This window comes from Pinus tabuliformis, chromosome J (genome assembly GCF_031772625.1).
Source record: "Pinus tabuliformis cultivar Carrire ecotype Pingquan chromosome J, CPIR1, whole genome shotgun sequence".
Taxonomy (NCBI): Eukaryota; Viridiplantae; Streptophyta; class Pinopsida; order Pinales; family Pinaceae; genus Pinus; species Pinus tabuliformis.
Genome location: NC_142295.1, coordinates 1,396,845,061 through 1,396,917,149, shown reverse-complemented (window position 1 = coordinate 1,396,917,149; position 72,089 = coordinate 1,396,845,061). Strand labels below are relative to the sequence as shown.

General features: G+C 38.3%; 4 pseudogenes; all 4 read right to left on the bottom strand.

Moving 5' to 3' along the window:
- Positions 1-53,382: 53,382 nt before the first annotated feature.
- On the bottom strand, positions 53,383-54,308 carry LOC149232584 (cytoplasmic tRNA 2-thiolation protein 1 pseudogene; annotated as a pseudogene).
- Positions 54,309-54,860: 552 nt separating this feature from the next.
- LOC149232583 (hypersensitive-induced response protein 4 pseudogene) lies at positions 54,861-55,757 on the bottom strand (annotated as a pseudogene).
- Positions 55,758-57,531: 1,774 nt separating this feature from the next.
- LOC149232582 (cytoplasmic tRNA 2-thiolation protein 1 pseudogene) lies at positions 57,532-58,572 on the bottom strand (annotated as a pseudogene).
- A 386-nt stretch (positions 58,573-58,958) lies between these two features.
- LOC149232581 (hypersensitive-induced response protein 4 pseudogene) lies at positions 58,959-59,529 on the bottom strand (annotated as a pseudogene).
- Positions 59,530-72,089: the final 12,560 nt, after the last annotated feature.

Below are 72,089 nucleotides of genomic sequence, written 5' to 3'. Positions count from 1 at the left end.
TGCTAGATTTATTTTTTAACGAGCTTGAACTTCACGTAAACCGACTCGTGCCAGTCGTATAATAGGGGTGTCTCTCATTAGTATGTTCATTTTTTAGGGAGCTTGCCCTATGCGAAAGTTTGCTTCGAGCCTTTTGTATGCAAGCTAGGAACAACCAACTACTATCCTAAGGGTTAAAGAACTACTGAGGTTAGGTAGGATAGTTTCGTAGAAACATCTCCTTTACTTTGTTGGTGCCATTTGGCCCTTGCAAAGGTGAATGGTTGACCAGACCAATCACCTAACTTAAGCAGTTGAAGTTAGTAAAATTACGGGGTTAGAGTTACGCTGGTCACCTTTCACTTGCATACAAAAGGTTTGCATGCCCCCAGGTATAAAGAAGAATAAAGTTTCCAGGTTACCATATGGAAGTTCTTGCATTAAAGAAAGATTGTTCCATCCGCGTAGCAAAGGAAACACTCCCTTGGCTCTGTCCATCGAAATAAACAAAGGTGAATGGTGTGAGATTCCAATCACATAAACTTCAACGAGGGAATCCTTTTCCAGACTAATCCCATTTTCCTAAATGGACAGGTGTGTCAGACTAGTCATATATCCTACGAGGAAACCTACCTTATATCTGGGGTTTTCCTGCTGAAGCAGACCATGGCACATGCCCCCTAGTTTTAGTCACATTCACTAAATCACTTGCGTTCATTAGGTGGACGGACTGGAGGTTGATGAGACATTCCTTTTTGCAAAAAGACCATTTAGGGATGGCATCTGACTAGTAGCCATGTTTGAACCGGGGAATGAAAGCTGGTCTATGAGCTGGACCATTCTGCCTTCATACGGGAAACACATCACCCAAAAGAGTGAGGAAACAATAGCTCCCATGCTGTAAATGTAGTCATGCCGAAGGAGTAGATTGTAATCTAGCAGCGCTTGTACTACCCTCATGTTTAGATGAACGGTTTTCCTTCTCAAAGTTATAGGCAAATTTTGAAGGATCCCTAATGGTTGACTGGTTCCTTTATTGAAGCCCAACGGATTTCGAATCTCAGGCAGAAGCGATGGCGAACCAAGTGCTTTGCAAGAAGTTGAGGAAAGGATACTCACAAAAGCCCCTTCATCTATGATAGTACCGACCATGATCATTCTGTAAGCTTGTACTATGATTCAGAATGGTACATTAGATGGTAGGCGGGGTCTTGCTGGTAGATTCCAATCAAAGGAAACGACTAGATTATTTGGAGGAGGGACCGAATAAACAGCCGGATGAATCTCTTGAACTGAGGGGCTCCCCTCCTGTGGTAGAGGAATGGGTAGATTACCCCCATGTTCATCGTATTCTGCGTTAACAAAAAGAATTTAAACGGTGTCGTTCTCATTCTCTTTGGAGACTGTATCATCTGAAGGTGGACTCTCTGAAGACAAAACTGGTTCAACTGTCGTCTTGACTTATTGAGTTTGGTCCGGTGTGGACTTAGAGGGTTTATCTTTGATGATAGGTGTTTCGACCAATAACAGAGGTGTTTCAGTCGGATTTTCAACTAGCAATGGACTTGGTAAGAGTTTCTTGTATCCAGGAGGAAGTCGCTGCGATGAAGCAGGATGGTTATCCAAGACTCTTTTAGCTTCGTCCAGGAAAGGGCAATGGTGGAGAGCATGATCGCCTTCACACAATCTGCAAGGAAACTTAGATCTTCCTTCTTTCCCATTGACTTCATTTTCACTAGTTGACGGTGTACTCTCAACATGATTGACAGAGGTAGAAGACACCGGATTATGCAAGCCAAGAGACCAGTCTCTCAAGATCCATGGGATGTAGGGACAATCTCGATGATAGTGGTCTCCTTTGCAAATGACACAACGAGATTTGGGTTTGGATGGTGCAGCATGTGGATTTTCGCTAGTCGATGCATGGTTGCCCCATTTCACCGTTGGCTTCTTCTTCTTCTTCTCCTTCACTTTCTTATTCTTCTCAGTTACTTGGTTTTTAGTGTTACTAGTTTCACCAAGCGAAGAAGAAGAAGGAGAGGGAGAAACAAACGAAGTGGAAGGTGGGGGAGCAACTTCAGTATCACCTGGTTGCTGATTTGATTGCTGAGGATTTACGGTGTTTTAAACGACAGAGGTTGAGAGAAGCCATACTGGTAGGCCAATTGTGAGTCCTGGAAGGGACAATGTAGCCATGTGTGGAGCACCAACATCTCCCCAGGAGGAGAAGGGACTAGGATTTCCCCCAAGGGGAAATCCTTGATTGGTAGACTCCATTTTCTCAACCTAAGACCAATGAGGGAACAATGATGTTATTCCGAATTAAAATAAATTTTATGACTCTTTGACACAACTTACTTTTTCATTTTTTAAGAGTCGAGAAAAAGCTAAAGATGACTCTAGTCGCCTTCGATTTTTAATGAGCCTGAAGTGACAAGTGCTTAGATGGACCTTTTCTTTTAAGGAGTCTGAAAAGGAATGAAAGTGACTACTCTGGAAATCTAAATAGAGGGATTACCAAACCAATCGCAAAACTACAATATACACCTCAGTGGTAAATTATAGATAAATTACCGAGGACTTTATGTACGACAGTCAATCTTCCCGAATGGTGTGTTCTGTGCATTGCAATCGATAGGGCGGCAGACACGGCCTCCTAAGGATAAAGGATATCAGCCTATTGTGGTCTCCTGATATATACTCGATGGTACGTAGGAGCACAAGTCCGTACTGCCATTTGTCATATCAAACAGGAGGAATCACCCAACCTACAATGAAAACGATAGTCACCAGGCTTTACAATGACAGAATACGTCTCTAGCTTGGACTTCTAGATGTTGTGTGTTAGGTTCCAAAGTGTTTTTATGTTCATTGAGGTTTATTTTATAGTTGATCTTTCTTATGAAGTTTTTCTTTCAAGGTTCACCGCATGATGTAGATGTACAACTCCTAAATATGCAAGCTAAGATGATAAATAGTCATTTACTTTCTTTTAGCAATGAAAATCCTAGCTACTAAGGAAAGAAAAATATGATTCTTTCAACATAGAGCAGAGAGCACACACTAAATGCACTTTTCTAAATTCAATTTCTACATGCAGTCTAAATGCAAATGCACATGCATGTATTTGTGTTTCAGCTCCCTTAATGTGAGAATGAAAAAAAGAAAACTAAGTATAGATCTGAACTATTTTCTTTCAAAGCAATAGTACTAACAATTTTATCTTTTCAAAATGAAAGGAAGACTAAGACGACGCTTTGCGATTTCGAATTTAAAGCTGCTTTCGACACTTGAAATACTAATAATTTCAAAATCAAGTATAATGGAAAAAGTGTAATTGACTATCTAAAAGAGGAAGACTTTACGACACTCTTTTTCTTGACTGAAAACGACAGTTGTGATACTTTTGAATCAAAAGATGACAGTTTGATTAAGCTACTATTTGCAAAGGAGGACTGTAAATGAAGAAAAATATGTCAAAAACATTCACAATTCCTTATCAATGGAGGCTGAATAATGTGAAGGAAGAAGGTTTCAACAGTGATATACTGATCATAGACAACAAAACTACTGAATAGAGCTGAAAATAATGAATAAAAAACCAAAATTTGGAGGCAAAAACAGTCTCATTCAATCATCACACCTGTCCTTAAGGAGAATAGGGATGCATCTCAACTGCTACACATGGGAGGTGTGATGCATCCAGATTGCCAATGAGAGACAATGCGATGGTCCAAGGACGAGACTGAGCTTGGTTTTCACCCACAATTTGCAGCTAAGTTTAGGGACTTAGGTTGAGCTAATGATAGAAAGTAAACACAAAGTATAGGGGCTGATCTAATAAGGTTATTGAGCTAGCACTAGGGCACTTAGGATGTTTGCAAGTCATATGTTCAGTTCACAAACCAACCCGGAGATTGATTGAAGCAACGTTGATCTAGTTTGCAGTTGCATAGCAAAAGCAGTTTGAAGGCTAGCTGGCTTACTTTAGGCTCCATCTGTAGTTTATAAAGAAAACAATAGTAACAAGCAAACAAACTATTTTCTCCCCAGTGGAGTCACCATTTTGTTTCTAGGAAAACTAGTGTCTATTCAACGCTGCTAGTTCCACTAAGACAGGTAGCTATCTTAGAAACAAACTATTATGCTCCTATACCAATAGGTGTCATATATCATGATTGACTTGATGAGCTATGTAATATGTTCATACCTTTACGTGTTGCAAAGGTTTTCCATATTTTCAAAAAATCAAAAAATTTAAAAAATGTAAAGACGATATACCCTAAAAGAAAAATCAAAGGGTAAAAAGAATAAAGATGGTCAAAAAAGTGAAAGAAAATGAACCCCACCAAAAGAAAGACGAAGGAAAATGTGCAAGTCTAAATTCCACTACTTTTTACTCTTATGTAATAAACAATTGTGTGCAGCTTGTTAACTTATGCCACAATTGATGAACATTCAAACATATTAAGCTTGGCTAGTTCATATTTGAATTTTATGTTTTAGAGATAGAGAATAAAGTCTGACCAAACAGTTTAATCTTGGCAGACAAGTAGTTAGGTAGAGTGAATAAAAGGAGCTCAACAGTTTAATCTGAGCCCTTGGATGTAATAAGGCTAGATTTAGATAGATTTCTCCATGTAAAAGAAAAGAAAAAGTGTGATAAGGGTTTGCCAGTCCAAGTGCACCCTAACAAAGAAGAAAAAATGTCAGGCTAAAGTAGGTAGGGTAGGTAGATGCTGTTTCAGAATTACATGTGATGGATAATGACTCTAAAAAGTGTTAATATTTACTTTCATCACAAGTACAAGGCATATATTACAGTGAAAGAATTTCAAGCAAGGAAAGGTAAAATACTTAACTTCCCCCTTCGTTTTTCCCTTAATTCTCACTAATTTCCCCTAAGTACCAAGGCATTTGGTAAATTGGAGGGGCTCAGAGCATTTCTCTGACTTCTGGAGGGACTGGACCCTCGGCCCAATAGTTTATAAAGCCTAAAGTACTTAAAATTATTCATAGGAACACTCATTCACCTTCATAATTCTTTTCTTAAGTAAAATCCTATTTTACTTAGGAAAATTACACAATACCCAAGCCTGAGTTAAATACACAATTCTAATGTTTTTACTTGGCACTTTTTCATTACATTACCATATTAACTATTAACTTATATTATATAGCTCCCACACAAAAATTCACCCTCTCCCGTATTATTTAAAACCATTAAAAATACCAAATTTCTATATATCCTGCCCCTTTGGTTAAATTATAACCATAAATACGATTTAACCGTGATTAACTAGTTAACCCATAACTAGTTAATAGCCCTAATCCCCCGCTACATTAATAAGGGATTAATTAACCCTCATGGTTAATTAAGAACCTCCCCAACCTATCATACCACCCCCGATACAATTAATTAAACCTAAATTGTGTTGGGCCCACCGTTGTTAAATCCCATCGCTTCGCACCTCCTGTCAGCCGTCCAATCACACCTCCCACATCCAATAGCTATCATTGATATCACACACCCCTTTGTAACCGCGCGTTATTGCGCAATCACAAAGTGGTTTTCACAAAGCGCCTCCACCATGTGTCGAGTAATCTATGGAATCAATGGCTCGAGGCCAAATACCGCCCCCCCTCCAATAGCGGTGTGATAGAAACCGCTTATTGGCTTCTACTAAACGAAAAATGTCTCATCATTCAGTTGCTGCCAATTTTCATTTTCATTCACCCGCCAATACCAACCATTTACCTGTTTAAACACAAAACCCCAATTTTACTCGTTTTCACCTGATTGTGTAGTAAAACCCTATGTAACCCATGTGTGCCACCTGAAGCCTCTGTTAACCGATTCGAGCATGGTTTCCTCTCGAAAAGCATTCTGGACTCACTCCACAGACCTTTCAAGCTCAAATGAAACCTTTTCGACCTCCCTTGCAAGCCAATGCTTCTTTAACAATTTGTTTTGTTTTACAAGTGATCAGAAGACCACATCCTTGGATAAATAGTCTTAATACTATTCATAAGTCTTGTTTACTCCAAGATTGTTATCATGTATATTCAAAGGGAGATGGAAAATAAAACATATAGTAAAAACACAAGCAAAGGAAACATGAAATTAAACGATTTACTATTGAAACAGACAGTAAAAACCTAAACTACACAGTGAAGGCAAAAACACACAGTAAAGAATAGTCAAAGTATATCAAGGTTAAAGAGTATCAGATTGAAGACCAAGTCAAGTAAATTAGCTAGCATGAAGATAAACAACAAGGAAGACAATTACAAAGCATAGCATACAAATTCATGTCAAAGTGAAGACAGATGAAAAACAGAGCGGTAAAAGTAAAAAGTAAACAGTAAACAGTAAAAGTAAACATGAAGAAATTAAGGATTAAACAAATATGAAAATAGTTTCACCAGCTACAATGAATTTTATCCAAAGTAAAAGTGAAAAACAGTTGAAAGTAATTTAAGGTTAAAAGATGAAATCAGAGCAGAAATGGTACATTCTTTAGAAATTTCCTCTTTAAGTCATAGTTTTGCATAAACGATTGTGGTCAATACAAGAAGTATTTTGCGAAAATGGAGGTGGTTTTTGTTTCCAAAAGGCTCATATACAAAAACCTCTCTCACATTTTACACAGGTATTACCAATAGGGAGATAAGTGCATGTCTTCACTGCCTATGTTTTAGTTTGTGCAAAGTCCTGTTTTTGACATTGTTTTGCAGAGCATATTTTGAACAAATCGAGATGAATTTTTGGAAAATAAGAGAGGTTTATCTCAAAAGCATTCTTATCTACAAAAACCTCTTTCAATTTTTACATATCTATTACGGATTGTGATATAAAAGCGTATCATTGGACCCTAAGTTTTCAGAATTTCTGGGGCAGAATGCACAAAGGAAGGATGCAGTTAGTGACTAGGATGCCTCATCATCAACTAAGAGTTGCTACCAAATTCTACCTTCTCTTCTTTGTCACCATAAAACCATAAACATAGTGCCAAATAGATTCATTAGTTTGGAATGTCCTTTATTAAAGTTCTATTAATGTAAATAGTTGGAAATATTTGTGAAACTAATCTTGATATTTTTTCAAGATATTTCAGTTTACAATTAGTATAAATACTTCTCCTTTTGAAGTATTTTGTTTGGATTCTTAGAAATTGTTGTAATATTGATTATTTTGGAATAAAGTGTTGTTGGACCAACTTTTGTATGGCTTGCTGGATAAAGAATTGATGCGAAGGACTTTCCACAGATTTCTTGCATCAAGCACTGGATCAATAAGTCCTCTATACCTTATGTTTTAAAGTTTTCTTTGTTTATTATATCATCTATATTTCATATCTGAATGATAAACAAAGTAGAGTAATTTGGAATATGCTTGATTTCACTCTGTTTTCAATCATTATTATTGTTATCGGGAAATTTAGTGTCTATGCAGAGCTGCTAGTCCCACTAAGACAGGTAGCTATCTTAGAAACAAACAGATTAAAGTTACTTTCGGTTTCCTTTATGAGAAGTAGATAGGAGAGGATCAAAGAATACCAACCTCGATCTTGCATTTGTTTCTTTGCTTGTTCCTTCTCCTCACCGACAGGTCTTTGTCGTTTCTCCCTTGACCATTCTGTTTCAAAGAGTACCCGTAAAGTCAAAGCAGCATAATACCTTCAAAGTGCAGAGATCTACAATCATAAACAATATAGGACCAGATATATATTGACCACACAAATGCATATATTGTCAGACATACAAGAACATGGAGGAAAACTTGAATGGATTTATTGATATAAATATTAGAAGAGAGAATTACAACCCATTGATCTGACCCAGCGTCATCCTTCCAGCATGAAAGCCCTTCTTCACCTCATGAAAAGCTTAGATCACCCAACACTATGATATTCCACCAAGAAACCAACAACACTTCCTTACAAGATACAAAATTCAAGCCTCTGGATCTCCAGGATGAGGGATCCATATATAGATGATTGCAGGGAGGTGAGTCAGCTTCTGGGATTTTGATTAGTGTCTTCTCTTTGATAGTTCTTGATTCCACTTGGAGATTGATGATCTCTTACTCATCCTTGGGCGAATTTAGAGAGGCAAGTGTCACAAGAGAAGTTTCTGGAAGATTCCATGATCATCCACCTTGCAAAGTGTCTCTGCCATTTTTCCATTCTCGCCCATCGCACCCTATAGAAGGGCTTTCTAGTATGCATCACACCTTTTACACTGGGCAGGTGAGATGCATCGCACCCTTAGCACTGAGCAACCTATATGGTCTAGTTTTGACTAGTTCTGAGAAGTTTTCTGTGGAGAACTTCTGGGAGATGATGTAATCGATTGACCTTGTTTCTTTAGGGCATGAAACAACACTTTTAGGGACTTAGAAGCCCTTGGTTTATGGACATATATGATTGGGGTTGCAGGGCCCAAAAATGTCTATAACGTTGCCCCCTAAAGCATGAGGTCGTTAATCTTTTGATGTCGAGTGAAATGCTTTATCATGAGGATCCGAGGTTTTTCGAACTGGAAGGTGACCTGTAATAAGATACAATACAATACATTATCTTCATAACATTTTCATAATCTAGCTGAGGCGGGCATTCCCATGCTCAGCTTTATAAATTCATTTTCATGTACATATTACAGACAACCGTCTATGTGGCAGACTGATGATTCTGATAGAGCCATCATCCTTTGATTTGGATGATCATATGTGTAGCAATGATGTACATTTGATGTCTTTATTTTCCTGAATATATCGTAGCCCGGATGGATGAAACTAGATCCAAGGTCTTCAAACTCGTCCAATCTTCACCCGAAGTACAAGTCGATCCATGTGAAAAATGTTCTGGAGTTGAACATGGAAGGACATCGCCTGATTACCAGCCAATGATGTAAGCTGTTAACAGGTGCAAGAGGAATCACCGATAATGATGATGACCCTCAAGGTACGACAGTACAATTCGCATGGTGTGAAAAATGGACTTGGCATCGAACACCACGCAAAATCTCTTGGTCAAAGGCCATTGATGTAAACCTATCGTCGAAAGTGAGAAACTTTCCATTGAGGCATGCAAGCTTCAAAGTACTAAAAGGGTTGTTCCTAGGTCGACTTCTTGGATAATGAGCTGATGTCGACAAGAAGTGACCCGTTGTAGGAGGGCCTTAATGAATCCCACATCTATGACACGGAATGGAGCAAATGACTTTTGTAGGTGAAAACAATCTGATGATACAGCGTTTAGGGTGGTGGTCATGAAAGAATGAAGCGTAAAGGTATTGCAGTGGATGAGACACAAGATGGGTTGGTGAATTCTTTGATCGACTTCTCTTGAACATATCAGCGACACTTGAAATGGATTGGTAGCGTTAACCCCAAATATGGATGGTACAGTGGACCAATGGTAATATGAGTGGTGAACAGAATAACCCAACTCGACTCAGACATGGAGTGAAAGTGTCATGTTCAAGAGCGACTTTGCTATGAATAAAGTTTCTTCAAGTTTTCTTCCCAATTTTTCCCTAGTCATTGCTGACTAGTACCTCTTTATTTTTATCAAGCTTGAGGAGGATAACATATGCTTTCTCTATAATTTTCCCTTCGGGCAAACCCGTCGCTATGCTTTAACGAGCCTAGTGACAGTGAAACTTATTCTTGTCTATATGGACAAGTTTGTCGCTATTGGTTTTAACGAGTTTAACGACAAATATAACTCGATCCTTTTCAATTTTAGAGAGTCTAAAAAGGAACGTAAAGGAAACTCCAATAATCCTTTTTCGTCATTTAATCCCTTAAGTCTGAAAAAGTATAAAATAATATGAAAGGGATGAAGTTTCGATAATTTTAACGAACCGAACAAAACAAATGCTCTATCTTTTTGTGTAATAATCCATTAGGTCCAAAAAGATTAAAATCTAGAGGAGGGATAGCACTCTCGGTAGCTTTAACGAGCTGGAGAGGCCAATTTCTCGGCAATCTTTTCATATTTTACAAGTCAGATGAAAAGAACTTAAACGAGACTCGTTTTTTGAGGAACGAGTGATAATTTCAGGTAGCAGCTGATTCTAGGTAAGGTTTGGAATTTTCCAATCACGGCAGTGTCACAAGGATGGATAACAGAATCACTGTTCACAGCTATTCCTCAAAAGGGGTAAACAATCAAATGGAGGTGAATGATTGGCTAAAATAGAGTGGAGGTGATGATGAGAACATGACCAAGGCTCAAGAGCTGATGATAATGCATTCACAATGGTTATTTACCGGAAATTGATTCATTTTTTTTGTAATGAGCTTAAACTCTAGGGGGAAACATTTTCTCATTGCTTAGGTTTAATTTCTAACGAGCTTGAACTTCACATAAAAATTGCTCATGCCAGTCATATAATAAGGACATCTCATCAATAGATTCCATTTTTATGGAGCTTTCACCTTTCGAAGCTTTGCTCCGTATCCTTTCTTTATGTAAGCCAGAAGACCAATCCTACGAGTTTAAAGGGTTTGAGAACCTACAAACTAAGAAAATAAATGGTTTTGCTTCACTTGCATGCAAAAAGGTTTGCATGCCCCCAGGTATAGTGAAGTAGAGTTTCGAGGTTACCCCTCAATTTGCAAACAAACCATTTACTTTGTCAGGAAAGGCCTACCTTTTACATGTTACCCCTCAATTTTCAAACAAAACATTTGTTCTATCAGGAAAGGCATACCTTCTAACGAAGGTATCTTATCTGGTCGAATCCCATTTTCCTATACGGACAGGTGTCAGACTAGTCATATATCCTTCGCAGAAACCTACCCTATACCCAGAGTTTTCCTGCCGAAGCAGACCAGGGTGCATGCCCCCTGGGTTTCAGTCCTGACCCCCGAATTACTTGCGTTCTTTAGGTGGACAGAATGGAGATTGATGAGACATTCCTTGCATGAAAAGACCATTTAGGGATGGTATTTGACTATTTGCCATGTGTGAGCCAGGGAACGAAAGCTGGTCTATGAGCTGGACCACTCTTCCTTCATGCGGAAAACACATTACTTGAAAGAGTGAGGAGACAATGGCTCCCATGCAATAAATATAGTCACACCCAAGGAGTAGATTGTAATCTAAAGGCCCTTGGACTACCATTACATTCATATACACAGTTTTCCTTCTCAAAGTTATAGGCACATTTGGAAGGATCCCTAACGGTCGACTGGTTCCTTTGTCGAAGCCTGTCAGATTTCTCATCTCAGGCATAAGCGATGGCGAACCAAGCGCTTTCCAAGCAGTCGAGGAAAGGATACTCACAGAAGTTCCTTCATCTATGATAGTACTGACCATGACCATTTTGTAAGCTTGTATAATGATTCAGAATGGTACATTAAATGGTAGATGGGGTCTACCTAGTAGATTCCAATCGAAGGAAACCACTAGGTTGCTTAGAGGTGGGACCGAATAGACAGCCAGATATGACTCTGGTGAACTTCCTTCCTGCGGTAAAGGAATGGGTAGATTGCCCCCATGTTCATCAGAGTCTGTGTTTATGAAAAGAATTTGAACGGTGTCATTCTCATTCTCTTCAGTGATTGTATCATCTGAGGATCGACCTTCCGAAGACAAGACCGAGTCGACTGCCGCCTCAACCTTTTGACTTTGATCTGGTATGGATTCAGTGGGTTTATCGTCAATGATAGATGCTTTGATCGACCACAAAGTTGTGTCGTTCGAATTTTCAACTAGCGATGGACTCGGCAAGAGTTTCTTGTATCCAGGACGAAGCCACAGCGGTGAAGCGGGATGGTTATCCAAGACTCTTTTTGCTTCGTCTAGGAAGGGACAACCATGGGCAACATGGTTGCCTTCACACAGTTTACAAGGAAATTTTAATTTCCTTTTCTGTCCAAATGCTTCACTTTCACTAGTTGATGGTGTACTTTCAACATGATTTTCAGAGGTTGATGACACCGGATTGTGCAAACGAGGAGACTAGTCCCTTAAGATCCAAGGGATATAAGGACAATCTCGATGATAGTGGTCTCCTTTGCAAATGACACATGGAGATTTAGGCTTGGACGGTGCAGTGTGTGGATTTTCACTAGATGACACACGGTTACCACTTTTTGCCTTTCGCTCCTTCTTCTTCTTTTCCTTCTTCTCCTTCCCCTTCTTCTCCTTCTTAGTTACTTGATTTTTGGCTTTACCAGCTTCATCAAGCAAAAAGGAAGGAGGAGAGGGAGAATCAAACGAAGTAGAAGGTTGGGGGGTAACTTTAGTATCATCTAGTTGCTGACTTGATTGTTCAGGAATCACGGTGTTCTAAACGACGGAGGTCGAGAAGAGCCATATTGGCAAGCCAATCGTCAATCCTGGAAGTGACAATGTGGCCATATGAGGTGCACCAACATCTCCCCAAGAGGAGAAAGCACCAGGATTTCCCCCAAGGGAAAATCCTTAGTTGGTGGACTCCATTTTCCTCAACCTAAGACCAACGTGGGAATAGTGACGTTATTCCGATTAAAATAAATTTTAGATGCTTTGACACAACTTGTTTTTTCAATTTTTAAGAGTTGAGAAAAAATAAAAGATGACTCTAGTCGCCTTTGATTTTTAATGAGCCTGAAGTGACAAGTGCTCAGATGGACCTTTTCCTTTAAGGAGTCTAAAAAGGAATGAAAGAGATTACTCTGGAAATCTAGACAGAGGGATTACCAAACCAATCACAAAACTGCAAAATACTTTTTACGGTACGACAGTCAATCTTCCCGAATGCTATGTTCAGTGCATTGCGATCGATAGGGCAGCAGACATGGCTTCCTATGGATAAAGGATATAGCCTATTGTGGTCTCCCAATATATACTCGATGGTATGTGGGAGCACAAGTCCGTACTGGCACTTGTCGTCTCAAAGAGGAGGAATCACCCAACCAACAATGAAAGTGATAGTTACCAGGCTTTACGATGCCGGAATATGTCTCTAGCCTAGACTTCTAAATGTTGTGTGTTAGGTTCCAAAGCGTTTTTATGTTCATTGAATTTATTTTACAGTTGATCTTTCTTAAGAAATTTTCCTTTCAGGTTCACTGCGTGATGTAGATATACAATTCCTAAAATGCAATCTAAGATGATAAACAATCGTTTAATCTTCTTTTTGCAATGAAAATCCTAGCTACTAAAGAAAGAGATATGATATTCTTTCAATGTAGAGCAGAGAGCACACACTAGATGCACTGTCCTAAATCAAACCAACAAACAGTCTAAATGCAAATGCACATGCATGTATTTGTTTTCAGCCTTCTTAATGTGTGAATGACAAGAAGAATGCTAAGTACAAATCTGAATTATCTTTTCAAAGCGACAATACTAACAAATTTCTCTTCAAAAATGAAAGGAAGATAATGACGACACTTTGCGACTTTGAATTGAAAACTGCGTTCGACACTTGAAAAACTACTAATTCAAATCAAATACAAGAGTAACTATATAATGGACCATCAAGAACAATAGAATTCTTTTCTTTGACTGAAAACAAAATTTGCAACACTTCCAAATCAAATATGACAGTTTGATTATGCTACTTTTTGTCAAAGAGAACTGTAAATGGTGCACAATACATAAAAAAATTCACAATTCTTTGTACTATGGAGGCGGAATCATGCAAAGGAAGGGAGTTTCGACAGTGGTATACTGATCACAGACAGTGAAACTCCTGAATAAAGCTGAAGAGAGTGAACAAAGAAACCAAAATCTGGAAGCAGAAGAGGTCTTATCTGGTCAGCGCACCTGCAACACAGGGAAAGTGCGATGCAGTGCACCTACTGCACACGGGAGGTGAGATGCATCGAGATTCCCAAGAGGAGAAAGTGCGATGGTCTAAGGATGAGACTTCAACTTGGTTCTTGGTCAGAGTTTGCAGCTTAGTTCAGGGATTTAGGCCGAGCTAATGATAGTTAGTAAATAGAAATCATAGGGGTTGATCTAATGAGGTTACTAGAGCCACCACTAGGGCAATTAGGATGTTTGCAAATCGATTGTTCAGTTTATAAACAAAACTCGGAGATAGACTGAAGCAACATTGATCTACTTTGCATTTGCATAGAAAATGCAGTTTGAAGGCTAACTGGCTTAACTTCAAGCTCCATCTGTAAGTTTATAAAGAAAACAAGTATAAACAAGCAAACAAGCTATTCGCTCCCCAGTGGAGTTGCCATTTTGTTATCGGGAGATCTAGTGTTTGTGCAGAGCTGCAAGTCCCACTAAGATGAGTAGCTATCTTAGAAACAAACAGATTAAAGTTACTTTCGTTTTCCTTTATGAGAAGTAGATAGGAGAGGATCAAAGAATACTAACCTCGATCTTGCGCTTGGTTCTTTGCTTATTCCTTCTCACCGACAGGTCTTTGCCGCTTCTTCCTTGACCACTCCGCTTCAAAGAGTACCTTTAAAGTCAAAGCAACATAATACCTTCAAAGTGCAGAGATCTACAATCATAAACAATATAGGACCAGATATATATTGACCACACAAATGCATATATTATCAGACATACAAGAATGTGGAGGAAAACTTGAATAGCTTTATTGATATAAAGATTAGAAGAGAGGATTACAACCCATTGATTTGACCCAACATCATCTTCCCAGCATGAAAGCCCTTCTTCACCTCATGAAAAGCTTAGATCACCCAACACTATGATATTCCACCAGGAAACCAACATCACTTCCTTACAAGATACAAAATTCGAGCCTCTGGATCTCCGGGATGAGGGATCCGTATATAGATGATTGCAGGGAGGTGAGTCAGCTTCTGGGATTTTGATTAGTGTCTTCTCTCTGATAGTTCTTGATTCAACTTAGAGATTGATGATCTCTTACACATCCCTAGGCAAATTCAGAGAGGCAAGTGTCATAGGAGAAGTTTCTGGAAGATTCCATGATCATCCACCTCGCAAACTGTCTCTGCCATTTGTCCATTCTCACCCATCGCACCCTACAGAAGGGATTTCCAGTATGCATCACACCTTTTACACTGGGCAGGTGAGATGCATCACACCCTTAGCACTGAGAAACCTGTATGGTCTAGTTTTGACCAGTTCTGAGCAGTTTTCAGTGGAGAACTTCTAGGAGATGATGTAATCGGTTGACCTTGCTTCCTTAGGGCATGAAACAACACTTTTAGGGACTTAGAATCCCTTGGTTTATGGACATATATGATTGGGGTTACAGGGCCCAAAAATGTCTATAACAATTATTTTCTATTTTTTCTTTTGAATTACGATAAACAATGAAATCTTAATTGCTCCTATTTTCTAGTTCATTCATTTGATTATTTATTAAAGAATACTTAATTTCTCTTTATTAGTAATATTTCAAGTTCCCTCTTTTAAATAGGCTAAAGGATTCTTAACTGCGCTTCACCCATTTTCAGCCCATTCCATCTATTCCAAGTTGTTATTTGTTCCCTATGTGATTACCTTGCCCTGTGAAACCATCCTTTGTTAAGAAACCAAATTCAGTTAAGCCATCTTCTTTGACTCCATTAGCCCAATGGCCTAAACTATTCAGTCCTAACTCTCTGCTATTGGATCTCACCACCCAAATTCAAACAAAACTCCTAAACTTCACAACTAGCCTAATATCTTTCAAAACCAAGCTAAATCATAAAGAGAGAGCCCTCTGGGTATAGATTGGCTAGATTTTGTACCTAAAACTTGGTCAGTGGTTACCTCAGACCCCTTTCCTCTTCCCAACAACTTCAAGGAAAATCTGAGTGATAACATAGTGGCGACTCCGTTGGGGAACGAATAGTTTGTTTGTTACTATTGTTTACTTTATAAACTACAGACGGAGTCTGAAGTTAGCCAGGTAGCCTTTGAACTGCTCCTGCTTTGTGATCCAGGTGAATATTGGAGTCCACCTGCCAAGTCCACCTGGAGCCCCACCATTGTTTCTCTCAGCATTTTTAGTTTCCTTAATTGTAGCACAACTTACTATTTTTAGTAGTTTTTCGGGTCCTAAACTTCCGGAGCCGTTTTGAGGCCCTAAACAACTTTTTTTGGGAAATCTTGGGGCAACATGGGTCCATGGACCGATGTTGCCCTTCCCAAAGTTGTAGTGATCAGATAGATCTTTCGAACGAGCTATTGTACGCATCAAATAGAGATCGTATGCCAAAGTTATGACCCCGTGAAGTTGATGTACCAATTTACCCAAACAGGGCCGACAATTTGGCATTTCATCTTCTAGGGTTAGGTTTTTGAATGTTAAGGGTTTTCCATTGTTTCTCAACAATAAATAGGCCTTCGCACCTCATTGTAACATAGTTCAGAGGCATGTGGCCACCACACATCTCTTCTTAGAGATAAGCTACCATCGCCATAGCTAGTTTATCAGTATTTTACATTAATGAAATGAAGTATTATTTCCACTGCATATATGTGTTTATGGTTATCTCTGTAATTTGTTGCATTCATATTTAAGTCTGGATCACTTTTCAATTACATATTAGATGAATGCTACTTCAGTCTATCTCCGGTCTAGTTTATGGACTGAACAACTGGTTTCCAAACATTCGACCAATTCCTCATGTCAAATAAATCTTTAAGAAAGTTTGAATCTCATATTTAAAGCCTCTTAAAGAAATCATAGAAGTTGTTTTGAAAATTCATAAAAAAGCAAAATAATCGTAAAATACTCAAAATTTGGCTTCCCGGAGAACTAACTTTTTCTTCAGAATTGTTTTACAGGTTCAGATCTGATCTATGATGGTGGATAGGGATCAGACAGAGAAAGTTTAAAATCATCCACCTGGCGACTCCAAAATAAATTTCACTACTAAGATTCCACTGGAGGAATGAACCTGAAAGAACAATACGAAAAGATCAGACTTTTAACTTGGATTGTTATCCAAGACGTTATGTTATTTCTAAACTGATAGAGTTTTTGAATGTATATTGTATTTTAGAGAAGATTTTAGATTAATTTTTTAATTATTCTGTTTTTAAAATTGTAAATATAAAAGATCCTTGCACATTTGAGCATCATTCTTCTGACTCTTTTGATGGTCATTTTCTAATCAAGAAGCCTCAAACAGTCAAGACTCCATTGTTCAAATATCCAGAGCTGCAAATTTCAGAGAAATTCCACAACCAAATAATCCATATTCCAAAGCATTAATAGTGAGACAGGATGACCAGGTTTGTGGAAAATCTTTCACTTGATGAAATTTTAAATGAATTCAGGGATGAGTTATCAAAATTTCAGCTTGATGAAGATTTTTTAAGAGTTGTATTTATACTTGTCAAAATAAGAAAATACTCCCATGAAACTAAAATGTGTTTTCTTAATTTAGTTGTTGAAAAATATGAAAATGAAATTAAACTTTTGCATTCTCAAATTCAGTCATCTAATTTCCGAGATCCTAAAGAATTCTTACAAAATATTCCTTCTCCAAACCATGAGCAAATTGTACTACCTTTTGATTTACAAATTGAGGATGATTATGCTTTCAAGAGAAAGACTGAAGAATTAGTTGCAGGGTTTAGTATTGAGGATAGAACTGATAAATTAGACAATGAAGGCCCAGAAGAAGCTATCACACTTTATGCTTTTGTTGATCCTATAGCAGGTTATATGGAGGTTCTTCTCAACTCAAATTCTTTAACATGTTTTCTCTTTGAGGACCAAATACATCAACAGTGGCCTTTATATATCACAATTTCGATTATGTGGGTACATGATCAAATTATGCTTCTGATTTCACTGACAATCAGTCAAGCAGTTCATTTGTTTCTATAGTTGCTTGATTGGCTTGATTGGCATTTTTGTATTATTTAATTCAACCCGATTTTCAATAATATAGAGTAGGTAGGATTTAAGTTTGATTTAATTTAGTTTTCAGTAGATTATGAAATAAATCCTAAAATATTTGAATCCAATCAAAAGGCCCTAATATCTTGATGATTTACTAATTTGGTTTGAAGGTTGCAACACCTTTTAGTTTCAGGTCTGATCTCAAGTTGTGCAGGAAAAGGTTAAAAAGTTTTTTGATAAAAAGACCAAGACTGAAGATTCCTACCTAAGTTACAAGGTGCTCAAGTGGAATTCAAGTAGGAAGAATAAAGGTTTGGTGTTGATTGAATAGTAACTTGTTGGAGTTGAAGCCTGAAGAGAAGGCCCTAAGCTTCAGAAATGTCACTATCATACATACAATAAAGCAACAAGTAGAAGAAGATTTTAGAGTTCAGCAAAAATCATTCGGAGGCCATCTAACTTGCTGTTCTTGACTTTCCACCAGGAAAAGCCATCCCTAAGTGGAGCCAGTGTTATGCTCCTATACCAATAGGTGTCATATATCATGATTGACATGATGAGCTATGTAATATGTTCATACCTTTACTTGTTGTAAAGGTTTTCCATATTTTCAAAAAATCAAAAAATTTAAAAAATGTAAATAGGGTATACCCTAAAAGAAAAATCAAAGGGCAAAAAGAATAAATATGCTCAAAAAAGTGAAAGAAAATGAACCCCACCAAAAGAAAGACTAAGGAAAGTGTGCAAGTCTAAATTCCACTACTTTTTTACTCCTATGCAATAAACAATTGTGTGCAGCTTGTTAACTTATCCCACAATTGATGAACAGTTAAACAGCTTAAGCTTGGTTAGTTCATATTTGAATTTTATGTTTTAGAGATAGAGAATAAAATCTAACCAAATAGTTTAATCTTGGCAGATAAGTAGATAGGTAGAGTGAATAAAAGGATCTCAACAGTTTAATCTGAGCCCTTGGATGTAATAAGGTTAGATTTAGATAGATTTCTCTATGCAAAAGAAAATAATTCTAAGTGTGATAAGGGTTTTCCAGTCCAAGTGCACCCTAATAAAGAAGAAAAAATGTCAGGCTAAAGTAGGTAGGGTAGGTAGATGATGTTGCAGAATTACATGTGATGGATAATGACTCTAAAAAGTGTTAATCTTTACTTTCATCACAAGTACAAGGTAGACATTACACTGAAAGCATTTCAAGCAAGGCAAGGTCAAATACTTAACTTACCCCTTCATTTTTCCCTAAATTCTCACTAATTACCCCTAAGTACTAAGTAATTTGCTAAATTAGAGGGGCTCAAAGCATTTCTCTGACTTTTGGAGGGACTGGACCCTCGGCCCAATAGTTTATGAAGCCTAAAGTACTTAAAATTATTCATAATAACACTCATTCACCTTCATAATTCTTTTCCTAAGTAAAATCCTATTTTACTTAGGAAAATTACACAATTCCCAACCCTAAGTTAAATACACAATTCTAATGTTTTTACTTGGCACTTTTTCATTACATTACCATATTAACTATTAACTTATATTATATAACCCCCGCACAAAAATTCACCTTGTCCCGTATTATTTAAAACTATTAAAAATCCCAAATTTATATATATCCCGCCCCTTTTGGTTAAATTATAACCATAAATACATTTTAACCGGGATTAACTAGTTAACATATAACTAGTTAATAGCCCTAATCCCCCGCTACATTAATAAGGGATTAATTAACCCTCACAGTTAATTAAGAACCTCCCCAACCTATTATACCACCCCCGATATAATTAATTAAACCTTAATTGTGTTGGGCCTGCCATTTTTAAATCCCATCGCATCGCGCCTCCCGTCAGTCGTCCAATCACACCTCCTACATCTAACGGCTATCATTGATATCGTGCACCCCTTTGTGACCTCATGTTAGCACATGATCACAAAGTGGTTTTCACACAATGCCTCCCCCACGCGTCGAGTAATCTATGGAATTGTTGGCTCGAGGCCAAATACCGCCCCCCCTCCAATAGCAGTGCGATAGAAATTGCTTACCGGCTTCTACTAAATGACAAAATGTCTCATCATTCAGTTGCTGCCAATTGTCATTTTCATTCACCCACCAATACCAACCATTTACCCATTTAAACACAAAAACAATACTTTTGCTTGTTTTCACTTGATTGTGCAGTAAAACCCTATGTAACCCATTTGTGCCACCTGAAGCCTCTGTTAACCAATTCGAGCATGGTTTACCTCCCGAAAATCATTCTGGACTCACTCCACAGACCTTTCAAGTTGAAATGAAACCTTTTCGACCTCCCCTGCAAGCCAATGCTTCCTTAACAGTTTGTTTTGTTTTACAGGTGATCAGAAGACCACATCCTTGGATAAAAAATCTTAATACTAGTCATAAGACCTGTTTACTCCAATATTGTTATCAAGTATACTCAAAGAGATATGGAAAATAAAACATACAGTAAAAAGACAAGCAAAGGAAACATGAAATTAAACGATTTACTATTGAAACAGATAGTAAAAACCTAAACTACGCAGTGAAGGCAAAAGGACACAGTAAAGAATAGTCAAAGTGTATTAGGGTTAAAGAGTATCAGATTGAAGACCAAGTCAAGTAAATCAGATAGCATGAAGATAAACAAGAAGAAAGACAGTTACAAAGCATAGCATAAAAATTCATGTCAAAGTGAAGACAGATGAAAAACAGAGCGGTAAAAGTAGAAAGTAAACAGTAAACAGTAAAAGTAAACATGAAGACATTAAGGATTAAACAAAGATAAAAACACTTTCACCAGCTACATTGAAGTTTATCCAAAGTAAAAGTGAAACATAGTTGAAAGGAATTTAAGGTTAAAAGATGAAATCAGAGCAGAAATGGTACATTCTTCAGAAATTTCCCGTTTAAGTCATAGTTTTTCATAAACTATTGTGGCCAATTCAAGAAGTATTTTGAGAAACGGGAGGAGGTTTTTGTTCCCAAATGGCTCATATACAAAAATATCTCTCACTTTTTACATAGGTATTACCAATAGGGAGATAATTGCATGTCTTCACAGCCTATTTTTTAGTTTGTGCAAAGTCCTGTTTTTGACATCTTTTTACAGAGAATATTGTGAAGAGACGGAGATGAATTTTGAGAAACTAAGAGGGGTTTATGTCAGAAAAACCTTTATCCATAAAAACCTCTTTCACTTTTTACATATCTATTATGGATTGAGAAATAAAAGCATATCATTGGACCCTAAGTTTGTAGAATTTATGGGGCAGAATGCACAAAGGAAGGATGCAGTTAGTGACTAGGATGTGTCATCATCAACTAAGAGTTGCTACCAAATTCGTCTTTCTCTTATTTTTCACCATAAATCCATAAACATAGTGCCAAATAGATTCATTAGTTTGGAATTTCCTTTATTAAAGTTCTATTAATGTAAATAGTTGGAAATATTTGTGAAACTAATCTTGATATTTTTTCAAGATATTTCAGTTTACAATTAATATAAATACTTCTCCTTTTGAAGTATTTTGTGTGGATTCTTAGGCATTTCTGTCATATTGATTATTTTGGAATAAAGTGTTGTTGGACCAACTTTTGTATGGCTTGCTGGATAAAGAATTGATGCGAAGGACTTTCCACAGATGTCTTGAATCAAACACCAGATCAATAAGTTCTCTATACCTTATGTTTTAAAGTTTTCTTTGTTTATTATATCATCTATGTTTCATATCTGAATGATAAACGAAAAAGAGTAATTTGGAATATGCTTGATTGCACTCTATTTTCAATCGTTATTATTCTCTATATTTTCTTCTGAATTAGGATAACCAATGAAATCTTAATTGCTCTTGTTTTCTAGTTTGTTCATTTGATTATTTATTAAAGAATACTTAACTGCTCTTTATTAGTAATCGTTCAAGTTCCCTCTTTTAAATAGGCTGAAGGATTCTTAACTGCCCTTCACCCATTTTGAGCCCATTCCATCTATTCCAAGTTGTTATTTGTTCCCTGTGTGATTACCTTGCCCTGTGAGACCATCCTTTGTTAAGAAACCAAATCCAGTTAAGCCATTTTCTTTAACTCCATTAGCCCAATGGCCTAAACTATTTAGTCCTACCCCTCTGCTATTGAATCTCACCATCCAAATTCAAACAAAACTCCTAAACTTCACAACTAGCCTAATATCTTTCAAAACCAAGCTAAATCATAAAGAGAGAGCCTTCTCTGGGTACAGATTGGCTAGATTCTGTACCTAAAAGTTGGTTAGTGGTTACCTCGAACCCCTTTCCTCTTCCCAACAACTTCAAGGAAAATCTAAGTGATAACACAAACAATTCAAAGTAACTTGTGTTTTCCTTTATGAGAGATAGATGAGAGAGAAGTAGAGAGTACCAACCTTAGTCTTTTGCTTGGCTCCTTACTTGTTTCCTCTCTCCTTTGATAGAGCTTCGCCACTCCTTTCTCACTTGTCCCGCTTCAAAGAACACCTGTAGAATCAAAGTAGCAAAATACCATTAAAGCGTAGAGATCTATAACCATAAATAATGCTGAATCAGATGTACATTAACCATATAAATGCATACACAAATACAAGATTCAGAAATATACAAGTATATGGAGGAAAACGCAAATAGCTTTATTGATAGAAGTAGTAGAAGAGAGGATTACAACTTAGCTATCTGATCTAGCATCATCCTACCAACATGAAAGCCCTCTTCACCTCATAAAAAGCAATATCACCCAACAATACAATGTCTCAAAGAGAAACCAACAACAATTCCTTACAAACTACAAAATTCCAGCCTCTGGATCTCTAGGATGAGGGATCCATATATAGATGTTTGCAAGTGAGTGAGTCAGCTTCTAGAATTTTTATTAGTGTCATTTCACTGATAGTTTTTGGTTCCACTTGGAGATTTCATGATCTCTTACTCATCCCTGGGCGAATTCAGAGAGGCAAGTGTCATGTGAGCAGTTTCTAGAAGATTCTGAGTTTCCACCTAGCAAACTGCCTCTGCCATTTGTCTGCTCTCGATCATCGCACCCTATAGAAGGGCTTTTTAGTATGTATCACACCCTTTGTGTGTAGCAGGTGAGATGCATCACACCCTCAACATGGAGCAGTTTGTATGGTACAGTTTTGACCAGTTCTGAGCAGTTTTTCAGGGAGAACTTCTGGGAAATGATGTAATCAGTTGACCTTGATCCTTTAGGGTATAAAACAACACTTTTAGGGGTTTGAGATCCCTTGGTTTATTGACATATGTGATTGGAGTTGCAGTGCCCAAATATGTCTATAATAGATGTGGTGGCTACATGCCTCTAAACTGTGTTACAATGAGGCTCAAAGGCCTATTTATTGTTGAGAAACAATGGAAAACTCTAAACATCCAAAAACCTAACCCTAGAAGATAAAATGCCAGACTATGAGCCCTATTTGGGTAAATTGGTACATCAACTTCCCAGGGTTGTAACTTTGGCATACGATCTCCGTTTGACACGCACAATATCTCTTTAGAAAGATCTATCTGAGAACTACAACTTTGGGAGAGCACCATCACTCCATGAACCCATGTTGCTCCCATTTTTCCAAAAAACATCATTTAGGACCTCAAAACAGCTTCGAAAGTTCAGGACCTGAAAAGCTGCTAAAAATAGTAAATTGTGCTATAATTAAGGAAATTGAAAAGCTAAAAGAAACAATGGTGGGGGTCCAAGTGGACTTTGGAAGGTAGCCACCAATATCCACCTAGATCATTCCTCCCCCCTTAGGAAGCAATGGTCCCCATTGCATTGATTTCCTCCATGAGATGAGGAAACTTCTGCTGAACTTGGTCCCTGGTGAGCCACTTTCCCTGGTGAAGGAATTTGCCCGCTTTAACAACTCGATACAGTTGGATATTATGCTGGTGAGTGTGCTTGATCTGTGTGTCCACGATCTGATAAGTTGCAGCTTGTTCCATGCAATCTGGATTTAAATCTGTGGCTGTGACTTGTTTTGCAATGTCGGATGTGTCTAGTAATGGTGGAAAGTATGGTAGAAGGCGGTCCACATTAAACACAAGGTGTGGGCCAAGGAATGGGAAAATGTTGAGCTCATATGAATTGCCTCCCACAACCTTTGTAATGGTGTAATGACCATATTGGAGTGGTCTAAGTTTCTAATAGGCTCTGGTAAGGCGTTCCTTTTCCAAATGTAACCATACTTTGTCGCCCACCTGAAGTTTGTGTGGCACCCAATGTTGATCATGTCGTTGCTTGTACTTAGCATTTGATTTATCCAGAATGTCATGGACCTACTGGAAAATATGTTGGATGTTCTCAATGAATTTGGTTTCCTTATCTATTTCGGAATAGACATGAGCTAAATCTATGTGAGTAGCTACAAATGGCATGGCCACACCAGTGGGACATAGTGGCTGGAATCCCAAGCCCACCTGAAAAGGGTTGTGGCTAGTCGAGCTATGGAGAGCTTGGTTGTAGCTGTGTTGAACATAGGGGAGGCTCTCGTCCCATGTGTGTGGATGCTTTGAGTTGTACATGCGTAGAATGTGTACGATCATCCTATTGACAACCTCTGTCTAGCCATCAGTTTGAGGATGGAAGGTTGTGGAATTAGTGAGTTTGGTGTCCAACATCGACCAGAGACTAGACCAAAATGTACTGAGGAACCAACTATCTCAATCTGAGATGATAGACTGTGGGATCCCAAGGTGTACCCACACTTGTTCAAAGAAGAGCTTAGCAGTGGCTTCTACTGTGATATTCTTCTTGCAAGCCACAATAATGGCCATCTTCGAGAACTCGTCGACAACCACAAAAACACAGTCGTTTCCATGCTTAGTGGAAGGAAGGCTTGACATGTGATCCATTGAGATGGATTCCCAAGGTCAAATAAGGGTAGGGAGCATGGTATAGAGGCCTTGCTTCTTGATGGATGGTTTGGCAATGGTGCAGGCAGTGCATGATTTGATGTACTTCCCTACATCCTGTTGAAGATTCAGCGAATAGAAATACTTCTGCAGTACTGCCACCATTTTCTTGACCCCAAAATGCCCAGCAACCCGACTATAGTGTCCTTCCCAAATCATCTTGGCATGCTCTCTTGAAGGAACACAAAGGTGACCTAGGTGGCATAACAAGGCATCCCAAAGGTGAAAATCTGGAACATGCTGACCCTCCAAGAGTGTCTGGTATGTGTGGCCGAATTTTGGGTCACTTTTGTAGAGAAGTGGCCAGTCAGAAGTCTCCTGCCCACAAGAGTTGAGCACGGTGTTTAACACCATGATCGGTGGTTTACTAAGGCAATTTGCAACATTATTGGTGTTTCCCTTCTTATACTTGATATTCAAATGGAACTATTGCAGGTATGTGGACCACTTCTGATGGTGATTATTTTGCAATTTCCCTTGGGACTATATGAACTGCAGGGGTCAGTGGCCTGAGTGGATGACCGTTTCCTTTCCCAAAATGTAATGCTTCCATTGTCTGTAGGCCTACACAATGGAATACATCTCTTTGTCATAAGTGGGATACTTCTGGACTGTGTCTAAAAGTGTCTCACTGTGATATGTCACTCGATGCTCGTGTTGAGTAAGGACTGCCCCAATAGGATAGTCAAAGGCATCTATCTCGACCTCAAATGGTTGTTGCAAGTCTAATAATGCGAGCACTGGTGCTGTGCAAAGGCGATATTTCAGCTCTGTGAATGCCTTCTGTTGAGATTTAGACCAAACGAATTTTGCTTTTGCTCCTCCCTTGGTGAGACCTAGAAAGTTGTAGAGCTCCGTAAGAGTGGTTGTAGATGGCCAATCCCGAATGAGTTGGATCTTGGCTGGATTTGTTAGTTCCAGTTTTCACAGCTTGTCACCTGGGATCAACATGAGCTCTTACTATGTCTGGTTTTGTTAGATGTTTTGGACATGATGTTCAACACAAAACATGTCACAAGTGTGTCCATCAGAAGAAGCTCAGAAAAATATTTCCAACGGTATATCACACTTCCATAATCAGTTTCTATACTAGAAGATATGATCGAAATGAATGAGTGATTCTTGGTTATTCATGTTTTGAGGTCAGTTGCTACACACAATGACAAGTTTAGTACAAAATCAGTTTCTAAAAGAATGGTAAGGAATTTTTCAAAACTGAAAGAGGTTTTTTTTCATCACGTATCAAATAAAAAAAAACTCCTTCAGCTTATGCACAGGTGCTACTATGTGGGAGATATACAGTGATATTTGGAGCCTACATTTAAACAAAGAAAAATTTTCATATTTTTTAGTGTTTTAGTCATTTTAGTGCAGGCCCATCTTACAACATATGGAAAGTAATTTTGCAAAACCCAAGGAGGTTTTTGTTAATAACAAGCCATATAACAAAAACCTCTTTCAATTTATTCACAGGTGTCATGCATTGGGATATGTGACTGGATCTTTACAGCTCATTTTCACAGATTTAAATTTTTAATGATTTTCTGTTTTAGAGATGATTTTGTGGAACCGATTGCGAACAATTGGAAATGAATTTCCCAAATTTGAGAGAGGTTTTTCTCCAAAACCACCTTATCTACAAAAATCTCTTTCAATTTTGTAACAGGTGCTATGGTTTAGGAGATACGAGTTCATATTCAACAACTATTTTGAGAAATTTGGCCCAAGTTTAATGTAACTGATTCTATTTTGAAGAAAATGGTTGAGCTCAATCCCTTAGTACAAGGATGAGAAAATGTATATATTTGATGAATTTTATATTGTAGGGGTTGGATTTTGGTAGATGGTTGGAATCTTGAGAAAGCATTGAGCTTCATTGTACGCTCATATTTTCATTTTGGCTAAGGAATTGAGACCAAGATTTGCAACACTCTTTGGGATTCATGTGGCAATTTGTATTGGTACAATGCTTCTCTTTGTAATTGTGAATTTTGTTTATGTATGCCATCATCTAGCTTATTTCTTCTGAACTAAACAAACAAGAGTGTAAGTAGAATTCGTTGAAAGTGCAATGCTCTACTTGAATTTTGCTTTAGTTGTTTGATGTTTTCAGCTATTTGGGGAGGATTCTTGATTTCCCTTGCCCTCTTCAACATCTCACCTATCTTTCCCCTCCATCTCACTAAAATTTAAGTGCCAAAACGATTGCCTACCTTGCCCCATCGAGATCTCTATAGAACTGAGCCTCAATCCCCGCACCCCAAAATTTGCCTTTCCCTTGATTCCAACAAAACTCCCAAAAACTCAAATCAAATCCTTGCACTTCATACCTAGCCTAAAATTAGTTTTTATTTCATTCATCTCAAGCCCCATCGATTATCGTTTGCTGAGATTGACCTGGAGAGAGCCCTCTCCTATCCTCGTAGGGCTAGCTACGAGGCTAAGCGTGATTTGATGTTGGCCTTGGATCCTACCTTTTCAGCCTGAGGTAAATCTAGGCACTAACATAGTGGCAACCATACTGGGGAAGAAATTGTGTGTTTGTTAGTGTTCTCCATTTTATAGACTACAGACGGAGCCTGAAGTTAGCCAGGTAGCCTTCGAAATGCTCTTGCCTTGCATTAGCGAAAGTAGATAAAAGCTGCTTCAGTAAATCTCCGGTCTAGTCTTATAAGCTGAACATCTGACTTGCAAATTGGCCCAGTAACATGTATCAAGTTCAAATTTGATTGCTGATGGTGGACAGCAGTCAAACACATATGAAGGTTGAAATCATCTACCTGGCGACTCCACTATTTGAAGTCCCAAGTTTCAAAGTATTGATGGTGGGTCCACTGGCTAGATGAAGGACTCAGATGTTGCTTCTATTTGTTCAAGGTATTCATGTATCGATTTTTCTAATCTTCCTGGTTTTCCTAATCAATTACCAAAGGATGCATACATTTTGAGTAATGGCCCTAAATTCAATGGGGAAGATCTGACTTTGACTCTAGAACATATAGAAAATTTTAAAACATTTGTGGACATTCTTAGAGTTAAAAAGGAAGATGTCTTCATTAGATTGATCTTTGATTTGTTTCAAGGCAAATGTAAAAAATGGATTGAAGGTTTTCCTATCAGATATATTAATTCCTTTGCAGATTTTTCGCATATCTTTCTTGAAACATGGATGGAGAAAGAGGAAGAACTCAAAATAGAGGTTCCCTCTATTCAAGGTTTTAGAGAATGGGAAGATATGTGCACGGATGATGAGGTAGATGAGAACTTTGCTTCATCTCTTTCTTCTTATCTAAAATCCTGTCGACGTAGCCATGAAGTTAAGCTCAATTTTTTGCAAGAGTTTGCCATCAAAGTTGAAGGGGATCTAATTGAATTGGAGGCCCAAATACAGTCCCAGGATCTAGATTGTCGAGTCCCATTCTTTGGGGACCTTTTTCAGCAGAAGGAACAGAAGGTAAGGCTGCCCGTGGATATTTGCATTGATAGTTTGCAGCTAGAAGCATGTATTGAGGAGTTGGGGCAGCAAACAGAGTCTAGTTTTTTTTATCCTATTGCAACGTACATGGAAATTTTTTTCAGTTTGAATGGTAGATCAAATTGTCTTTTACACAACCAGACTCGTTATGTGCATGTATGGCTGTCAGCATTTACATTTGTGTCCTGGTTGAAGCACTTTCAAGCAACATCATTGTCGCAGTTACTTGATCGGTTAATATGGCATTACAACATTACTTGATCTATCAATTTTGTAGCAAAGTGGGTTAGATTTGTACATAAATAAGTTGCCCGAGGTAGCATTTCAGTTTTTGGTATTTGTTTATGTATAGGTTGCAGTATGTATATGTTTTTGGATTCGTATGAGTTGTTTTGGGTTTGTAGTTGTTTGACTCCATGCCCAATGGATGAGGCACTTGGTCTACGGTGTTCTTGAAACCTCCAAGCAGCTTCCATCCCAAATGGAGCCGATGTTAGTTCCAGTCTTCGCAACCTGTCACCTGGGATCAACATGAGCTCTTACTATGTCTGGTTTTGATAGATTTTTTGCACGTGATGTTTAGCACAAAACATGTCACAAGTGTGTCCATCAAAAGAAGCTCAGAAAAATCTTTCCAACGGTATATCACACTCCCATAACTGGTTTCTAGATTAGAAGATATGATCGAAATGAATGAGTGATTCTTGGTTATTCATGTTTTGAGGTCAGTTGCTGCACACAATGACAAGTTTAGTACAAAATCAGTTTCTAAAAGAATGGTAAGGAATTTTTCAAAAGTGAAAGAGGTTTTTGTTCATCACATATCAAATATTAAAAAACTCCTTCGGTTTATGTACAGGTGCTACTATGTGGGAGATATACAGTGATATTTGGAGCCTACATTCAAACAAAGCAAAATTTTCATATTTTTTAGTGTTTTAGTCATTTTAGTGCGGGCCATCTTACAACATATGGAAAGTAATTTTGAAAAACCCAAGGAGGTTTCTGTTAAGCACGAGCCATATAACAAAAAAATCTTTTAATTTATTCACAGGTGTCATGGATTGGGATATGTGACTGGATCTTTACAGCTCATTTTCATAGATTTAAATTTTTAATGATTTTTTGTTTTAGAGATTATTTTGTGGAACCGATTGCGAGCAACTGGAAAAGAATTTCCCAAATTTGAGAGAGGTGTTTCTCCAAAATGACCTTATCTACAAAAACCTCTTTCCGTTTTGTAACAGGTGCTATGGTTTAGTAGATACGAGTTCATCTTCAACACCTATTTTGAGAAATTTGGCCCAAGTTTAATGTAACTGATTCTATTTTGAAGAAAATGGTTGAGCTCAATCCCTTAGTACAAGGATGAGAAAATGAATATATTTTATGAATTTTATATTGTAGGGGTTGGATTTTGGTAGATGATTGGACTCTTGAGAAAGAATTGAGCTTCATTGTACACTCATATTTTCATTTTGGCTAGGGAATTGAGACCAGGATTTGCAGCACTCTTTGGGATTCATGTGGAAATTTGTATTGGTACAGTGCTTCTCTTTGTAATTGTGAATTTTTTTTTATGTATGCCATCATCTAGCTTATTTCTTCTGAACTAAACAAACAAGAGTGTAAGTAGAATTCATTGAAAGTGCAATGCTCTACTTGAAGTTTGCTTTAGTTGTTTGATGTTTTCAGCTGTTTGGGGAGGATTCTTGGTTTCCCTTGCCCTCTTCAACAGCTCACCTGTCTTTCCCCTCCATCTCAGTAAAATTTAAGTGCCAAAATGATTGCCTACCTTGCCCCATCAAGATCTCTGCAGAACTGAGCCTCAATCCCCGCACCCCAAAATTTGCCTTTCCCTTGATTCCAACAAAACTCCCAAAAAATCAAATCAAATCCTTGCACTTCATACCTAGCCTAAAATTAGTTTTTATTTCAGTCATCTCAAGCCCCATCGATTATCTTTTGCTAAGATTGACCCGGAGAGAGCCCTCTCCTGTCCTCGTAGGGCTAGCTACGAGGCTGAGCGTGGTTTGATGTTGGCCCTGGATCCTACCTTTTTAGCCTGAGGTAAATCTAGGCACTAACAAGATCCACATGTACCCCTTGTTCATCAATAGTGTATCCTAGATACTGAACCTGGGTCATGCCAAAAGTGCATTTCTCTAATTTGGCACATAACTTGTGTTGCTGCAGTGTCTGGAGAACCTGTCGGATGTGGTCGAGGTGCTCTTCCCAACTCTGGCTGAAAATTAGGATGTCATCCAAGTATACCACTACAAATGATTTGGTGAATGGCTGCAATATGTCATCCATTAGCCTCATGAATATTGCAAGAGCATTCATCAATCCGAAAGGCATAACTAACCATTTGGAAAGGACCTCCTTCGCTTTGAAGGTAGTCTTCCACACATTAGAGGGTTCGATTGGTACCTGGTGATATCTAAAATTCAAATCGATCTTGCTGAAATATTTTTCCCCCTTCAATTGGTCCAAGAGGTCATCAATCCATGGGATCGGGTACCTATTACGAAGAGTGACCTTGTTCAGCACCCGATAGTCAATACAGAGTCTCCAAGTCCCATCCTGCTTCTGTACTAACATGATCGAGCTCCCACAGGGTGATGAACTTAGACAGATGAGACCTTTTTGCAACAGCTCCTGAATCTGCCTCTTGATTTCATCGTTCTCCATAATGGAGTATCGATATATTGGTCCATTGGGCAGCAGTGCACCTGGGGTCATATCGATGGAGTGCTTGATCTGACAGTGCAGATGGACCCCTACAGGGAAGGTGAAGATGTCCTCGTACTCATCCATGGCCTTGTCCATCTGTAGTTGTCATGAGGAGGGGCCCTATCTAGAGGTCGTGGCCACCATCTTCTTCTTTCCTTGATGGCGTATCATCCGGAAAAAAATTTCCTGATTTTGGAAATGAACTTACTCCATTGTTTTGAAGTAATCAAAGAGATGGAGGTAGGCGGTGCTACCTCCGGTATCCTATACAACTTATTTACCAATGTAACAATAACAACACGGGGCCTTGATTCATACATAGCATATTACTTCCACAAGTATGGTTGTCCTAATAATACATCACAAACTTTTAGGGGAGCAATGTCACATAATACCTCATTCGTGAAGGGCTTGATGTTGTATGGAAGGCGACACTGGTGGCTCACATGAAGATCCCATCATTGGTGAAGCCACCCGATGATGTACGGTTGTGGATGTGTTGTGGTCGGTAAGCCCAGGTGCTTCACGACCTCTGCCGAAATGAGGTTCTTTTGGCTCCTACTGTCAATAATGAACTGTAACGGGGAGCTCTTTACCCACATATGGGAGTGGAAGAGACATTCCTCCTCCTCTAGATCTTCAGGTTCCTCCTTCTGGATCTTCATGGTGGCAACAATGGCATTGGGCTCCGCATCGATAATCTGCTTCCCTTTGTCATTCCCCTTGTTGGGTTCTGACTCAGAGTCAGAACATGCATCTGATTCTGAAACCTTTACCTTAGCCACCAGTGACTTCTTGGCCCGACACTCACTTGTGTTGTCAGTGGAGCTCTTATGGAACTCACACCACTCTCCCATGTCCTTTTTCGGCTTCATGGCGTTGTTCTTTGTTTCCAGCTTTGGCGGGTTGTCTTGGGCCGCCCCGCCTTGGCTTTGTCCTTTGTTATGTGGTTTGGGGGCACCTTTCCTTTGCTTTGGATTCACAGATCCAAAGTCTCGCTCCTTCTGTTTAAACTTTTGCTCGACCTTGAAGGCATATCGGTATGCCATGCCAAGTGAGGGGATGTTCAGGAATTCTATTTCTTCCTGGATGTAATTGCGCAGGCAGTGGTAGTATTTGAGTACCAAATGTTGCTCTGAATCCTTGATACCAAACTTTGTGCCAAGGGTATGGAAAATATTGGTAAACTTCGACACGTTTTGGTTCCTCCCCTGCCGCAACGTGGTCCACTTTATGTATTGATTCTCATAGCTTTCGACAGGGTAGTATTTCTCCTTCATGGCATCCCGAAATGAATCCCAAGTGGGTGCAGCTAAAAATAGTGAGCCTGTACTTTCATCCTTCTACTCGCAGTAGGTTTCCCACTAGTCCTTGACATGGCGGGATGCTTTGAGAAGAGCAAAAATAATCTTTTCCTGACTGGAAATATCATGAGCAGAAAAACAACCCTCTAGCAGGTTTAACCATTCATCGATGACATATACATCTATTTGACGCTTGAATATGGGGATTTCGAAATTAACTTGTACCTTAAATGGTGTGGCATTTCCAGATTAGCTATTGGAAGTCGATGTATCACCCATGGGTAGCTACTAAAGGATCTGGGTAATGTTGTCCATCATCGTGTTCCTTTGTCACTCGAGGGCTTCTTTGAGAAATATTTTGATAGGATCTCCTGCCCCCTTGTCTTTATTTTCATCCACCATGGGAGGCCATTGGGATTTGTGAGGCTGGTCTTGCAAAGGTTCGACTAGTTCAAGCCCTAACTCCTTATATCCCGACCTCGTTGGGGACATGCAAAGAAAAACAGAGAAAAAGAAAACTGCTCTGATACCACTGATCCAGATTTAAATAGGAACACAACAAATTACAGAGATAACCATAAACACAGAGATGCAATGGAAATAATACTTCATTTCATTGATGTCAAATACTAAAATATGCTTACAAACAACAATGGAAATAAACTAGCTAGGGCAATGGTAGCTTATCTCTAAGAAGAGATATGGCGGCTACATGCCTCTGAACTGTGTTACAATGAGGCTCAAAGGCCTATTTACTGTTGAGAAACAATGGAAAACCCTAAACATCTAAACACCTAACCCTAGAATATGAAATGCCAAACTGCGGGCCCCGTTTGGGTAAATTGGTACATCAAATTCCCGGGGTCATAACTTTGGCATATGATCTTCGTTTGACACACACAATATCTTGTTAGAAAGATCTATAAGAGAACTACAACTTTGGGAAGAGGAATATCAATCCATGGACCTATGTTGCTCCCAGTTTTCCCAAAAAACATCGTTTAGGGCCTCAAAACGGATCCGGGAGTTCAGGACCCGAAAAACTGCTAAAAATAGTAAACTGTGCTAGACTTAAGGAAACTAAAAAGCTAAAAGAAACAATGGTGGGGGTCCAAGTAGACTTGGTAGGTGGCCACCAATATCCACTTGGATCAGTGGTGTAGGTACAACAATATCATCAGAACGCTCATTTTGGCCAAATTGAAAAACAAATTAAAATTTCGTTGTAGAATGAAGTGGCTGCATAGAGTGCAAAGAACTCGGCCCCTATTGAGTCATCTGATGCCTCAAGTAGAGTAGAAAAAATATTTTCTCTGGTTTTATATTGATCTGGTCGGATAACATTTACTTTGAAATTTGAAGGATTAAGCATACAGTAGATACAATAGTATATTTAGCATGGATGGATATTCTCAAACTATTTAAATTTTGGATGACATATGATGCTGATCGATGGCCAAAAAACCTGGTTTCCCTTGGGCAGGTTGAGGCCACCAGACATATTTTTTGTTACCTGCCTATATATAATTAATAGAAAAAGGAAGTATTGCCATGCTTACACAAAAAAAAAACAAAAAAAATAATAATTATGATTAGCTACATTTTAGTTAAATTATATGAAATTATACAATTTGAGTGGCCTAATAGTTAATGGTATGTATTTCCTCTTTAAAAGTCATCAGTTCAAATCCAAAGGGTTGTAGAGTATATATTCATTTGTAGAATTTAAACGTCAAATCACTACACAGAGGTGGGTCCCTTATCCCACAAACAAAGGGATTTCATACTCCAATTTGGTGTCTCGCTTGGTGATGACCTTAAAATCAGATTATTATTATTATTATTATTATTTTGAAATATAAGTTTAGCTTATGACTTGAAGATCATGGTAAAAATGTTAAAGGACAAATTGATTTTAAGAGATATCATTCAATTGTGAACCACACTTTTACTCTCAAGATAAGTGTTAGAGGAATTTCACAATAATAAAATTAATCTTTTTTGTTGTTTTGTTGACGATAGATCAACGCCTTAGAATTCAGCCTCTTCGAGGGGGAAACCTCCTTTACATTACATAAATGAACAATTATTGGATGATACAAATGGCAAAACCTCCTTTCTATATATAAGAGTCTAAGGAGTCACAATATAATCCAGCCGACCTAACAATAATAATATAAAGCCACACAAATAACAATAGGGGGATTCTGTGGGGCACAGAAATAACAATATGGGGGGTAATAGGGGCACAACAATATAAATAAGGGGTATAACTACAATAGTAATGGGGTAATCACTAGTATTATAGGGACCCAACATGCCCCTCTCCTTCAAAAAAGTGTTGTCCTCAACGCTGGAGTAGTTCTGGATACTTCTGCATAAAATTCTCATCCTCCCATGTGGAATCTTCAGCGGATAAGTTCTTCCACTTGATAAGATACTCTGAAATTGATCGATTTCGTAGCTGTCGAGTTCTTGTTTCTATGACTGCTTCCGGTTCCAATATAATTTTTCCTTCCTCATCAAGTTCTGGCAATATTGTTTGAATTGGGAGCTTGTCACCTATAACCTTCTTTAAACATGAAACATGGAAGACTGGGTGCAATCGAGAAGCTGCAGGAAGCTCCAATTTGTATGCCATAGTACCAATCTTTTGCAACACCTTGTACGGACCATAATACTTTGGTGATAATTTATTATCCTTCTTAGCTTGCTTTAGGGACATTTGCTTATATGGTTGTAGCCGTAGGAATACCCAATCACCTACATCAAAACTTCTTTCACTGCGATGTTGATCTGCCTATTGTTTCATTCTATTTTGTGCCAACACGAGGTTATCCTTTAAGAGTTGGAGGACTTGTTGTTGATGTTCGATGTGATGTTCCACTGCCTGAACCTTAGAATTTTCTCTTAAATATGATGTGATGGATGGTGGTTGATACCCATAAAGTGCCATAAATGGGGTCATTTTTGTTGCTGTATGGAAGGAAGTGTTATACCACCATTCAGCCAGAGGCAACCATTTGACCCATTGTGTCTGCTTATCAGATACAAAGCAACGAAGATATCCTTCCAAACATTTGTTTACTATCTCAGTTTGCCCATCAGATTGAGGATGATAAGATGAGCTATGAGCTAACTGAGTACCAAGACAAGAAAATAATTTTGTTCAAAAATTTCCAGTGAAAATGGGATCTCTGTCACTTACAATAATCTTTGGGTTTCCATGTAGCTTTTGAACTGTTTCCATAAATGCAGTAGAAACTGTACTGGCTTTAAATGGATGTGATAATGCACAAAAGTGTGCATACTTGGTAAGTCTGTCAACTACCACCATGATGACACTCTTTCCCTCAGACTTGGGTAAACCTGTGATAAAATCCATTGAAACCTCCTCCCAAAGTTGGCTTGGAATGGATAAAGGTTGTAATAGACCTGGTGTCTTAATTGTTTCAACTTTATTTTGCTGGCAAAACAAACATTCCGCCACAAACTTTTGAATATCTGATTTAAGGCCATCCCAAAAAAATTCCTTCTTAACCCTGTGGTAAGTTTTTAAAAATCCTGAGTGCCCTCCTAAGGGAGAGGTGTGCAATTCCATAAGAATCTTTTGTTTTAGCTGGGAATTCTTACAGAGGTATAAGCGATCTTTGTACCATAACGAATCATTTTTCCAGCTAAATGTATCAGAAGTACTGGAATCTTGTTGTAGCTTTCGAATAAGTGCCCACACTTCTTCGTCATTCTTCCATTCCTCCCTTGCTTCGCTAATCCAATCTGGTTGGATAATAGAAATGGCACACAACAATGCTTCCACATCCTCATCCTTTCTTGAGAGTGCATCTGCCACCACATTTTGCTTCCCTTTTTTGTAGATGATTTCAAAGTCATAACCCAACATCTTTGTGACCCACTTTTGCTGCTCTTCAGAGGATAATCTTTGTTCTAAAAAGTATTTAAGGCTATCATGATCCGTTTTTACCTTGAAGTGTCTTCCCGTTAGGTAGGGTCGCCATTTCTTAAGTGCATGGAGTATTGCCAACATTTCCTTCTCATAAATAGCTTTGCTTAAAAACTTTCCCTTGATTGGACGACTTTCAAAAGCAATGGGTCTTTCATCTTGCATTAGAACAGCACCAATTCCATTTCCTGAAGCATCACATTCCACAATAAAGGTTTTTGTGAAGTCCAGTGTAGCTAAGACCGGTGCTTGGCACATTGCCTCTTTAAGATGTTCAAAGGCCTTTGTTGCTTCCGGAGTCCATGAAAATGAATCTTTCTTCAACAATGTTGTTAGAGGTGCTGCTATTCTCCCATAATTCTTAACAAACTTGCGATAATACCCTGTCAACCCAAGAAATCCTCGCAGATGCTTTATGGATGTGGGGATTTTCCATTCCTTAATGGCTTTAATTTTGCTAGGGTCTACCTTAACTCCTTCATGAGATACAATATGACCCAAATATTCCACCTCCTAGACTCCAAAGAAACATTTGGATCTTTTTGCATATAATTGTTTCTCCTCCAATAGTTGTAGCACCCTGTCAACATGTTCAACATGATCCTTCCAAGACTTGCTGTAGATTAGTATATCATCAAAAAATACTAACACAAATTTTCTAAGGAATGGTTTGAAAATCGAATTCATCAAACCTTGAAATGTTGAAGGTGCATTGGTAAGGCCAAAAGGCATGACCAAAAATTCATAATGACCCTCATGAGTTCTAAATGCCGTTTTTGGAATGTCTTCAATCTTCATTCTGATTTGATGATATCCCGAACGAAGATCCAACTTGGTGAAGTAAATTGATCCATGCAATTCATCCAGTAATTCATCAATAACAGGAATGGGGAACTTATCTTTAATAGTGAGCTTGTTGAGCTCCCTATAATCTGGACACATGCGCCATGATCCATCCTTCTTGTGCACCAATACTACTAGAGCTGAGAAAGAACTTTGACTCGGTTGAATTATACCAGCCTCTAGCATTTCTGCAACCATACGTTCAATTTCACTTTTTTGGACATAGGGATATCTGTACGGCCTGATGTTTGGAGGAACACTTCCTGGAATCAGATGAATAGCATGATCATGATCACGCATAGGTGGGAGACCCTTGGGAGTCTCAAACACCTTGGAATGATTGTCCAAGACTTTTTGGAGATCTGGAGAAATAGATGATTCCAATGTGGAAACATCTAGCGAGCATAATTGTGCAATTACACCTCTTTGCTCCTTTCTTAGAAGCTTTGTCATACCATGAGAGCTGATTATCTTTCTTGGTTTCCCTGCAATACCCCTTAATTCAACTTCCTTTCCTTCCGAAGAAAATTTGATGAAAAGTTCTTGAAAATTAAAAGCTATTGTACCCAAGGATTGTAGCCATTGGACTCCTAGTACAACATCCGCACCTCCCATTGGAATGGAAAGCATTGGGCTAGTCAATACATATTCTCCCATGGATAGCTTGATATTATGGCACTTTCCAGAGCAATTTATTGTTCCTCCATTTGCAATCATCACTTGACACTCTGGTGCTGGATATAGGAAGCAATTCAATTCTTTTGCTACCCTACAATGAATAAAATTGTGGGTGCTTCCTGAATCAATCAACACTATTACCTTTTTCTTCTTGATTTGTCCTTCTATCTTGATGGTTTGAGGAGTGGTAATTCCCGCCAATGCATTACAAGATATGGTCGGATTTATTTGTTCTTCATCTAGGCTTTGTTCCTGGAATATATCCTCTCCTTTTGACCTTTCTTGCTTCTTTTCTTCTTCCTCTTCACAATCTATGTAGAATAATTTCTTCTCAGCACACTTATGACCTTTTGTATATTTGCTATCACAATTGTAACAAAGCCCTTTTGCTCTTTTTTCTTCCAATTGTTGTGGTGTTAACCTTGTAGGTTGTGGAAGACTATGGGCAACAACACTTCCATCTTTATAGTTGTGAATGGTATGCTTCCTAGTTGCCATAATTTTGCTTTCCATTTTTCTTGCTAACCTGAATGCCTTCTCTAATGAATCAGGTTCCCAAAGGCGCACATCATGTTGGATATTATCCTTTAAATACCCTATGAACACATCAATCCTATGCTCCTCTGGAATATCTTTCACCCTTACGTTCAATTTTTGGAACTCCTCAATGTGCTCCATTATTGAACCCTTTTGTTTGAGACTTATCAATTGGCTAAAAAAAGTGTTGCTTTTTGTATCCTCATAATGTGCTATCAATTCTTCTGTAAAAATTGCGCAAGTGATAAATTGTTTACGAGAACAAAGCCATTGATACCATACAAACTGATTTGGTTCCAAATATAAAGTTGCCATACGTACCTTTTGTGTGTTTTGCACATTATTGAGATCGAAGAATTGCTCCATCTGTAATATCCATGTGGCGGGATCCTTGCCATCAAACTTCCTCATATCGATTTTTGGAACATGGTGAGTCTTCGACCCAACATTAGAGTCTATGGAATCATGATTAACATTTCTTTTGTTCTCATCATGAGTTTCCTTTACTACCTTTTCACCATTAGTGACCCTTTCTTGTAGCAAGTTCTTCAATTCTTCCATGTCTGTCTTCAAATCTATATTCAAATTTACCATCGAATCCTCCACCTTAGTTTCCATGCCCTTTATCTTAGATTCCACGCCATTTATCTTAGATTCCACGCCATTTATCTTAGCTTCTGTTAGCTTTTGTGAGCGTGACATTTGTTGCACTTGTTCTTGTAATTTTGATATATCATGTAGCATTTCTTCCTCTTCTTCATGAGTCATGCTAGAGCTTTCAGGTTCCTTACTAGGTGTTTGCATTTTCTTTCCTCGGGGCATCAGTTACCGATAATAATGCTTTACTATGCCCTTTGAATTCCGTTAAACCAAGCTTACATAAAAATTTAAAAAAAAACTACACACCTTTTTTCACTTTATAGAAGCCTGATATTGAATCTGATGTATCTCTGTAATTTCGGATCATCCAGTTCTGAAATTGCTACCTGTAGTAGCCTTCTGCGTCCTCTTTCTAATGCCACAAGTCTGAGCCAAATTGGATTCTCCAAGTAAGATTTATGTGAAATCTCCCACAGTGACTTGCTTTTAGACTAGTTCAGTAGAGCGAACTTGTACGACGTGCCACGAGTCACTGTTTGAACCTTTGAATCTGAAACACACATACAAGAAACTACAGTCCGTCCTCTTTCTGTACCTTTTTACGAAATTTCAATCCGATCCTCAGAGAGAGAGTTATGACGATTTTCCCCAGGTCACCTGTTTTGAATGTAATTCAGGAGTCTGCAGAAAGGCCAACTTCCTCAGATCATATCTCCGAAAATATCGCACGAAAAGCTCTGAAATTCGGACCCAAGGTTCAGCGCAAATTCTTCTCAAATGGGTTTTTCTTACGACTTCTGAAACGTCACAGAAAAAACGTTATAGCGAAAATGCCACGATGACCTGTTTGGAGCAGTGAAACTCTAGAATCCAAAGCTCTGATACCAAATGTTATGAAACCAGCTCAAGAAAAGATAGAAAAGATAGATCAACGCCTTAGAATTCAGCCTCTTCGAGGGGGCAACCTCCTTTACATTACATAAATGAACAATTCTTGGATGATACAAATGACAAAACCTCCTTTCTATATATAAGAGTCTAAGGAGTCACAATATAATCCAGCCGACCTAACAATAATAATATAAAGCCACACAAATAACAATAGGGGGATTCTATGGGGCACAGAAATAACAATATGGGGGGTAATAGGGGCACAACAATATAAATAAGGGGTATAACTACAATAGTAATGGGGTAATCACTAGTATTATAGGGACCCAACAGGGTTGTTGTAGCAAAGTTGTACAAGAATTATTTTGCAATGTTTAGGACCATTGAGGGTTGGTCAAAAGAATCTAAATGCAATAACAAAGTTAGACGATGATATCCCTTATCTTGTACAATTTTTGGCATATATATTGATAATCTAGAAGAGTGTTTGGCATATGTAGGTTGTGCTAGGCCCACACTCAATGGTATAGTCATAAGCCTTCCCCTTTATGTTTATAACATTATTCTTATAACAAGGAGCTACTACAACATTGGGAAGAAACTAAGAATTCTCCAAGATTTCTGCTCCAAAGTGGATATGATTGCTAAAACTAACAAAACTTACATCATAATAATTAAATTCAAAAATATCACATATGATACTTTCATATATGAAAACAACTACTTAGAGGAAATTTCTTCATAAAAATATCTTCGAATCAATATCCATCATAAGCTCATTTGGAATTGTAGCAGTAAGTAAAGGATAAACGAAGGATGGAAAGCTTACTATGGGCTTGAAAACAATTGCAAGTCAATAGATCTTTGGATATGGGATAAAAAAAAACTCATTGAGGATGGAAATCTTATTATGGACTTGAAAACAATTGCAGCTCGATAGGTCTTTGAATATGGGATTAAAGAAAACTCCTCTGTGAGACCCTTGTCACTTATGTTATTTTATATGGATGTGAGTTTAGGGTTTCCGTATCTCAAGGAAATCATGGAGAAAGAATGAACATATCCAAAAGCAATTACCATCTCGGGATTAAAGGAAAACATCCCTCTTTTATTTTTTTAATTGAAGCAAGATTTTACCCCATTGAAAGCTTAGTTATGATTAGGTACCTTATGTATAAGGAGAAGTTAAACAACATGGCAGTCAAGACATTTCCTAAAAAAAGTTCTTAGCATAAAGATCCCTGATCTCAACTAGAATCCTCAGAAAAAAAAATGAATATTAAAAATGTTAACATTTCAAAAATTAAAGAAAAATTGTTAAAAAATAAATTATAATTATCAATTCCTAATCGCAACATTAATTCCTAATCCCAACATTAAATGGATTGATACGGTGCGGGAAAGCGAAGTTTTTTTATTCTTCAATGTAACACGTCCAAAGGACAGTTCAAAACAACAACGCTTTCTCACATGATGGCATTTTGGGTTTTATGTTATTATCTATCCTATGTTACTTGTGCCCTCTAACATGTGGAAATAAAAATCTATCACTTATCTTTACAAATGTGCCGAAGGATTTTTCTCGCCTACATTTTTTTTTTTCAAACTCGTATTAATAATTAACTTTGAGAAATTGACACAACCTATTTTTCCCTAAATATAAACATTAATTTTTATATTTTTATATTAGAAATATAATAAATATTTAGATTTTTTTAATAATTTTTATTTAAAACTAAAAATACATAAATATAATCAAATTTTGTTAATAAAATTCATTTTACTCACGGATATAGCCAGAGACGAGCGATCAAACTTTTTGAAGTTGAATTTTTTTATAATGCAAATTTTAAAAAATTGTACTTATAAAGATGGTATCTTTCTAAAGACTTCATAAATGGTGATTAAGTTGAATATCTTTCTATTTTTTAAATTGCATTTTTTAACTAATAAATAGATTCAATTTCTTTAAAATTCTTTGAATATATTGAATAAAAAAACTTAAACATGCAATTCCAAAAAATATTTGCTCCATTCAAACTTATCCCTTAAAAAAAGTGAATTTTTAAAATAATGATTCTTGAAATGCTATAACAATAAGAACCTAATTTTTCAATCATTGTATATTATATATACACAGTTTATTATTATTATTATTATTATTATTATTATTATTATTTTAAACCGTAAATTGTTGAGATTGAAATAATTTAGTTACCTTTAGAATTGAGATATTTTATTTATGGATTACGTTGTCCATATTAAACCATTTTTGGTCTACTAATATAATTTTAAATACATTTCAACATTACTTAATTTTATATATTGAAATATTTTATTTATGATGCACATTGATTTTTTTAATTACTATTATTATTTTTAAATATCGCTATTAATTATGTATTAAGAATTGGATTTATTACACCTCCTTCTTATTACTTCCTCTCTTTCAACATTGAAATATTTTATTGTAGTTCATGTATATGTTTATGTTTTTTCTAGCGTTGGTAATAAAATAAATTAGTTAACATACATATCCTTTGGGCTCAATAATTAGCTTTAACTAGTTATTTTATACAATACTCCATGTTTTAAGTTTAAATTTTACTTGGAAGTATTATAGTGTATTCTCACTCTAACTATGTTTTCTTTATCAATAGAAAAAAGATATGGTAAAAATAGTTCACTCTCATTCAATTTTAAATAAAAAATTTCCATGAAGTAATTGAAAGTAAAGAGATTTAATTCCTTATAATATTAATAAGAGGGAGATGTGTAATTAATTCAATTATTAATATAAAATTAATATGTGACATTTAAATATATTAATAATAATAAAAAAATTCCATGTGCATCATAATTAATTATTTCAATATATAAAATTAAGTAATATTTAAATATATTTAAAAATATATTAATAGAAAAGAACATTTATTGTTGACAATGTAATCCATAAACAAAATATGTCAATGCTCATGTTAACTAAAATTATTTCAATGCTTACAATTTACATATTATATATGGTTTAAAATAATAATAATAAGAATAAGAATAAGAATAATAAATGTCTATATATTATACAAAGTAATTGAAAAATTAAATTCTTATTTTTATAGCATTTCAAGTGTCAATATTTTACATTTTGACCCTTTAATAAAGGTTAAATTTTGAATGGAGAAAATATTGGTTGGAATTGGATGTTTAAGACAGATAGATTTTCATGTTAACCATCATCTATATCAAGCCCCTAGAGAGATGCAACATTTGGAGGTGCATTTTTTTAAGGTTTGCACTATAAAAAGGGTTTGCACCTCAAGATATTTGATCCCTCTAGAGTCTTGTAATAATGAAAAAAAATTACTTAAAATTTGATATAAAACAAACACACACACACTGATATATATAGTTATTTATGTAAAATATAATAATATTTTTATTTTTTTGAATTTTTATGCTTATAAATACTTTACAACTTATGCCCTATCACATATTCCTTAATATACATTATTAAATAAATGATACGTCATGTTTTCTTTGATTTGTAATGCCCTCAAAATCCTTGGACAATTATAGGATTATGATTTTTGAGTTTCAATAACCCTCTAATGGGTAAATATATTTTAGTTTATATTATTTTTAATCTTATTTATGTTTTTTTTCATCGATTCTTAGATAGACGGTGATCGAGTGCTCTATTAAGACACTCCTTGATGTGAAGTCACCGAATCAATTCCCCATTGTTGGGGAGAAAAGTTCCTGAAGGCAAGGGTTGAAAACCTTAACAAAACAAAATAAGATAATATATAAAGAATACTCAATCAAGCATGTCAAACATTCAAATTATCAAACTTGGATTTGGAGACATACTATGAGGTCCTACGTTTGAAGATGTTCACATAGGGCCCAAACCCTCTACGTCCTCCAAGATGTGTAGACGTACAAATCAATCACAAAAGAATATACATAATAGATGATTCAATTACATAAAAATATCTTGGATCATCATATATAAAAATTATGATTATCATTCATAAGATGGCAACATATATCGAGAATAACACTTGAGCTTCTTTATTTATTGATAGTTTTAAGTATAGGATAGATACAACCTGATCATGGCCAAAGGCACCAATGAAGCCTTCCTCCAGATCCATACAACTCGAACCACGAACACAACCTCTCTAATAAGTGCAAGAAGATGCTAGATAAGGATGTTAGGAATATCTACAAAGGAAACCAAGGTTTCCTAGAGACTGAGAGTGTAGGAGGCACGGGAAAAGCAAATTTGATCTGGGAAAAATCAAGTATAATGTCGATATCCTTATTTTCTTATTATCATTGGGCCTACTCAAGGGGTGTATATATATGAAATCAAATTAGGTATTTCAATTAGGCCACGAGCTCTTGTAGGTGGTCTCTCGGTAAAACCTGTAAACCTCGCCCGAAAAATAGAATTTTCTTTTATCTTTTCACATCTTAAAAGGTATACGGGGGTATAGTATTATGAGAGCCGCGTATGTATGCTTTTATGCATGGGAAGAGTCATATATAGATTTTGAAATATTATTTTTAGTATAATGTCAAGTATGCATGGGAAAAGGAACTGCCTAGGGCCATAAAAGAGCATCAGGTCTACAAGGGTGTTGAATGAAGCTATAACATATGCCCCTAATATATGAGGTCAAAAGGGAACATGATGACCGAAATATGTTAAGTATAGAGAGAGGAGTCATCCAAAAACTTAGGAGGAGATCCCGAAATTGTAGCCCATCAAAATACCCGTGGAAGGAGTAAAAAAGAAAACTCATGTCTAAGGTGGGCATACCCATGCTCAAAATTAGTAAATCACATTCACCAATGAAGTATTAGGTTGATCTAGAATGTATACATAATTGTATGGAAGGAGCTGAAGAATACATAATGTATCGTTAGATCATAGCCGCGAAAGAACACAAGCGAGCTATGTCTCAATATCACATAGAGAAAAATGTTTGATCAATGATGTTGCATAATTGATCCTCATAAAAGTAACAAGTCATATATGTGGAATAGTGGTACTGCATAAAATTTGGTGCCAACATATAAGTTGTTGTTGTGAAATAATGCAACATATAGAGCTGAGAGGTGTCACTAGTAGAAAATTGAATGAGCTTTCAAGTGAACCACGATGCAGACACAACATGTGGTCTTCCTTGATCACATATGGTACATTTCTACACGATGGGAATAAATGAGTTGAAGTCAACCACATGAGAAATCATTTTATTACCAGTCATTGATGTATACCATTAACAAATGTGAGACAACTCACCAATAATGATAATGAGTGTCAAGGTACTCGAGTACAATCTAACAAGAGTGAATAGATGTGGTGAAGTCGAACACTTGAACGAATCTAACAATCAAGAGAAATTGATGCATTCTCACCGTCAATAGAAAAAGAGTGTCACTGATGATTGCAAACCATAAGGTACTAAAAAAAGAATCTAGACCTTGCTCCTAGAGTAATGATTTGGAGTTGATGGGAAAATATTTGCTAGAAGGAAGGCATTAAGGCATTCCATATCAACCAGCGCAAGTGTAACCCATAGGCCAATAATTTGGAAGAACTCAAACAAAGAGATATGAAGTAACCCTTCTATAGTACATTTGTAGAGAAAAAAAGATGTGGCTAACACATGACAGAAATCCTCTAAACCAACTAATAATGAAAGCTAACACAAAGGCAAGGAGTCCACCAATAGGGTCAAATGGAATCCAAGGCAATGCATGAATCCCAATGTGCGATAATGTAAGTTGACATTGAACAATAGGAAAACCACTAAGTCAAAGACCCATAATGTTGATCGATGTTGAGCACAAGGTCACATATCAGTGATGTAAATAAGGCCAAGGTGAAACTCTAGGTCTACTGTCAGATAAATTTGACAGAGTCGATAAGACAAGACCCATCAGTAAGAAGTAAATGGGGACCTTCTTAACTAGAATCAGTAAAGGACCATAAGTGATTTCAAACATGGTTTACAAACAATTGAGAACGAATTTTCAAAATCTGAAAGATTTTTTTGTTGATAACATCCTCGTGTAGAAATACCTCTCTTAGTTTTCTAACAACTATTATGGTTTGGGAGATGCAAATGCATCTTTGAAGGCAACTTTTCTAGAAATTTCCTGTTTTAGTCACCTTTTTGCAGAGGATATTGTGACTAAACAAAGATAACTATTTGGAAACTAGAAGATGTTTTGGTTCATAATATTCCAAAATACAAAATCCTATCTCACTTTTCATACAGGTGTCAGGGGTTTGGAGATATACTCTCACCATGTTTAGCCTATTTTTTCGACTTTGCAATGTCCCGTCTAAGCAATATTTTTGTAGAACCTATTGTGGATAATCAATGATGAATCTTGGGAAATTGCAGGAGGTTTTTGTTCCTAAGACAATAGACTACAAAAAGATCTCTTAGGTTTCACACAGCTAGCTCGTATTGAGATATTTAAAGGGATGATTAGACCCTGTTTTTTAGAAGTTCAGGAGGAAAGAGCTCAAAGAAAGCTAGTGACTTGGAGGCCACCTCATCAAATATGAGTTGCAATCAACTTTGAATTTCTCTTCTTTATCGCCAGAAATCCAGAAATATAGTGCCAAGTAGATTCATTATTTTTGAATGTCCTATATTTGAGCTCTATTTGTGTAAAACAGTTTGAGATATTTGTAACAAATCTTGATATTTTAAATCAAGATATTTTGTAATAAATTGTATAAATACTTGATCAATTGAGATTATAGGTTTGGGATTTTGATGCCAAGGCTCTTCACTTTGTAATAACTTCTATTATATTGTTTCTACTGAAAGTTTTCAGCATCCAGTTTGACCGAATTTTTATGTTTTTTAGTATGTCTTTCTAGTGTTTCATATCTTATTTCTACACATGATCAAAGCAATTATATGAAGGTGTGGGTAACTGTAGATTAAGTCTTAATCTCTATGAAATCCCCTTTAAAATCATAACCTTTATAAAAAATTATCTTATTGGACTGTTTGTCCAAGATAACTCCTTTTTGACTGGTTTTTTCTTTATGCCTTCTGATAGCCCCTAAAATATATTATCTTATTGGACTATATATCTGAAAAATCTCCTCTTAGAATTTGTTTCAGTTTGGCCTTTGGTTGCCTTTGAATATTTTTTGTTGGGTTGTATAAATCTTCTACACACATCCAAATTTCCCTACTTGTTAAGAATTCTATCTGACTGCTTAATTACTAGGAATCTCCTTAGATTCTTCTATCATAATCCTTGAAACGCTAAGTCATTTTGTTAGGCTGGAAGCTGACACATTCTGAAGGGACCCTGTGAGAGAGGCCTTTAATCATGGATAGACATTATCATTGATTTCCAACCACCCCCAATTAAAACCATAAATCTGGCCATTGTGCTTCAAAGTTTTCTTTTTAGTGATAAGTGAATAACATTAAACAAAGCCATGTAACCACTAAGGGAGCCCCCTCTAGTTCAAGAGTTAGCTTAAACCTAAAGGCTAGTTAAGTTGGTTTCCTATTGTAGTTTTTGCAGCCAAGGACTACCTACGGTAAACTTGTACAATAGTACCCATCAATGATGAGTCTTTGAGTAAACCAACATGAATATCCTCATGAAGAGTTTCTTTTTTCTAACAAAAGGTATACTAACCATAGAGTTAGGGTTTGAAGTGTAGTAAGACAACTGGTCTACTTTGAAATTTTTCTCTTTGTGAGGAAATTATATCATTTGAAAAAGCGATGAGAGCACTATTGACATAGCATAGGTCCAAATTCAACCAAGAAAAAGGTTGTAATTGAGCTGAGCATCAAAAACTTCAATTTTGATCGCAACCATTTTACCCTTTATATATATGGGCAGATCGTTTAAGATTCCATAAGGATGAAAACCTCTTGCATCAAAGGATTTCACAGTGGTAGGTGATTGATTGATGGTTGAAGAAGCTAAATATTTCCAAAAATCAATCGACATAATACAAATAGAATCTCCTTCGTCAACAACTGTGCAAAACACGTCTCGTTTTAACAAAAAATGGAATATGGAATGCCAGTTGATGAGGGAGTCTTGAGATATGGCTCTCAAGATCAAAGATAATTATATTAGAATCCTATGGATCAATATCTGCCATGGATGGTAATAAAATATTTTGTTGTGTTGGGCATGTTTGCAGTAATTCGAGAGCCGACATTGTAGAAGGAGACATATCCAGGTGTTCAACAATGTTGTAGTTTTGTGCAGCTCTATCATGTGGGTTGAAAGATGAATTTTGAGGCACACATTTGGGTGATGGTCGAATCATCATGTCAGGATTCATTTTATTGATCTGTAATGATTCAGAATGAGGAGAAGGAATTTAACTGGAAGGTTGACTTGATGAACTAGCCTCATTTCCATTATCGACAGGACCCTTAGACCCATAATATTTTGATCTCATAGCTACTATAACTTGCTACGAAGACATCATCATGATATATTGAGATGTGGAAAAGGGAGATGTGTTATGAGAAACCATTTTGCTATCTTGATAAGGAAATGGATCCTTCAAAACAATGGGAGTTGGAGAACCTTTAATGAATTTGGAAACCTCTACCCGATGTGGGAATTCATTAGTATAATGATCCTCATCACAAATAAGGCAAGGATAGTGAGGTTTTCATTTATCGTCAATAGGTTAAGTTTTAGCGGGTTTCTCTTTCAAGAAGTGTTTTTCTTTGATTTACCTTTACCCTTCTTTTTACCTTCGATTGATTGGGTCTTACAGCTAGATGATTCAACGAAATTTATTTTAGAAATAGCTTATGGAGAAAGGCTTTCAGAAAGTAAATCTTGTATGGACAAATTCTGAGTAATTTTAGAACTTTTCCTTTTCCCCTTTGAATTTTGGCTAACAAATCCTATTATACCATCAATGAAATTAGATCCTATAGGAGTTTTAAATATTCGATCATTTGTAGGGCATGGTAAATTTGGGATTTTCTTGTACAAGGTGTCAGATTGGGTGTACACTAAGTGTAAGTTTTGGGCACGAGCAACATCCTTTGTAATAATGGGAATACGTAACTTCATAAACCACTCAGCTAAAACCTGATATGGAATAAAAACTTTGACTAACCAACGCCTACATCTCCATTCATGTATATGATGGGAAACATGAGTCAATTTTGATTGTTTTAAAGAGGTAAATAGTTCAGTACAAGTATCATATTGAATCGGTGGTTGGAAATGGGTTGAAAATGATGTTGATCGAGAGTTAAAGTTATGGAAAGATGCGTGAGGTAGCTCAATGTAACATTTGGGTGCCGAACCGGTTAAATTCTGTTGGAAAAGGAAAATATGGATAAAATCATCAATTATTGAATTTGATGCACAACAACGTTGATATGTCATCACATGATTGGATGGGTCTTCTCGTAATTCGCCTTCAAATTTGGGCATATATCTCAGTAACTTGGTAGAAAGAACCAACCAATAAGCATAATAATAAATGGGATTATTCATTAAACGAGATAAATAAGGTATATCAAGGTTGCAATAAATAGTAATTGTCGGTTAGGGTCTTGTGGTAAATTTTGATAACCTTGCAGGTTAAGACCAACCCTTGGAGGAGGATACCCAAGATATCGTGAAATAGCCTATGTTGTTGGAATTGGGATTCCACCAAGGTAACTGAGGTGAACCATATGAGGTTGAGGTTGAATAGGGATGTGATAAGTATGACCAGGTTATGGTTGACTCTAGAAAGGTTGAGCTTGACCAATTTGACCTAAGTAATATTTCCCCCAAATAAGTTGAACTTGCAAAGGTTGAACCTGAACAAATTGACTTTGAACAGGTTGACTTTGAATAAATTGACCTTCAAAAGGCATATTTTGGAAAGTTTGACCTTAGAAAGCTGTACTTTGAAAGCATTGTCCTTGAAAAGGTGGAACTTGATAAGCTTGACCTTGAAAAGTTGTTTTCATTGTTCCTATAATAGGTTTTCTTATAGGAATCTGTGGTATAGACTAGACCATAGGACTGGTTTGATAAGGAGAAACCCGAGGCATTGCCTGAGTAGTCCAAGCAACACCTACTTGTGGGGTAACTAGTATGATCATTTGTGATACTCCCGGGGTAAGTGTCTGAGGGGAACTTGGAACCGGTTGTGAAATAGGTGTTTGAATAGGAGTTTAAGGTGCATTCTAAACAGGTTGTTGAATTAGTTGTTGAATAGGTGTTTGAGGAATTCCTTGGACAAGTTATTTGACAATTGTTTGTGCACTCCCCTAAATAGGCTGCTCGACAGGTATGACAATACTTGGAATAGTTATTTTAGGAATGGGTTGTTTGGCGGGCGGAACAGGTTGATAAAGCTGAACTTGTGGAGCTGTTACATAGTAATTTGTCACTAGCCTCATCTCAGTCCCTCTGCTATGTCATACATCAGATAAACATGTCCATATCTTCCAACTCATGCAAGAAGATTGAGCAAGTGCTCTCTAATGCTGATGATTGACCGTCTTTGTCTAAGTTTCTGCATCATTGCAAGTAAACCCTTAAAAAGTGCGACGGTTCCCTCTCATGAACTGTATCGCTGTGACGCCATGGCAGGTGTACATGTGTTTCCTGCGACGGTTGAATTTTAGGGCTCGGCGCAAGTCTTCCAGATGTCTATTGCGATGATTGGTTTGAACACATTTTTCCCTTGCGATGTTGTCGCTAAGCCCTAGTTTATGACCTGCAACGATCTAGATTTGGCGAATTAGTTCAAACATTCGACCTTCTGGGTGATTCTAGAGCTCGTTGTTGGGTCAAATTGGTTCGCCTTTCCTCCTCTAGGATGGTGGTTCCACCTTTTATGAAACCTCCCTTAAGGATAAGCTCCCTCTCCCTCATTTTATGGAGGCTCCTCCTCTTATGAAAGCACTCACCATTGCTATGATCAGCTAGTTCCTAGTTACTGGTTGCTAGTTGGATTGAAGCAGATTAGATAGCTTTGGTGTGAGTTTGACAAGTGTGGAATTGATGATAGTTTTGCAAGAGGTTTTGGAGTGCCTTAACCTTGCATTAGATTTTATGAGTGAAAGAGAGATATTATTCATTTGGGAGACTCATTCTTGAGAGTGAATGCTTGAAGGAACATAGTGGCTAGACCCTCTAAGAAGGCTTACGATGTCAAGGATTTGTTGTAAGCTTTGCTATTGATTGATTTTAATACAATCAATAATGACTTCCTATATCTTGTGTACAATTTACTTGATAGCTTATGATTCCTTGACTTTATAAGTAAATAGATCATTTTTCTTCTCGGTTACATGCTCTGTTGTTTTCTTGTGGTGTTTCAGGTCGACTGCTCATTAAGGAGAAGGAAATGGAAGCTGGAGCGGTGCAACGAAACCTTCATCGAACACTGGTTTTGAGGTAGGCCTCCAACGATGACTATTTAACGAAATCAATTGCTGTTTTGTTTTTGTTGTGACTAGACCCACTCTAGGGCTAGAGGGGTTGCCTCTGTCCGCAGAGGGAACACTTTCCTACTTCACAAGTTGGCGACTCCACTGGGGAGTCCTTTGTATGTTTTCTTCTTGTTTACTCTTGGTTTGTCTTTTGATTTAGTGTCTCTTGAATTTTGGGGTTGCACCTTCAGTTTTTGGATTACCTGGGTCAATTTGGGAATTCCCCTTATTGTTTGGGAGAATAGCCAGGTGTTTTTCAGGTGTTGTTATTTGTCTTTTCCTTTTTTTTACTCGTCGCTAAAGATAGCTTAATAGCTATGATGATGTCGCCCTGTCCTCTTTACTAAATCTGTGTGTTGCTGATTACCTATCGTACAGTCGTGAATTTTCCTGAAATCGGACCGTCGCAGAAGATAGGTGTACCCCTACGATGACAATGCTCAGTTGCTATCTCTACACTTGCAATGATTTTCTTATCGTCACAAGTTGCTTGTTATAGGCTCGCGGCAATTCTTGTGCAAGTTGTTTTTTTCAGCTTTGCCTCTTGAAACCATCAGTCTTGCTTACCCCCTGCTGTTTTATGTCTCCCATCAGCTTGTTTTAATTGCTTTGGTTAAGGCTTGTTTTCCTTTGACTTCATTCGAGTGAGTCTTGTGTTTTAGACCTTGTGACCTAGCCCTTTGAAGTGTTTCAAACCGTTTGCCTCTGTTACTTGTCTATCCAAGGTTCATCCGCAACTGTCTTGTTGATTTTCTTGAGGCTTTTTGCTGCTTGTTTTCTTTCTGATTGATTTTTAGTGTTGATTATTGAATTGATTTCCCATATTGATTCGATTTCTTCACTACCAAGCATAGATCACAATTGTTTGGATCAATCAGGTTTACACTTGCTTGTTTGTCTTTTTAAATTAAAAAAAATAAAAAAATCAAGAGATTTCATTCATTTAGTATGTTAGCGCTTGAGATTTCACCTCAGGCTGAGAAAGGTAAACCTTCAAGGCAACATCAAACCATTCAGCCCCGTAGCTAGCCCTACGGGGCAGGAGAAGGCTCTCTCCGGTCAAATCTCGACAAATCTTCAATGGCGAGATGACCCACAAGGTAACACAGATATTAGGCTAGTAAACTGATAAAAGGAGGTTTTTAATAAAATAACAAGGTTTTTCTGGGCTGCATGGGCAAAATCACAGCTTGAACAGAGAATATAATGAACAACACAGATTATTCGACTGAGGCAAGGTAGGCAAGAAATTTAGCATCAAATCTAGTTTTTAAATGAGATGGCAAGACTGGTGAGGAGCTAACAAGGGCATAGGAGATGAATCCTTGTCAAACAGAAGAAAACATCGAACGTGAACAAACTTATAAGAGGAGCATATAATACTATGAATTCCTACCTAAACACTTCATTTGTTCAGCTAGAAATGATCATGAAATGAAATGAAACATAACGGTTTACATATGTAACAGAGGAAAAACTAATGTTAAATTGTCATACCACATGAATCTCAGCAAACAGAGCTTTGAAATTCCATTAAATTCTCTACCAAAAACTGTACAATGAAAGCTCTGTTCCAGCACTCAGCACTCAGAAAAAACTCTCTCCCCTCTCTTACAAATGAATTTTTAATACAATAATAAAATGCTGCTAAGGGAAAAACAAATCGATCCAACATCCCAGGTGCTGTTTCAACTGGAATTACAAAAATAGGAAAGAGCGTTTTCACCTATTCTAAAACAGAACTGTGTCCCTAAAAATCCTCTGATCATTGGCTAATTAAAAGATAAATGCTGGAGCGCAGATCTCCACAGGATCAAAATTGAAGTCTTAAATCGAGTCTCATTCTTTGGTTGTGTTACATTTGTCAATTTTAAACTAAAATCCTGTCCTTTCAGCTCATGGTGACAACTGTAATGAGCACGGTTGCATTCAAGGTTTAATTTAAATTTATATGCAAGAACGACCCAACAGGCAGAGCCACTCATCGAACTCCAACACGTCCAACGCATCAACAATAACTCACAATCCGCCTTCTAAGAGGCACATCTCCCATAAAATCTCCAAAGGATCAATCGCTGGCGGAAATCATGGAACGGAATCCTATCTATCTCAGGTTCCCCATGATCTGAAACTCATCATCTGTTTACATTGAAAGTGACTTTCTTGTTATAGAGCTGTGCAGAGGAGGGGCGCTACTCTATCTGTAGCAGGCATATCAATTTTTAAAGCATGGCATCCCCTAGTTCGATTAATTCCACGTTTTGGAAGGCCTCGGTTCAAACCATCTATTAAAACACATGCTTTGCACCATTTCTGGCTGGAAATATAACCACAACGCTCACATACACCTTGTTCTGGCATTTTTGCTGAAGAAGAAACGCGAAAATTCTCACCTGATCTAATTATGTCAAGGATTGCTCTTGGTCTGATTTGTTCTAAATCTTTAATAAAATCACGAGCAAAGCCTCGATATGCATTTGGTGAACAAATGCATTCGGTAGAGAAGTAATCAAGCTTCTTGAAATATGCATACATGACAATCTCCTTCTCATATGTATATTTAAAAGGCTTGCATCTTGGAATAGATCCATCTTCCCCTGTTGTTATCAATGTGCATCTACTTAGCCTGGCAATATCTCCACGAAGAATATTTAATAGTACAGTCTCTGCTATATCATCTGCATTGTGACCAGTTGCAATTTTATCTGCTCTTACCATTGCAGCCCCTCTATCTAAAGCCTGGCGACGAAAAACTCCACAAAATGTACATAATTATGTCGTTTAGTGATGCCTTCATCTATTGATAGCAAGAACAGATCTAGACCATAATTGTGTCGTTTATTCAACTCTGTCAAGACATGTGCTAGAATAGTGGAATCTTTACCACCAGAAGCTCCAATAGCAACACGTTCTCCTGGTCTGAAAAGGTGGTTCTCGATAATAACCTTGTGAATCTCTTCTTCAAAGGCAAAATAAAAGCATTCCCTGCATACCTGTTGTTGAGTCTTGGGTCTTCTCAGAGCAGCTCTCTTTTGTGCACATATGTCGCACTGATGTCCCATTTTCTTTGGCTTCTCCATGTTCTCCTCCATTTGTGGTGTGCAGAGCTCACAATTCCATCAACGGAAAATTGAAGCCTTTGTCGGAATGAATATCTTTGGTTTCACCGAGGCGATCTTACAAACTAGCCATTACCTTCACGCGTAAGTCTAAACAGCCCACAATTTTGCTAGGAAAACTATAGGAATTCGGGCCAACACATTTCAGGATTTTGGGCCAAGGTTTCGTGGTGAATCCATTTCTTTCGGAAATACGATCCACATAAATAGTGCAAGGGAATACATATGGGCCACATAGAGTGTAACAAAGAGCGAGCCTATGAGAGTATATACGAACCACAAGTTATGAATCTAACCACTGAATTATTTAGACAAAGCGATATGTAATCCACAGAGAAATGTATTCAGATCACTGTAATAGGCTGCGAGCTTTAGAAAATATCACAGTCAAACAAACATGAGCCTTAGAGAATACCAATTGGATACCCAAAATTTAGTCTAGTTCACCGAAAGAGAGGCTGCCAGATCAGAAATTCATCCAATAAAGGTCACATAGATATGCTGCGAAACACTTGCAAGTTGAAGTCATTGAGCTACATTGATCTCATTCATTGCCTTCTGTACTGAAAGATCCGGAACTATATCAACCACAAGTATCTGTTGTATGTTATTCCCATATGACCCTATTGCTTTTTCAAGCTCTTCTAACACAACTTTGGCAACATCGCCCTTTTGCTCAAATAATTCATCCAAATTCATCTTTGGAACATTTGCTCGAACCGCATCAAACACATAAGCTTGAATTTGTTCTTGAGGATTTTGCAGCTCAGAGAAGACATCGTCAGCATTCTGTTTCACAACACGATACTGGAGCAAAATAATTGCACAAACACATTGTCCTGAAATTTATCTGAAACCATATGACGAAGTTGCTGCCAGTTGAAGAGCTAAAGAACAAATTACATAATCTGAAAAGCAACATTTAATGATTTCTTCTTCAAAACAGGGTTTTGAAGAAGAATCAATCTCACATTAGACATACAGAACGAAGTCTAACATCGGCTCCACTTGTGATGGCAGCTGCCGCTCCGTGGAGGTGCCAAGAACCGCAGAACTTTGGGAGAGCAGACAGTGCCTCTACCCATTGGGCAATGGAGTCATCATTTGAACAAATCGACACAACTCTTGACTTAATTCTCAAACTGAAACTGAACTCAAACAATCTTAAGGCAAACTAAAACAATATGCTGCTCTTATCGCTGCTTATTTATTTACAAAACTACCCTACCTTGCTGTACAAACACTAGATCAGGTAATACTAAAATGCCAAATTAACCATTCAAGTAAACCTGAGAATGATGTAGCTCGAGAATGCTGCCACGAAGTCACAGATGCAGTTGCTGGCAGCCTTTCATGCACGTACTGACCCTGGTCACGTACAAGACAGCCTGATCTGTCAATCAGAGTGAAAAACACGTCCATGTATGCCGCAATAGGATCACGGAAGCCAGTCTCTGTTGGCTGCCCCAACTCTGAAATGCAAATTTCCAGCTGCACATTGTCAATGTATACATCTATAGGCAAGTCTGTTATTGCTTGTTGTGAAGGAGGAAGGATTTCCAAGAACTTTTTAGGGTCTTGGAAATCATAGGACTGAATTTTCTCATCTAACCATTGAATCTCATCTTCAATTCTTTCAACAATTAACTCACACAATTCAATTTTGAAAGACTTTGAAGATTTCAACAAATGAAGCCAGGCACTGTAAACATCTTCATCCAATTTAGTAGCTGCTAACGCCTTTCTTATTCCTTCTACAGCTTCACACAGGGCAGGGTCTGCCACATACCCTTCCATTGCATGAATGGATCAGCAAGCACTGGAATGTCTGGATCGAGTTGGAGTCGCCAGGTGAATGGTTCAGCCTGCATAAGTGTCTGACCGCTGTCCACCATCAGCATCAGATCTGCACCTTGATTGCATGTACTGGGACAAGACAATCAACAAGTTGAATGTTCTCCCCAGTATGGTCGCCAGTATGTTAGCGCTTGAGATTTCACCTCAGGCTGAGAAAGGTAAACCTTCAAGGCAACATCAAACCATTCAGCCCCGTAGCTAGCCCTACGGGGCAGGAGAAGGCTCTCTCCAGTCAAATCTCGGCAAATCTTCAATGGCGAGATGACCCACAAGGTAACACAGATATTAGGCTAGTAAACTGATAAAAGGAGGTTTTTAATAAAATAACGAGGTTTTTCTGGGCTGCATGGGCAAAATCACAGCTTGAACAGAGAATATAATGAACAACACAGATTATTCGACTGAGGCAAGGTAGGCAAGAAATTTAGCATCAAATCTAGTTTTTAAATGAGATGGCAAGACTGGTGAGGAGCTGACAAGGGCATAGGAGATGAATCCTTGTCAAACAGAAGAAAACATCGAACGTGAACAAACTTATAAGAGGAGCATATAATACTATGAATTCCTACCTAAACACTTCATTTGTTCAACTAGAAATGATCATGAAATGAAATGAAACATAACGGTTTACATATGTAACAGAGGAAAAACTAATGTTAAATTGTCATACCACATGAATCTCAGCAAACAGAGTTGTGCAATTCCATTAAATTCTCTGCCAAAAACTGTACAATGAAAGCTCTGTTCCAGCACTCAGCACTCAGAAAAAACTCTCTCCCCTCTCTTACAAATGAATTTTTAATACAATAATAAAATGCTGCTAAGGGAAAAACAAATCGATCCAACAGCCCAGGTGCTGTTTCAACTGCAATTACAAAAATAGGAAAGAGCGTTTTCACCTATTCTAAAACAGAACCATGTCCCTAAAAATCCTTTGATCATTGGCTAATTAAAAGATAAATGCTGGAGCGTAGATCTCCACAGGATCAAAACTGAAGTCTTAAATCGAGTCTCATTCTTTGGTTGTGTTACATTTGTCAATTTTAAACTAAAATCCTGTCCTTTCAGCTCATGGTGACAACTGTAATGAGCACGGTTGCATTCAAGGTTTAATTTAAATTTATATGCAAGAACGACCCAACAGGCAGAGCCACTCATCGAACTCCAACACGTCCAACGCATCAACAATAACTCACAATCCGCCTTCTAAGAGGCACATCTCCCACAAAATCTCCAAAGGATCAATCGCTGGCGGAAATCATGGAACGGAATCCTGTCTGTCTCAGGTTCCCCATGATCTAAACCTCATCATCTGTTTACATTGAAAGTTACTTTCTTGTTATAGAGCTGTGCAGAGGAGGGGCGCTACTCTATCTGTAGCAGGCATATCAATTTTTAAAGCACGACGTCCCCTAGTTCGATTAATTCCACGTTTTGGAAGGCCTCGGTTCAAACCATCTATTAAAACACATGCTTTGCACCATTTCTGGCTGGAAATATAACCACAGCACTCACATACACCTTGTTCTGGCATTTTTGCTGAAGAAGAAACGCGAAAATTCTCACCTGATCTAATTATGTCAAGGATTGCTCTTGGTCTGATTTGTTCTAAATCTTTAATAAAATCACGAGCAAAGCCTCGATATGCATTTGGTGAACAAATGCATTCGGTAGAGAAGTAATCAAGCTTCTTGAAATATGCATACATGACGATCTCCTTCTCATATGTATATTTAAAAGGCTTGCATCTTGGAATAGATCCATCTTCCCCTGTTGTTATCAATGTGCATCTACTTAGCCTGGCAATATCTCCATGAAGAATATTTAATAGTACAGTCTCTGCTATATCATCTGCATTGTGACCAGTTGCAATTTTATCTGCTCTTACCATTGCAGCCCCTCTATCTAAAGCCTGGCGACGAAAAACTCCACAAAATGTACATAATTATGTCGTTTAGTGATGCCTTCATCTATTGATAGCAAGAACAGATCTAGACCATAATTGTGTCGTTTATTCAACTCTGTCAAGACATGTGCTAGAACAGTGGAGTCTTTACCACCAGAAGCTCCAATAGCAACACGTTCTCCTGGTCTGAAAAGGTGGTTCTCGATAATAACCTTGTGAATCTCTTCTTCAAAGGCAAAATAAAAGCATTCCCTGCATACCTGTTGTTGAGTCTTGGGTCTTCTCAGAGCAGCTCTCTTTTGTGCACATATGTCGCACTGGCGTCCCATTTTCTTTGGCTTCTCCATGTTCTGCTCCATTTGTGGTGTGCAGAGCTCACAATTCCATCAACGGCAAATTGAAGCCTTTGTCGGAATGAATATCTTTGGTTTCACCGAGACGATCTTACAAACTAGCCATTACCTTCACGCGTAAGTCTAAACAGCCCACATTTTTGCTAGGAAAACTATAGGAATTCGGGCCAGCACATTTCAGGATTTTGGGCCAAGGTTTCGTGGTGAATCCATTTCTTTCGGAAATACGATCCACATAAATAGTGCAAGGGAATACATATGGGCCACATAGAGTGTAACAAAGAGCGAGCCTATGAGAGTATATACGAGCCACAAGTTATGAATCTAACCACTGAATTATTTAGACAAAGCGATATGTAATCCACAGAGAAATGTATTCAGATCACTATAATAGGCTGCGAGCTTTAGAAAATATCACAGTCAAACAAACATGAGCCTTAGAGAATACCAATTGGATACCCAAAATTTAGTCTAGTTCACCGAAAGAGAGGCTGCCAGATCAGAAATTCATCCAATAAAGGTCACATAGATATGCTGCGAAACACTTGCAAGTTGAAGTCGTTGAGCTGCATTGATCTCATTCATTGCCTTCTGTACTGAAAGATCCGGAACTATATCAACCACAAGTATCTGTTGTATGTTATTCCCATATGACCCTATTGCTTTTTCAAGCTCTTCTAACACAACTTTGGCAACATCGCCCTTTTGCTCAAATAATTCATCCAAATTCATCTTTGGAACATTTGCTCGAACCGCATCAAACACATAAGCTTGAATTTGTTCTTGAGGATTTTGCAGCTCAGAGAAGACATCGTCAGCATTCTGTTTCACAACACGATACTGGATGGAGCAAAATAATTGCACAAACACATTGTCCTGAAATTTATCTGAAACCATATGACGAAGTCGCTGCCAGTTGAAGAGCTGAAGAACAAATTACATAATCTGAAAAGCAACATTTAATGATTTCTTCTTCAAAACAGGGTTTTGAAGAAGAATCAATCTCACATTAGACATACAGAACGGAGTCTAACATAGTATACGAAAGTGAAAGTACGTTTGCATTACGCATTTCCATGTATGAAAAATTGGGAAGCGAACTTTAAATATTTCATTAGTAGTATCGATGCATTGTAGGATTAGTGTGTTGATGCATTGTGTTTCTTAGCGCTTGCATTCGCTTGTCTTTGTTTTGTCATTTCTTGGGAATGAACTCTCTACCTTTCTTTAGGTAGGTATTCATCGAAACGATTGATGCTTTACTCATTCTAGTTTCATCCTATGGATTTTTGACATACATACGATAGGGCCTAAAAACCAAAACCTAATTCAAGATCAACTCGAAAATCAACTAAATGAACTTAACAACACATTGGAACTTAACGCACATTATTTAGAGGTCTAGGCTAGAAATGTGCTTCGGCGTCATTAAACCTAGTCACTATTGTTTTCGCTTAAGGTTGGGTGATTCCTCCTTTTGTGACTCAATAATTTCTAGTACGGACTCATGCTCCCTGTACCGTCGAGTATATATCGGGAGACCCCACTAGGTTATCATCCTACATCCATAGGAAGCCATGTCTGCTGCCTTACGAACAATAACGCATCAAACACAACATTCAGGAAGATTGAATGCCATACGGAAAGTCCTTGGTCATTTCTCTTTCATTTGATCACCAAGGTGTATATGCAGTTTTACGGTTTGTCTGGTAAACCTTTTGCCTATTTCTCTAGAGTAGTCACTTTTGTTCCTTTTCGACTTCCTAAAAGAAAAGGATCATCTGAGCACTTGTCCTTTTAGGCTCATTAAATTTTTGAAGGCGACTAGAGTCATCTTTTGTCTTTTTCTTGACTCTTTAAAAATGAAAAGGTCACATTTTGTTCCTGTGTCATAAAATTCATTCGACCACGTTCACATTTTCCTTGTTAAATCTTGACTGCGTTTCAGTTTGCATAGGATTGTTTTCCCTGCTCATTTATCTTTTCCTAGGACTTTTGAGTTAAATCATCCTGGCAGAATCACTGATCGCGTCTCCCATACCAAGTGACCAAGGCTTTGCATCTTCTACCTCTTTTGAGATACTGGCTGTTAGTGATACCATTCCTATTGTTCCAAGTATTCAACCGCTTAACTCTCGTGCCCCAGAAGAAGAGTTGTACAATATCAATTGGAACCCTATTTGGGAACCTTTTCAAGAGGAATTCCTTGTTACTCCTTCTGGTATTTCAGTCCCTATGTCTTCTTCCGACATGGATGAGACGAACCCGGTCTCTGGTGAAGAAACCTTTATGGCAAGTGGCGAAATCCTTATACCTACGGAAACTTCACCCTTTTGTGTTACCCCTCTTGGCATCACATTGCCTTTATGCTACCATGCTTTGGCTGATATCATGAGTTCCACGTCTCCCCCTATGAGTTCTATGTGGTCTCGTACTGTAGCTCCGACCTCAGAACCTTTAATACCCCAGATTCACAATGTGACTGTCACATCTGTCCCGACTATACCTACTGTTTGTGTGGCTTCTTCAGCTCTTGCTGTTAGTGCCATCACTGTATCCTCAGTGGTGACAACTGTTGCCGAACCTTCAGTCGGTCCTACTAGTGGTGGTCCTTCAGGATCGGCATTTTGAGTTGTTAATCCCACCAATAGTGTTCCACCTTCTTCCGGTTCCATTCAGGAAGGGTGGATGTATGACCAGTACATGCATGCTTTTCAGAATCCTTATCTGCAGAATCCATTTCATTATTACGATTGTTGAGGAGCTCATATTTATCACCCTCGATCCATCCCATCTAAGCCTACAGTTGAGGTTTTATTTATGTTATCTATTACTTGGGGCCGTACTGGTTATCATGGTGGCCAAGCACAGCCTTCGGCTTTTCAAGGTCCACCCTACCAAGGTCCGCCATGTTACGGGCAGTCGTATAAAGGGCAACTTGCTAGCCCAAAAGGATAACCCTTACAAGGACAAGCTTCAACCTTCATCGCTTCCTCTTTTACTTACTTTGGGTAGCCTTCTGGTCAACTCGGTTAGCCTTACATCCAACAAGGCCAATCTGGTGCCCTGCAAGGTCACCCCTCTGGACAAGTAGGTCAGCCACAAATCCAGCAAGGCTAGCCTACTGTCCTGCTTGGTCAACCCTCTGGACAAGTAGGCCAACCTCAAATTCAATAAGGCCAACCTACTATTTAGCTAGCTCAATCCTCTGGTCAATCAGGCCAGCCTTTGGTTCCACAAGATCAACCCATTACCCAGCAAGCTCAACCTTCTGAACAAACGGGTCAACCTTAGTCTCAACCAGGTCAACCTTCTAGCCAAATGGGTCAGCCTTAGTTTCCACAAGGACATCCGTCTAGTCCTGTTCAACTGGGCACTCAAATTCTCATTATTTCTCAAGCTCCACCCGATTTCCAGACCCAGTCTGGACTCCAGACCCAACCTAGTCTCCAAACTCAAGTTGGCTTTCAAACCCAACCTATTTATCAAGTATAGCCTAGACCCTAGGCACAGTTTGGAGCTCAGTCACAATATGGTATTTAAAATCTTCAGCATCCCCAAGGGCAACCTCAAACTGCCCCGTATCAAAATTATCAATAGCCACAGGTTAATCCTTATCAGAATTTTTAGCAGTCGTATGCTGCTCTTGTTGGTCAGGTTGGTAATCAATGGGCTGCTGGTGGTCAAAACCTGGGTCAACCATTTGGTTATACTTATAATCCCTATGGACAAAACCCTTACGGACAAAACCCTTATGGGCAAAATCTGTCTGGGCAAAATCAATGGGGGCAACCAGGAGCTGGATGGAACTCTAATGCCATTTCTTATCCACGGCCTCAGATGTCCTTCAATCCTCAATTACCTTTCTTGGCGACTTTGGAACTGCCTGATGTGTCTAAGCTGACAAATGATCCCATTATTTATAATCCATATTGGCCACTGGTTCTGACTAAGATTCCCGGTGATTGTCCCAAATTTGACGGTAAATCTGGAGAATATCCTCAAGATCATGTCATGACCTATCACCTATGGTGTTCATCTAATTCATGGCTTGACGATTCTATCCAGATGCGTCTATTCCAACGTACTCTCACTGGCTCTGCCGCGAAAGGGTATATTGAGCTAGATCATGGAACTTTCCAGGACTTTAACTTGCTTGCTATGACATTTCTAACTCATTTTCAGTTGTCGATTCATTATGAAATGGGCACACACCTCCTAACATCTTTGAAACAGGACATGGCCATGCATATCTTTGATCATATTCATGAATGGAGGAAGCATCGTCGTCTGATTAAGTTCTAGATCGCTGATTAGCTTCTGACTAACTAGTTTACAACCTCGTTCATCAGTCCGATAGCCTAGGATATTGCTATGGAGCCATGTGTTACTAAAGAGTAGGATATCGCGCGTGCTCAGTATCTTGACTTGGTTTATTCCCAGTCTGCTATGCTATATGACTATTTGCCTGATGCTCTACGACCCGAAACTTCCAAAGCTCCATCAATGCCATTTGTTGATGGTGTCATTGGTTCCGTTAGTTCATCCTCCAAAAAGTCTTCCATGAACCTTGTAAAGCAAAAGTCTAGTACACCAACTGAAAATGCTTCTCAGGCCCCATCCCATCCTAGTAAAACTTCTAAAGTTAATACCGTCCAGCCCACCGTGATAGATAAAACTTCGAAAGGTAAGAAAAAGGGTAAGGGGAAGAATAAAGCTGATCAGCCAAAGTAGGATCCTCTTAAGCCTCCGGCCAAGGAAGGTGCCAAGTGCAAACCTAAGCACCCTTGTCTCATTCGCGACGAGGATCACTATACTAAAGATTGTCCTAGATGGTCTTAGGTTAGTCATTTGCTTAAAGGTGCCCCTGGGACTCCTGTTGTGCTCAAAGAGCCTTTTCCCTCACAACAGACTCAAATGGTGGCTGACCAACCTCAATCTTCTTCCACTTTTGGCTCTCAAGTCTTTATGGCTGGGACAATTCCCATCCATATCAGTACTCAGTCAAAAGAATATCCTCCACCCACCAGGAAGGAAACTGAAATCCCCTCCAGTATTCCTTCGTCCAGTATTGGTCCCCTCCATATTGAGTGACCTAGTACTGAGTCATTCATTTGACCTCCTCCCAAGGGAGTGCTCTAAAAGTCTTCTTACAACCCTAACACTCATGACACACAGCACTATAGTATTGTTGAGGACCTGGCCCAAGCCCCTTCAGCTATGTCTATGTTGGAAGTCCTCTAGAGCTATCCCTCCCAAAGGAAGTCTCTGCTATCAGCCATTGGTGGCATTGACCCAGTCGATTCGGATCTGATCACTTTTGATCTTGATAATCATGTATTGAGATTGCCTCATCAGATTGCTTTCCTCATTCAAGTCATCATTAACTCTAAGAATATTCATCGCACCGTTATTGATGAGGGTGCCTCCACTTGCATCATGTTTGTTGCTTGTTGGAAGGCTATTGGTTCCCCAACGTTGAGTCAGTCTCTGAATACCTTGGAAGCCTTCGATGGAAGAGATTCCTATCCTTTTGGTATCCTCCTGCATTTGTCTATTACTCTGGAAGGGAAGACAGTTGAAGTTGAGGTCGAAGTTGTCGATGAAAATTTGACTTACAACCTTCTCTTAGGTCGAAGTTGGACATATGCCATGCGAGCTGTGGCTTGATCTTTATTTCGTGTCCTCTATTTTCCCCATCAAGGGAAAATCATCATGGTTGACCAATTGTCCTTCTTCGCTTCTTATTCTTCCGATGGCAACATGCCTTTTGTGGAGCATACCTCTATTCCGTATGAGAGTGTGGGTGCCAGAATTTTTACAGATCTTGCCCTTATGGGTGTTTTTTCGCTCCCACATCCCAACGTCGCTCCCATAAATATGATTTATATCTATTCTAATCCTTGGGTCCTCCCTCCCGTCGATCAGGTAGAATCCTGGGGCGATGTCATGGCATTGATTCCTACTAAGCTCAACTATGTCGAAATTGTTTCTACATCGGCTTCATCTTCTGAAACTGCTCCTTTGAGCAGGGTTCTTAACACATATGTACAATACCCTTGGCTTGGAGATAACACTTCTTCAAATCCATTCCAAGAAATTTTTCCTTCTGATGAAGCGATTATCGAGACTATGTCTTTTGAGGAGCCTCCTTGGTTTGAACATCACCATCGTTCCTCGTTTCTCCCTAGCCACGAGGCCATGACTACTTGTCTTGAGCAGTTTGGTCCTTGTGTCCCCTCCTAACCCCTTCAGACACCTATTCAAGTCCATGAATTTTTCTCTGAAGGAAAAATGGGGAATATTACACAAGAGATACCTATCGACATCTCTGTCAAACCAGCGATTGTCGAGAATATACACAATGGAGTAACCTATACTCTCGAGGAGATTCAACTTTACACTAACCTTTTCATAGAATTTCGCAACGTTTTTTATTGGTCATATGAATGGATGCCCAGAATTGATCCTAGTATCGTGGTGCATGAGATCATTATGTATCCTGGTGCTAAACCTATTCGACAGCCTTTACGCCCCGTGCACCCACGAAAGGCTGCAGCTATTAAAGGTGAAGTTGAAAAACTTCTTAAAGCTGGGTTTATTTACCCTATCCCACTCACTGATTGGGTCTCTAATATTGTCCCTGTGACCAAGAAGTAGGGCACTATTAGGGTTTGTGTCGACTACCATGACATTGAACGTGCCTGTCCCAAAGATAATTATCCTATGCCTTTCATTGACCTGCTCATTGACGATTGTGCTGGGAGTGAAATTTATTCGTTTATGGACGACTTTTCTGGTTACAACCAGATCAATATATCGCCTACGAATCAACACAAAACCACCTTCATCTGCTCGTGGGGTACCTTTGCCTATAAGAAGCTCCCTTTCGGTCTCAAAAATTCCAGTGCTACCTTCCAACGCACAATGTCCTATGCGTTTCATGACATTTGTCACATTCTGTAGCCTTACTTGGATGACCATCCAACTCATTCAGCAAAGTGCCACGACCAACCAAATCACCTCTGCGAAATTTTTCTTCGCTTTCGACACTACCTTATCCGTCTTAATCTGCATAAAAGTGTCTTCTACGTCGAATCCAGTAGACTTCTTGGGTTTGTCATCTCCAAAGAGGGCATCCGTTTAGATCCCCTCAAGGTTGAAGCCATTCTGAATCTCCCTCCTCCTGCTTCTTTGCAATAGTTGTAGAGTTTGCAGGGTAAAGCAAATTTTTTACGTCGTTTTATTCCGAACTACGCTGAAATTGCTAAAGGCTATATGCGGTTATTGAAGCGTGACACCTCCTTTGTTTGGGATGCCACTGCGCAAGAGTCATTCAAGCAACTCAAGGCACTTCTTGTCTTTGTTCCTTTATTGCGTCCCCCTAATTATCATTGCGACTATAATCTTTATCTGGCCGCTGCCAATAGCACAATTGGCATGGTCTTGGTTCAAGATGATGATGATGGTACCGAACATGTTGTCTATTATATCAGTCGCAATTTACTGGACACGGAAAGTCGATATGAATATGTTGAGAAGCTCACTTTGGCAGCTTTTCGTGCTGTCCAATGATTCCGTCACTATATTTTGTTGCGCTCGACCATGGTGATTTTTGATTGCAACCCGATGACGTACATCTTGTCGCGTTAGTTGCTGGGGGGCAAATACTCAAAATGGATTGTTATCCTTCAAGAGTTTGATTTGGAGTTTACTACAGCCAAGTCTAAGAAATCCCTTGTCTTTGTTGAATTGTTGTGCTCGTTACCATCCGCTACCGCACCCTCTCGGTTAGAGGATCGCATTCTGGATGATACTCTTTTCTTGATCAACACCCTTGATCCCTGGTAAGAGGATATTATTGTCTACCTACAGACATCCTCCTTTCATCCTAATTTGTCCAAGGATGCTCAGCGACGTATTCACCATCATTCTCAGACTTATCACATTATCAACGACACCCTATACCGTCTCGGCATTGATTCTATTTTGCACCATTGTTTGATGTTCGAGGAAGCCGAATGAGTCTTGAATGACTGCCATTCTAGCGCCTATGGAGGTCATATGCCTGGTTATGCTATTGCCCAAAAGATCCTCCGCGCTAGTTATTTTTGACCATCTATTTTTAAGGAGTGCATTCTTGCCATCCATTCTTGTCATGCATGCCAAATCTACGAATGGAAGATGTGTCCACCTCCCTCTCCTTTACAACCTGTCATTACCATCGATCCTTTTTCCAAATGGAGCATAGATTTTTTGACCTGTAACCTTTGCTCGACCGGGGGAATGAGTATATCATTGTTTCCGTTGATTATTTTATGAAATGGGTTGAGGCGATGCCTACATTATCTAATGATGGTAAGACAACGGCTCAGTTTTTATTCAATCATGTAATTTCTCGATTCGGAGTCCCACAGGATATTGTCACTGATCATGGTTCTCGTTTCTGTGGTCATATGATGACTAAGTTAACAACCAAGCTAGGCTTGCGTCATGATAGTTCAATACCATATTATCCTCAGGCCAATGGCCAAGTAGAAGTCGTCAACAAGGTGTTGGTCACGATGCTCTAGCGAACAATTAGCATGCACAAGTATAACGACATTTGATGTTGTTTTCTGCCTTATGGGCCTACCATACATCCGTGAAGGATGCCATCGGATTCACCCCGTTTCAGCTTGTTTACGGTCTGGAGGCTACCCTTCTGATTGAATGTGAGATCTCTTCTCTGAAATTAGCTGTCGAATTGCTCCCAAATACTACCCCAGTAGAGGAATGTCTTCTTTACCTAGAGTGGCTAGATGAGACCTGTCGACTAGCCTCTTTAGTCATTGAAGCATAGAAGAAGAGAGTCAAAACACACTTCGATCAAACTGTTACTGCTCGTTCTTTCATTGAGGGAGACTTAGTCCTGCTCTACGATCAAGTGAATGATAAGCTGGGGGTAGGCAAATTCGAGGCTATGTGGCATAGGCCTTATATTGTGAAATGCATTTTGCAAAAAGGGGCCTATGAGCTGATTGAATATGAAGGGAACCCTCTAGATAAGCCCTGGAATGGGATTTATCTCAAAAAATATTATGCATGAACTTCATGCATCTGCAGTGTACATACGTGTGTTTTTAGTGTGTGTGCATGTGTGGCTTGGTGTGTAGGCGTTATCGCTGCTTATTGTGTCATTTTACTTCTTGTGTAGATATCTGGTGCACCTTACATTGGTTTCGCTGATGGTTCCTGTCACAGTACCTGAAATCTTTCCTTCGCGGCATGGGTGATCTACGATCCTCATGGTGAGTTAATAGACCTTCAACGTGTTTGTCTAGGTTGTACCACAAACAATGTCGCTGAATATAGTGCTGTCATTGAACTATTGACCGAGGCTATTAACCTCGATATTCATGCGTTGGTTGTGAATCTGGATTCTCAACTTGTTGTTCTCCAACTTAACGGGCATTATTCCATCAGAAACCCTCAAATTTTAAGGTTGTATTTGTGTGTTAGATTATTGGAAAGAAATTTTGATTTTATCACATATCAACACATTCCAAGAAGATTAAACACATTAACTGATGCATTGGAAAATCATGTATTAGACAGACATTTACGCAATTTATAATCAAACATTGTATGCAAGCATTCAGACACAGTAATAAACCATAGATAGTATATATATATATATATATATATATATATATATATATATATATATATATATATAGATATATAGATATATATATATATCTATATATATATCTATATATATATATATATATATATATCTATATATATATATATATATATATATATATATATATATATATATATATATATATATATATATATATATATATATATATATATATATATATCATGTGGTGCACCGAGGCACTCAAAAATAGTGTGTATGTCAAAAAATAGAGTATGTGTTCGTGATACATTTGAGACACATGTCTCTCGAAAATAGCAGAAAAAGAAGCCTAGGCGTCTACTGTGGTGGGTTCTGCTCCCTATACTAGACCACCGCCCACATTACTCATCTCAAGAGTCTGTGGATCCTAGGTGATACGCCAGTAGTGTGTCTCTGGTACTATCACGGGACCTCCTTGAACCCCCTGTAATCCGGGATCCCCTCAGTTAGGCCCTCGAGGTTCTGGGAAATCTCCTCCTCTACATCACTGCCTGGGTGTGGTAGAGCCAGCTCTCCGTTGTCCTCCCTCCATGCTATAGGAGCAAGACCTGCAGGCCTCTCAGGTCCCACATCTGCAAATGAAATGAACTTGATGATTAAGACATATACATTTAAAAGTCCAAAAACATTATAAAAAAGAAAAACATGTAAACAGTGTGGTGGTTCACCAAGTGTGTTACCTCTCTCATCCCATTGCTCGCTGGGTGGTAGTAGCATGTCAGGATCTCCTCAGAAGTCTGTGCCCGCATAGGGCCAATCCTCAACAATAACCATCTGCTGATCCAGCCACTCCCAGAAGAGTACTCCCCATGAGACTGGCCGGCCGCCACCTCCTCGTGGCATCACATGTGCCCATCTGGTGATGCGAGTCTCTCATGGTCTTGGCATGTAAAGGTCCATGTCCTGCAACTGAAGTGATGGTACTCACTCTAGCATGAGGAGTATCAGGACGTACCCATATCCAAACTGTTTGGTCTCTCTATATTGGCATTTGGTCAGTTGTGTCTTCATGTCAAAAGACACTGCCTCAACCCGTTCATACATGGTCGGGTTAAGGCAATCTAAAGCCAACCGCAGTTGGGTCTTAGTTGCCTCGTGTTGTGCCTGAGAGCCTGCTGCTCTCGTAATCATGAACAGTAAGACACGAAGTGTCAAATCCTCCATGGTTGGGATTTGTAGTTTCCCACTAGTGGCTAACTTGTGTGCCCCCGGGCCCGCTCATGCAATCAGCATGTCGAGATTCTCTCCAGAAACCAAGATACCCTCCATGCAAGGATTCTCACCTCAACAAGATAAGCCTGTCAGGAAATATATGTCGATCACATCAAACTCAATCTCCTGACCCTGAATAACAAACATTCCCTCCATCAAGTTCAACATGCGAATCAAGAACTCGAGCAAGTCTAGCTGTGCCCGAAGGAGCAGTTTGAGGAAAAAGTTTAGTAGCCCACAGTTTCGCAGGGCTCTTCTGCAATGAGGATCATTGAGTGCTCTTTCATCATCAACGTCATGAGTTCACTCTTGCCACACGTACACCATTATCACACCCTGCATAAACCAATAACATCAATTAGAATTGTTTTGACCATTCAAAATGCTGCCACAATGAAAAATTCATATTTTAGGGTGCCATCACTGCTGTTTTTAAAACAACAGCGATGGCTCGATTTCATAGTTCATTTTTTGTCAGATCATTGCGGCAGTACACTTGTTTCCCGGGACAATGCCGATTGTGGTGGGTGTAAAATCCTCGGTCGTCGCTAACCCGTGAGGGATTTTCGCGACGATCGAGGCATGGTTGTGAAATAAAAAATTCACCAAAAACCACCTAAAATGCATGAAATTCGACTTCAAAATGATCAAAATGCAGAGAAATGATTGATGTACTTACTTGGTGAAAGTATCGTGTGAAATGGTCGACCACAGGTGACAGAATTGAGTTCCAAAAATCGCACAGGTATGTAGTTGAAAAGTTACCAAAGATTAAAAGCTCAAAACACAATGTAAAAATGATTTACCATAGGCCTTTATATAGATATTTTTCAAAATTTTAGGGTTTTAAACTATAGGGCTTGGGTTTTTGCAACATGTTTTGGGTTTTACCTATGTTTTTAGGGTTTTTGACCTAGCTTTTCAAATTTATAGTGCATTTTTGTCGAATGGATCTTATACTTTGTTTCTCTATGCAAAAACAATGACGATGGATACATTTAATGATTGATACATGCTTGGTCAATATTGTGAAATTTTCTACAAGTCTTCTTCAATCTCTTTTCCAACTTATAAAGGACGAAAAGATTGCCGAGTTTTCCTTTTTTACTCATTAAACAGAATAAAAAGGCAGTCCACTTTCAGCTCTTTTTTGATTGTATAAATACGAAAAGATGTCCTTTCAAGTTCGATTTTGGTTATGAAACATCGTGTCTCTGATCACTTTTTTTCCTTTTTCGGATCGGGAACACTAATTACAAAAAGTACTCCTTGACCGTAACGGTTAAGTGGTTCTCTCGAGTATTGTTTTCTACTTTTTCGGGCTTGAGGGACACAAATTTATGAAAAAGGATCCCCTTGGAGTTTTCTTTTCCGTGTCTTTTTCAAACTCTCTAAAAATGAAAAAGACTCCAAGTTTTACCTATGTCAGACTCGTTAAACTCTAACGACATTGGACTCGTCACCATGATGAGACTCGAGCTTCTCCTCCCTAGGGATAGTTAAACTATCACTAGGTTGGATTCATATGAAGGTCAAGCTTATATCACAAGAATATGTTATCCCCTTCAAGCTTGTTTTTCAAAAATAATTGGGGTACTCACTAGCAATGGTGGGGGGAAATTTGGAAGTCGTCATTGGTTTCCTACGGCAGTTAGTCACTCTTGGACATCGACACTTTTGCTTCTCGTCAGGTTGGGATATCCTTACATCGTCATTGGCCTTCTGGGGTTTTGGGTTGCCATTTTTCCTCATTCCATCTGATCCATGTTGCCTCCATCAAACTTCAGATCCCATGGTACCAAAATGCTGCCGCATTCTGGAGTCGTGTCGCTAATATGTTCAAGAGTATAATCCTTCTGTATTTCATAGCCTTACCTCCTCCTGTGATGCTCTGTTTCACCATCTACCACTTGTTCCTTGTCTCATGTCATTGACGGGGGAAACATTATGGCCCCCCTACGATGGATCGCCTCCTGTCAACATCAGCCCATTATCCAAGAAGTCAATCTAGAGTTTCCTTTTGGTACCTTGGAGCTTGCATGCCTCAATGGCAAGTTCTTCGCACCCGACAATGGACTTTCATCATTGGTCTTCGATTGGGTGATTCCACGAGTGTTCAAGTTCAGATCACTTTTCACACTTAGTGGATTGTACTGGCAGTACCTTAAGAACCATTGGCATTATTGGTGGTCTCTCTTGCACTTGTTAACAGTTTCCCTCATTGACCTGTAATCAAGCTATTTTCTATCATGCTTGACTTCAGCACATGTTCGCATGCTAAAACTTGTACTATGATCGGTTAGCGTTTCAAGACCCTGGACAAAAACTACATATGTTTGGGGTGCGTGGATTGGTTCATGATTATATGCATGACTCTTTGATTGGATGGCTGTGACCATACCTGAGCCCTTATGAATGGCTACGACCATACCTTTATCATTCTATATGGTCTTATCGACTAGGTGGCTGCGTCCATACCACAGACCAAGTTTCATATGTCTTTTGGATGGCTATGCCCATGCCTAGACTACATGTATTTCACTATTAGAGATATCAGTTGTACTTGGACCTACAGGTTCTTCGCGGTGGTGTTATACTTTAGTTATGATTTCGTAAAGCATTTCACCCCTCCCACTCTCTGAGGCTTCATGCTTTAGGGGGAATTTGTTACATAGTAATTTGTTTCTAACCTCATCTCACTCCCTCCGATGTGTCATACATCAGATAAACATGTCCAT